Here is a 52,482-nt window from a genome sequence, read left to right on the forward strand (position 1 = left end):
CTTAATAATTTTATATAAAAACTAGACTTTTATTAATAAAATAATAAAACTCCATTTTTAAATATTATCTTTACTTTAACTCTAGTCAGTCTTAACACAATTGTATTTACACAATGAAAATATTTTAGAACATGACAATAAATTGAAAATTCAAAAAATACTAAAAAGTTAATATACAAAACAAAAGGAACATGCGAAAGAATAACTCCTTCCTATTTACATTGTCTGTTTTATCCAAACTCCATAATTCAATTTTTATTCTCTAAAACTAAAAATAACAAACTAAATTCATATGATTGCACCAATTCTTCTAAATTTAAAAGATACTTCTTTTATATTTATAAATTGGAATCACATAACCAATACAAAAGGATAATAAGAGAAAACAAACTAATTTAATTCATATAAACACAAAATAAAGAAACAAATGGTTGAGAAAAAGGAAAAAAAAAACTTGTAAAAACAAAGTAGGGAAAATGTTGTATTTGACTTCAATATTTATAATATATATATATATATATATATATATATATATATATATATATATATATATATATATATATATATATATAATTTTGTGTGTCATCTTGTCATTGTCGATAAAATAAAAAAAACTGAATTTAAATGAATAACGATTTAAAAAATAAAACGTTAAATAATTATTTTGATTTAAAAAATAATTAAATTTTAAAAACTTATTTAAAGTAAAAATAATTATATTAGTGTAAAATCAGAAAGAAAATATATATCGTCTTTTTTATCATAGATAAAATAAAAAAAAACTGAATTTAAATAACTTATGATTTAAAATTGTAACATTCTATAAAAATACAGTCTAAAATTATATAAGAGAATAATTACATAAATAATATTACATATCAGTCTTACATTAAAAGAGAAATATATGTTTATAGCCGAATGACCTTACCGAAATAACGAGAAAACTAAAATTGTACAATATAAGTAATTCGAACCGAACGGTTTACAAAATTCTCATCGGACGGTCATACAAAATCAAAGAAAAAGGTGATCGAACGATCACCTTACTATCAACCTAAACTACTGACCAAACGGTTTTACGATTCAGTCTTAACTTCTACTTCTACTAAGTTATCTTCTTCCAACGCTTCCTCCAGCAGCTTGTCTCCTTCTGCTCACATCCACATAGATGATCATTACAACAAAAAGAAAACCAAACGTACAAAACAGACAAGACAGGAAACAGAGGGTAAGTTTATGTAATTTAATTCATGTATAAACATAGATTTCACACAAAATCAAAACCGAACACTTGGACTGAGACCAAAAGGTTTCTCAGTTCCATAATAGATCAAAACCGAGAGAGAATTGCCATCGGGATTGGGAAGAAGACCGAATACAACCATATTTCTCAAGAAAGAATAGAAACGAATGTTATTTACAAAGTGAGCCAATTTAATTAACTGACTCTTGAGAGTTGAAACCAAACGCCGACAAGCCCAAGCCAAGTACTAAGACTCTAGACCGAAACCAATGGGGACAGACACTTTAAGACATTCAAAGACTAATACATCGAATAATGACATGAAGAAACCGAACGTTTATAAATACTTAGCTTATTTGAATTTAACATCAGGAAACAGAATGTCAGTCAAATACCGAACACGGTAGAGAGAGTATGATATTGAATTTAGACGAACGCTATTTTCATCAAGGTAGTTTATAGAAAAGAGAATGAGCGCTTGGTGTAAGACCCAACAACAAATAGTACGAACGCTTGGTGAAAGACCTAGCTCTAAATCGTACGAGCGCTTAGTGAAAGACCTAGCATTAAATAATACGAGCGCTTGGTGAAAGACCCAACATTTAAATAATACGAGCGCATGGTGAAAGACCTAACATTTAATGATACGAGCGCTTGGTGAATATAGAATATCATTTTACTAATGTTCAAGAACGAACGATCATACTATTACACAAATATACTTAAGTTTTATTTTAAAATACTAAGGAAAGGATATCCTTGGGGGAACGCCTGTACACAAGTTGTACTAGACGAAGACGCTCGTCCTCAACATAAATTATTTCCAAACGAAAGAATTCAATTCTAAACAAGTCCCCTATAAGAACCGAACGGTCAAAGACCATTTAGTAACGAACACATATTATCTTAGGGAAATCTCATACTTAGAAATCATTTATCTCAATTCATTTCTCAACATCTATTTTCATAAAATCAAACACACATACCATAGTAAAAAAATCATACTTCATATAGTCAAAACATATCAACAATCATATTTCATATTAATTCATCAAATCAACTAACGTACATGCAATTCAAACAACATGCAAATTAAATTAAATAAACTTCCCTTACCTCTAATATAACCGAACGCTCAGCTCGTGTAGAATAGTTACCCACCAGAAATATTAGAATCTTACGGTCCACTCTTTATGAAACTAAACCAAACAAAAAGACTAGAAATGACTTAGAACGAGATTTTGAACTCATGCAACCAGAACTTGGTTTGCATGTTCCAGAAAAACGCACGACTTAAAGAGTGGACCAACATTTGCTTCGCATTTTTATTATGTGATTCTTAGTTTTTGGATTATGGGAAAGTACATAATGGGAAACTTTCATTGTCGAATCACCTATTATCGATAGATAACCTTATTTGGAAGGAAAATGATATTTCAACAACTTGTTTTGACAACATTTAGACACTGGACGCGTGTCTAAATGTGACTGGTGCACGTGGAATTTTTTTTTTAAATGAAAGAATGACGTGGCAATGAGAGAATTGGGGACACATTTAAAATATAGGGTTATTTCAAAAATTTGAGATTGAAATGTTTTCAGAGAGAGAAGTTGGAGAACATTTCATGGAGCACCTTCGAACCAGCCACCACAACTCTCGCCGGATACCCACCGCCCCTAGACGTTGTCGTTTTCCCTCCATCCAGTGTCGCCGCAGTGCCGTCGGTGTCCGTTGTCTTCCACCCAGCCAGGCAGTTCGGATTGCGGGTCGCCACAGCTCCGGCGTTGGCAGACGAACCGAAGACGGCATCGTCTTCCCTCCGGCCCAGCCAACCAAGGGCGCGTTTTGAGTATCGATTCCTCCCACTCGTTTCCTTCCCCGTGCCAGACCCTTCCGGTGGCCGTCGGAGCATCGCCAGAGTGTTGTTGGAGTGTCCCCGGACCCTTTCAAGGTATGGTTTAGTGTGAGTTGAAGTTGTGTAGAAGATTTAGTGGTTGATGGCGTTTTTTGGTGGAAAGTATGAAATTTTTTTCTAATTTTTTTTACCATTTACTGGTTTAGATCTTTTGACACAATTATTATGCCATTTATATACAATTCCATGTCCAAGGAACCATTTTTTGTAAAACTCATGGTGCAGAAACTGCAGTGGTAGCAAAGACAAAATAAGTGAGGACTTCAAGCAAATGTTTTGCACAACCAGGTCAACTACGTTGCAGGTACAACACTTGCACACTACAAGCCAACCAAACTTTTAAGTTTTTAATGCTTATTTCTACAAATAAAAAATTTTATTGTTTCATTTATATGTTAAATAACATTATTTGTATTTTGGACTTTGTTTGATGTAAGTATGATTGTGGAGTTATTGTTTTGAGATTTATGGAGTTGTGGGATGTCACTGAGGAATACGAAAGCAACACAATGCCCACCTACAAAAATGTAAGGTATAAAAATATTCATTTTTGGGAGCTTTGAGAGAAGATGTTGCATTTTATTGATATATTGTGCATTTATCTCTTTGCAGGAGGAACTACAACAGGTTAAGGAGAAATATGTTTGTGATTGGATCTTGGATGTGGACAATGTGCGGAGGGATGAAGTGTTGCAAGATTTAGGCCTTATGTAGATGTTGTTGAATTGGGATTTTTGCAATGTGATTAATGTTTTTTTTTACAATCTTTTGAATATGTATTGATGAGGTCTGAATGTACATATGTTTTGCTACAAATGTTCAAAGAAATGTATTGGTTATATTTATTGATAATCAAATTTGAAGATGAGAATGATCATTGTGTACGATGTATGTACTGCAGTCCCCACAAAATTTGGATGTCATTATTTAGGAAATCTTGTATGTATACGGTTCTATGTAGAAGTAGAATAAATGATGAACTGTACATTAAGTATGAACAAAAGAATTGTGCAAAGGAAACAATATTTATAAAACTCATGGTGCAGAAACAGCTTTGGTAACAAAGGCAAAATAAGTGGGCACTTCAGGCAAAGGTTTTGCATAGCGAGATCAACTATGACAATGACATTCATTTTTAAGTTTCAATTTCTTCCTTAGCAATATTTAAACATAAAAGTGTTGTTAAGACCATTATTATGACATTTATATACAATTCCAAGTCCAAGAAAATAATATTTGTAAAACTCATGTGCAGAAACAGTTTTGGTAACAAAGACAAAATAATTGGGGACTTCAGGCAAAGGTTTTGCACAACGAGGTCAACTATGAAACTGATATTCATTTTCAAGTTTCAATTTCTTTCTTAACAATATTTGAACATAAAAGTGATGTTGAGACCTTTATTCTGACATTTATATACAATTTCATATCCAAGGAAACAATATTTGTAAAACTTATGATGTAGAAACAACTTTGGTAGCAAAGTAAAAATAAGGGTTTAATCCTTTTCGACATCCCTATTTGTGTAGGAATGTCTGAGATAGGTCCTCGTTTTCTAAAGTGTATCAAAATGGTCCTTAATTTTCAAAATTGATATCAATTGAGTCCTTTCCGTTAAGTTGGCTGGACGGTGTTAAAAAAATTGATGAGTGGGATGCTAAGATGACGAACGAACGCTCGTCCAACAGCGAACGAACGCTCGTCCAACAGGGAACGAACGCTCGTCCAACAGCGAACGAACGTTCGTCGACCTCTTACTCCTGGACGACCGTTCGTTCCACACTGGACGACCGTTCGTTCGGTGGTCGACGAGCGTTCGTTCGCTGGTCGACGATCGTTCGTTCGCTGGTGGACGAGCGTTCGTTCGCTGGTGGACGAGCGTTCGTTCGTCATCTCAGCATCCCACTCATCAATTTTTTTAACGCCGTCCAGCCAACTTAACGGGAAGGACTCAATTGATATCAATTTTCAAAATTAAGGACCATTTTGATACACTTTAGAAAACGAGGACCTATCTGAGACCTTCCTACACAAATAGGGATGTCGAAAAGGATTAAACCTAAAAATAAGTGGAGACTTCAGACAAAAGTTTTGCACAGACAGATCAACTATTAAAATGACATTCATTTTGAAGTTTCAATTTTTTCCTTAACAATATTTGAACATAAAAGTGATGTCCAGACAATTGTTATGACATTTATATACAATTTCATGTCCAAGGAAACAATACTTGTAAAACTCATGGTGCAGAAACTGCTTTGGTAGCAAAGGCAAAATAAGTGGGGATTTCAGACAAAGGTTTTGCACATCCAGGTTAACTATGAAATTGACATTCATTTTAAAGTGCACAACTGATAATGCTAATTTTTACCATTATTTAAGCATCAATTTAGTAGCAAAATCAACTTCTTTTTAACTTATAACTTGTTTAATCCTCTTCTTTTGTCTTGTTTTCTAAATAATTGTGTTTTTGGCTACTTTGATGTAATTTCATCTATAATCCCCTATTTTGTAGCTAAAAATGAGCTTGGAAGAGTCTCCAACAAATTATAGAGCTGAAACGCTCGTCGCACATGCAGAAACGCTCGGCGCCAGAGAGAACGGACGCGCGTCGCGCAGTGGACGCACCAGAGGACGCTCGCCCAGGATAAGTGGACGCTCGTCTAGAGTGGAAGCACGAGCGGACGCTCGTTCAGCGAAGGCAGAAGAGGACGCTCATCCAGCCAGGCAGAAGAGGACGTTCGTTCAGCGAGCTAAGAGGACGCTCGTCCAGAGGCGCTCAGTTGACGCTCGACATTGAAAAGTGGACGCTCGTCCAGAAATCTGTGGACGCTCGCCCATATCCATATGGTCCGCGCCCGGGCGCGACAGAGAGGCGCCGGGCGCGATTTTTCCAGAGAGTTTCACGCCCGGGCGTGACTGAGAGGGCGCTCGGGCGTGCTTGTCCAGAGAGGCTCGCGCCCGGGCGCGACTGAGAGGGCGCCGGGCGTGACTTTTGCTGATGTGTCTATTTAACCCTAAAACGCGAAGGGGTATTGGTCTTTGGTTCTTTTGGAGGTGCATCTCACTCAGAGGAGAGCTTGGAGGGCTGCTAGGGCTCGTGGGAACACTCCCTTCTTCCTCTTGGGTTCTTCATCTTCTTCCATGGCCATTTTGTAAGCTTAAAGGCTCTCCATGGAAATGGAGAGCCAAACCCATCTTGTTGGGGATAGATGTAGCCTTTGAATTCTTGTGTATTTGTTGAATGATTTGATTATATATATGCCTTTTCTATCAATTGCTAGTATTCTTGTTTCTGATCTTAAAGCTTGCATGTAATGGGGACGTTCATGACTTGATTTTGGGGTTTCATGGATTATGGGGACGTAAGATGAAATCTTGAACTGAAACAAGAGTCCTTGTGGTCATTGATTCTAGGGATGGAAGATGATTCACATGTTGTCTTAAGATCCTAGCTCTTTAATGCAGGTTTGCTTGTTAGATTGTCCAAGGGATTGGAGTTTAATAAGGAAAACCTAGGCTCTTTCACCTAAGGGATTAGGGCTAGAGTGTTTTAGTGGATTGACTTTGGTAAATTGATAGAGAGGAGATGAAATTGGTTATACACAAGAGTGCATTGGTGAAAACTAACTTTAACAATGTCATTTCATATCATTTCTAGTCTTTTCCATTTCCAAGTGCCTTCAATACCAAAGTCCAACCTTGTAATTACTTGTGAATTTATCTTTTTGCACATATTCTTAAATGATGAGTTGTTCTTGAGTCTAGATGAGATGTTAATCGCACAATTTTCTAGTATTACGAGTCTCTTGGGAAAATGATACCTGATCTTACCACGGTTTATTACTTGAACGATTCGATACGCTTGCCGAAATTGCCTAACAAGTTTTTGCACAACTCTTTTGTTCATACTTAGTGGACATACAATTCATGTTGACGCATTCAATGAGACTTAAGCCAAATATTTTGCACCTTTCATCTTTTAATCTACATAGAACCCTATACATACAAGATTTCCTAAATAATGACATCCAAATTTCATGGGGACTACAGTACATACATCGTACACAATGATCATTCTCATCTTCAAATTTGATTATCAATAAATGTAACCAATACATTTCTTTGAACATTTCTAGCAAAAAATATGTACATTCAGACGTCATCAATACATATTCAAAAGGTTGTAAACAAAACATCAATCACATTGCAAAAATCCCTATTCAACATCTACATAAGGCCTAAATCTTGCAACATTTCATCCCTCCGCACATTGTCCACATCCAACATCCAATCACAAACATATTTCTTCCTAACCTGTTGCAGTTCCTCCTGCAAAGAGATAAATGCACAATATATCAATAAAATGCAACATCTTCTCTCAAAGCTCCCAAAAATGAATATTTTATACCTTACATTTCTGTAGGTGGGCATTGTGTTGCTTTCGTATTCCTCAGCGACATCCCACAACTCCATAAATCTCAAAACAATAACTCCACAATCATACTAACATCAAACAAAGTCCAAAATACAAATAATGTTATTTAACATATAAATGAAACAATAAATTTTTTTATTTGCAGAAATAAGCATTAAAAACCTAAAAGTTTGGTTGGCTTGGAGTGTGCAAGTGTTGTACCTGCAACGTAGTTGACCTGGTTGTGCAAAATATTTGCCTGAAGTCCTCACTTATTTTGTCTTTGCTACCACTGCAGTTTCTGCACCATGATGTAAAAAAAATTAGAAAAAAACTTCATACTTTCCACCCAAAAACGCCATCAACCACTAAATCTTCTACACAACTTCAACCCACACTAAACCATACCTTGAAAGGGTCCGGCGACACTCCGGCGATGCTCCGGTGGCTACAGCAAGGGTCCAGCACAGGGAAGGAAGCGGGTGGGAGGAATCGATAATCAAAACGCGCCCTTGGTTGGCTGGGCCGGAGGGAAGACGATGTCGTCTTCAGTTCGTCTGCCAATGCCGGAGCTGCGGCGACCCGCAATCCGAACTGCCTGGCTGGGTGGAAGACGACGGACACCGGCGACACTGCGGCGGCACTGGATGGAGGGAAAACGGCAACGTCTAGGGGCGGCGGGTATCCGGCGAGAGTTGTGGTGGCTGGTTCGAAGGTTCGAAGGTGCTCCATGAAATGTTCTCCAACTTCTCTCTCTGAAAACATTTCAATCTCAAATTTTTGAAATAACCCTACATTTTGAATCTGCTCCCAATTCTCTCATTGCCACGTCATTCTTTCATTTAAAAAAAATTCCACGTGCACCAGTCACATTTAGACACGCGTCCAGTGTCTAAATGTTGTCAAAACAGGTTGTTCAAATATCGTTTTCCTTCCTAAAAATAATCTCACTCGGAGGAAAGCTTACACTTCAACTAAAATAAATTGAAAAAAAAAATTACCTCTTTCTTGTCGTTAACGACAAAAACGGCAACACCCACGCGATGTGAAGCATTTGCAGAAAAGGTATCAGGAGTTTCTGGAATCCATCGCACAAGCATCAAATACGCTGGCTCAGCATGGTGATACTTAAATCCAGCCTAAAAAGGAAAGTGGCTTCTTAATTAAGAATTAGGTTTTCAAAATAAAGAAAGAATACAAAACAATTTTTTTTTTTTTACCTTGACAGCAGTATGAACAATATTTGAATGCAGTATGGGCAATTTGAGCCAGACCCCTTTCTTTCTCTGCAAAAAACGCATTGGAAATAATTACTGAAGGTAACAAAAAATGTGTACTGCTTCTATTGGATTGAAAATGTTATGAATCAATTTACCTGTTGCTTCCAATTGTTCATTGAAGCTTCCAATATGGAAGAGAAGAGCTCAGAATCCACAGGCTCCTGATTCTCCAAGCTTACGACAACTCCTCCATAATGATCCTCAACAACACTAAGCAATTCAACCCTTTCAGCTTCCATCTCTTCTTATTGTAACCTAAAACTGGAACAGATTAGCAGCAAAACGTGGTTGCTGACAAAAAACGTTGAGCTTCAACGATTAGAGAAGCCATTTATAATCTGCGAAAAGGTAACTCCTTGTATGTGAATTGAAAATCATAGGTATCATAAAAAATGTTACCTTTGAATGAAAAGCATCCGCGTTACTTGATGAGAACGCTGAAATGATGAGCTTTCTTGACCCTTCAAATCTCTGAATCGTCATCCAGAACAAAACTCCGTCTAAAATTCTAGGTTGACTAGTTAAATGTAAGAATTTAATTATTCATGACTTCAGTATGAGAACGACAGAAGGACACAAACATAAAATTTCATTCTTCAACTACTTTTCAACGCGTTAGGTTAACTGCTTCACGGAATTTATGAATCTCGTGTTTGGAAAATTTTATCTATTTGCTGCTTTTTCTTTATATATGATTATTCTTAATCACCTTTGAAGATTTATAATTTACTTTTTAAAAGAAAATTATTTTATGAATATATTTGGGCAGTATTGAAATGAAACCTAGGTTAGGAACAGTCATTGTTTACCAAGTTCGCTAAGTAGTTAAAGATTTGTATTGTTAATGTTCTTTCTAGTAAATTTCCTTTGTTGCCTATTGCAAAGCATGAATGCGTCACCTTACTATTACAAACCCAATCCAACATTGCAAGCCATGTCAATCTTTAATGCTACCATGCAATTGTTGTGCAAGTTGAAAGTTTGTATGGCATTAAACAGTCATCTCAAAGCCATAGCTAGGCAGGCAAACCAATTTCCATCATACACTTAATAGATTTAATCCCGACTCAGTAGTTACCAAGTTACAACATGTTGTCCTAAATAATTAAATGATAGGGTACACCTAGTTATCACCATGCTCTTCTGTGTCATGACTCGTCTTCAGCTTCAGCAGAAGCAATTTCTGAATCCAATTTGTTCATTAATTGCTCGCTTACATGCTTGGCAACAGATATCATATCAAGAATGATGCTTGGATCCAGCCCTACACCTCCTCGTTTGGTTATGCCACAGATGTGCCCTTGCCTAACAGAGATGGAAACGGCAGAGTTCATTTGTGATTCCTCTTCTGACGTTGCATCCACAATATAGTGCCTCCCAATCTAGAAAGGAGAGATGGTAAGAAACTATCACAATTATGGTCAAAAAGAGAAGATAACACATGCTATACCTTAGTTAGTGTAACTATAACAGGGACTCCAGATGTGTCAAACTGCAGAAACTCCTCGTCGCTTACATCAACTTCTGGTTGCTCATCGTTGGATGCTCCAGCAGCAACTTGGACTCTTGGAATACCTGTATTGCACAAAGCAGCCTAAAAGAACAATAGTTATTAGCTGCATTGGGGTTTTTCCAGTTAATTTTGAAAATATATTTGCATATGGTATTAAGGAAATCCATGAGAAAAATCTCATGAAACTGACAGCAATTTGGTCTGTGATATTATAAAGATTACAGAAAACAGCTAGTAAAAGGATAGTTTTAACTTTAGCTATATGAAACAACTAGATAAGAGACTACAAGGTTTAGGTATCTAACTTTTAACCGTTTCCTTATATAAGTCTTTTCAAACAGCCCACACAGTATCAATGGCCAAACTATGGTAAATGAACAAGAAAACTTGAAAAGTAAACATTTAAAATTGACTACATCAGAAAAGGATGACCTCTGCAATGCTAATTATTATAACCACAAATCCACCACCATAATCTTTTCCAGCTTTTATGGTATATTATTCTATTTTTCATTTTAGGTTGTACCTTAATGGCAGCGCCTAGAGCATCCAACAAATTTCCATCTGAACTAACAACAAGCCCATCAATGTAAAGATCCCAACAAATTTTTCCTTCAACCACAATAAGTGATGAAAGGTCAACTCCAGCACCTGAGAAAAAAAACCACGAGCCCAACATATATATTAAAAAGAGGCAACAACAAGGAAGGAAAATGATATGGTAGTGATCATAAACTTCATCCAAGAAGGAAATAGACCTGCTCCACTTTTACCACCCAAGAGACAGTCTTGAAGAGCATTTGACAGCTCTGCTGCCAATTCATCACCCCCTCTACCCTATATACAAGCCAGAGAAAGAGTACCAAATAGAATAGTAATTTTGAAACATTAGAAGCCATATATTGAACAAAAATGGCAAATAACACAACGATAATAGAAAACATTAAAATGGATGAAAATGTAAAGGTTATTAATCCAATGCACCATTTAACTATAATTAAAGCTTTTAAGGATTAATTTATTTGGTATGCTATCAATTTCAATGATCATGGTACTTAAAGTTGAATGACATGAAAAAAGAAGCAAGAAATATAATAGAATACGCAACCTCAAAGGCTGGCTCTGCAGTCGAACTGCAATCAATATATATAGAGACTTTTCCTTTGTTAGGTTGCAACAAGCTTGGCTTTCCAAGTTCAGCCTGCATTGTGTAGCCAATATATCATGGTTAGTAAAATAACACGTTCAATTTACAAAAATTGTTCATAGTATTAATATTAAACAAAAGGATATTGCAATTTAAAACATAAGAGACAAACATTTTAACTTTTAACCAACCTTAATACTGGCAATGACATCTGTGGCACCCATTCTGACTCGAGCTGAACCATTTGCCTGCCAAGCAGTTAGTTTATCAAAGAAGAGATTAGAACTATTTAAAAAGAAAATTTTCAATGGTCTGCCAGCCGAATGTCAAATGCCAAATGATTAAAGTATTACCTGGGGAATCACTCCAGTTTCAACCAAGATTGGTCGATATGTCAATCTCTTTCTACCATCACATCGAAGATCATGAGCAATGCCACCTTGTATGAAATGTTTTTCTCCGAGAGATAAACCCACCATACCTGTAAAACAAGATTTCCTTTTTTGAAACTTCGTAACTACAAGTACAAATCGGAAACTCTTAAATACTGTGTTATAAACTATTTCTGTATCAAGCCTAATTGTCAAGCCAAGATAGCAGTGTACCACTGATGGGAACAAAATGATCTTATTAATAAAGTGTATCCCTTCTCAATTCAAATTCTTAGTATTTGAATACATCTCAGAAGCATGCTTCCCTCCATGCGGAACAATATAGTCTAAAATCATTTAGAATGATTTTCCCAACCTGCCGTTTGAGTTACCAAAAAGCAGAAAGTCATTAAATTGAAATAAGGAAACCAATCCTAACTCAGATATCTCAAATGGTTGTCATCATTGGCTATTTCTTCCACTGATTTGTCGAACAAAGTCTCTTTCGATACACAGGCAATTAAAAAAATTAACTCAACTGTTGAAAGTTCCAACAGATACATTTTAATAAAAAAATCAGGTTCACAAGACAAAAACACAAATAATAGGTCTCTGGCCTTATAATAAAAAACATAGCCAACCAAAGAGGCCCAAAATTTTGAATTATCAAATAAATCCAAGCGCAAAGGACCTGAGTTTCGAGGAGCACTACAAAGCCACATCTAGAGCTGTCAAGTGAGCTCTTTTAATAAGATTTGGCCCTAACTCATGTGGGCTGGGGCCAAAAAAAACCCTTCACTAAAAAACCCCACAGGGCTAAAAACCCCCAAAGCCCTATGGGTTAGGGCCAGCCCATGGACTTTTCTTTTTACAAAATTTTAACTCCTCTCCTAGAGTTAAGGATGTGAAACTGCTATTTGTTATCAATTCATATGTTTGATAATAAACAGGCCACTTATTTGCGAGAAAATGGGAAATGTAACAGTTAGTGGGCAATCATGGACGATGATGTAATACAGAAAAAGTGATTCCATCAATATAATTCTCAATTTACTAAAAGAGTAGATCAGTAACACGGTAGAAGTTGAAGGCAGTGAATATTAGGACAGCAACCCCCACTATAGTAGAACTGCTTCTCCAAGGGTCTCTGAAGTAAACCCACCTCAATGTCCCCATTGCCCATTTCCAATCATTGTTGTAGTGTTCATTAACATCTTCCATGATCTGGTGGTAGCATGTTGAATTTGTCACATGTTTGCAAAGATCATTAACCAGATTTGCTAGTTCTTGATCACTTCCCAGTTCATGGACAATAATTTCTTTCTCAACCAGCAACTCTGCATCATCTTTGGAGTGAATAAAAGAGTCAATCAAAGAAACATAGTTGAAGATGTAAGGTTCTTCAGGATAGTGACACTGCTCAAATGCTATTAGGTTCCTCAGAACACACTCTGTTGTGTGGTCTACTTTCAACTGGGGGATCTGAAACCGAGCTCTTGCAGCATGGCAAACAACCCAAGCAAAGAAACCAGCTGAAGAATTGTTTCTTCTCAAACTTGCTTAGACAGAGAGGTTTAGTCTAATACACTCATGAAAAGGGAAAAAATACCAAAGAGGAAAACTATACAAACAAGAATGCATAAAAATCAGAATCAAATGTAAAATGAAACTTGCTCATAAAATCCTTATAAATTAACAATACTATTAACTACTTGCTTCACAAAATTAACCACATGGTGTCATTAACCCCTTATAAAGCAAACTTAACCAGTGTGAAATATTTCAATAAGCTAATGATTATCCTAACCACATAAAAGTTATTCTTGCTTTGCTAGTGGATCCATGTTGATTTTTACAAGCAAATATTAAATAGGGTAAATTGTAATAAAGATACAGATAAAAACAAACCTAATTTAATGTAAACATATTTTATTGCCTCTGATAGATATCACAATTTACAAGCACCTAAAGCAGGATTTATCATATTCAATAAATTTCGGCTTTAAAAAAGGATGAATTTTTTAAAAACAAAGATAAATTAAGATACTTTCTTTTGCACATTTAAGCAAGCTGAAAAGATCCTCTTTCAAAATGAATCTGCTACCTTTTTTATAAAAGAAAAAGCATGCCACTAGTTTCATTACCCATGTTCTAAGATTAATAAAGAGCATATCTTCATCTGTATCTGATCTCCACATCTTTCATACTATCCTAATCTTTATTTGTCATCACAAATCAGTGTGGCCAATATATTGTTTCAACTTCCCACAACATTTATACAACAAAATAGCACACACCCAGACAACTACAATAGTAGTTGTTTGTCTTTCAAAGACATTTTCAAATACAGTTATATTTTCTCACTTATTTTTTTCACCTCGTTTTTCATTTTTTTTACTCACACACCTAAAAAATAAAACCCAAAAAAAATGGAGTGTATGCTTTATTCTGTTCAGAGTTAAACTTCTTTTGCTTAACGTTTTTCCTAGATAAAGATATGAAGAGTCAATGAAATTGAAGCCAAGGGTTAGAACTTTGCGTTTAAAAAATTATCAACTAAAGAATGGCTGAGAAAAACTAGTGACATGCAAAGTTTAATCCACCATTCATTCTAATAAACGGACTTGTAATTAGTGTTGAGACAAGTAAAGAAATTTAGCATATTTGACACGCATTAAACAGAAGACAAAAACATATATTCCACCCGTTTACCTACCTTTAAATTCAAATCAGAGCATAGACAGAAGACAGAAACATTATGGTATTAAATAACAATGTTTTCCACTCTACTCATCAACTAGCATAGACAGAGCAACTTTTACAAGTTATATATACAAAATCATTAAAAATTTGCACAAATGTATATACAAAATCAGAAAGTGGTATACAAAATTTCAGAGGAAAAATAAAACAAGGGTAAAGGACCAACCTGTTGCAACAATGAAGAACACAGTGAAAGAACGTTGAAGGAAGGAAGGGAGTTCGCAATAGCTGTGAATAGCGAATCAATTCTTGGGGGACTTTTCCTACACCACCACCCTCGTCTTCCTACACCACCACATTCCTAGAGTTAAAGATGGTTGGTAAAAATATTTTAAAATCATCTCTACACTCACAGTAGAATTTTGGAAATATATTCTCTGTTAATAAATTAACAATTTTTTCTGGAAATCTAGAATAGATAAGCACAACACTCTGTACACTCTGAAATCTGACAAACATACAACAAATATACACTCACAATTTAAAATACAACCCTCCTCTCTGTTTTGCTTTTCACGGTTCTCACAGAACACACATAAACTTTCTTTCTACCCCTTTTATAATTAAGGAGGACACAAGGTCCAAAATATCACTCATTACAAGCAAACAAGAAATCTTTCGGTGCAGCACTCTCTCTCAAACAAACCAACCTGGATGCCGAAACGAAGAACTCCGCTCTACTCCATGCTCTGCTCCTCGACGGTGCTCCACACCACAGAAATGCAAAGGAAGAAGAAATGAGAATGACAAATGGAAACGAAAATCAAAAGTGAAAGGGGAGGAAGAAGAAGGGAGAAAACGGAAATGGGGAAGAGATCCGTGAGAGAGAGAAGTGGGGGTGGGGGTGCAGTGACTGTGCAAATAAGAGAGGGTAGAATTAGGGTTTAAAAGAAAATCTAAATGGTAAAAGTAAAAAAAATTTAACTTAAAAGACTACTTTTGGAAATAAAAGAAATTGGGAAGGTGTAAGACGGAAATAAAAAAAAAGTGGGAAGGTGTAAGGAGAAGGGAGTAGTGGTGTAGGGAGAAACTCTCTCAATTCTTTAGTTGTTAATGTTCAAGAAAATGATGGAGGAAGTGAACCCCTTGGCCTTGCGGAAGGGACAGAACGAAGAAACCGAGTCGTGGATGAGTCGTGGAAGAGAAGAATCTACGAAAGATGTTGAGTGAAAAGAAGGAATTTCGGATTGAGGGCCAGTCCATCCTATCCCAAACCCAACCCTCCTCCTAGGGGCTTTGGGACTGGGGCTTCAGAAAAGCCCCCATTAAATGGGCCAAAGAAAATGGGCTTAGTTTTAAATGGGGCTAGGGCCAGCCTATGGGGTTGGGTTTCAGCTGACAGCTCTAGCCACATCTTCATATACAAGCACTAACAAGACTATAAACACATCAACCAAAAGTAAGATCAACGAGAAATCACATAGCTTACGGTACACGTGCAAGATAAAAATCTTAAATTGAAAAAATTGTTAAAAACCTGAATTCGGGAGAATTGGTGAAATTGGCGGAGAGGGGGGGCGAGTGAATGAAGTGGGCAGACTCTTGAGATCCCTTTACAGACGAATGCCGCCTTGAAGCGGAGGTCAGCGGTGGTTGATACACGATAGTTGGAGGAGGGAACTAAAAATTAGGTTTAGGTTTTCTTTCTAAAATGTCCATTAATAGCGTTAATCGAGTATGCTTCACTGATTTTGAACTAGAGAAGAAAATGCACTAAGCTTTGCAATCTTGAAACAGACAATTGGCTCCAGAACACAATCAGTTGTGAGATTTAACTGGGTTTTGTGAGTGAAATGTTACAAAATTATGTGATTAAAAATAATAAAAACAAAAATAGTCCATTTTTTTTGTTGAGGAATTAAAATCAAATTTTACATATTTTAAAAGTGCAGTATGTTTTACCCATTAAATAATTAGAATTGAATAAAAATCAATTTGTCCTTAGAATATTACTCATACTATTAAGAGTAATTAAATTATACTAATAATCTTAAAAATACTAAAAATCATGTTACATAATTCCTTAAACCATGAAAAAAATTCAAATTAATTTATTCTGAAAAAGAATCAATTAACTTTAGCAGAAATATTTATTTTTAGTTTTTTTTATTAACTGACAAAGAAAAAAAAATCATTCCACAAAACTGATTCTAAAATGTATTATATATTTTAGAAAGCTTATTTTGAAAATTTTTATTTGAGAAATACATTTTATAATGCATGTTTCAAAAAAAAATATTCTAAAAATTATATTTTAAATATTTTATTCCCTAAATCATGTTTTGGAAATCTTATTATGAAAATTACTTTACCAAAGGGTAGAATGGTGAGTTTAAAAAGTATGGGAGTGCAACTAGAAATTATGGGATGCAGTAAGAAAAACCCTTATTAATATTTTAATATTTTCTTCTCGTACCCTCCTTAACCAAAGAGTATAGCCCAAGCCAACTCCTCGTTCAGGTAAAACGGCATCTAATTCTTTTTGGTACTTTATTTTCTTTTCTCACCCCTACAATTTTAATGTTTTACTTAAATACCTCTATCTGTTATTTTTAACAAAAATCTCATTCCTTTCCTAATATCTAAAATATCTTATGAGTCGTGTTTGTGACATTTAGAATGTGTGACCGAACATCTGTCGGTGGTTTAATAGATTTAAAAATTTAGCAACTTTTATGTGCAGCAATTTTAATTTTTACGAGTTTAATTTATTTATTTTTCTTGACTATGTTTAAAATGGATCCTTTCTATATTGATGGACCATCTTTGAAAATGAAAATTGCAATGTTATGTTGAATTGAGTCGTTCTTGCTTGTCTTGTTAGTCTAACCAACCTTGTTTCATTAAGCCAATAATCAACAAACATCAAGAGAAAGCGAAAGAAGAGAAAGAGAGGAGATTGATAAAATTTTGTATCTTTTCTGAGTACGTGTTACTTAAGTGAGGAGAATTATTTTGTATTTATCAATATTTGTATAAACGAATTTAGTCATAATTTATATATATTATAAATATATTAAGTAGTGAGACATAAATCGAAGGTTAATGTTTTTAATTCCACGACATGAATATTTAATAGGTTCTATGTTTTATTTGATATCTGTGGCTAAGAGATGAACTAGGCAATTGATGATTAACGGGCAAACGGTGAAAAACTGCTCTGTTTTCCGTTGGTTTTGACGCTAACAACGTTAATAAGAGGAAGTAGAGTCTGACACGTACCAAACCTACTGTGTCTTCCGTTTTTGTCCTTAACGCTGAAACTGAAGCAGAAGTCAGTTACTTAAACTGTTCCATTTGAAACTTACAAGCAACTGCATTCTACGTTGTCTCTCTTTCATTCTAATTCTGCTTTTAGCCATATACATACCGATACGTTTTCTTTCTCCTTCAGAAAAACTATGCTATACGTTACCAACATCTAAGGTTTGTGGAACCTGTATTCACTGAAGTGGAGAGCTACGTTGCAGGTACAATGATTTTGATTTCAGTGGATTCAATTCGCTTAGCTATTTTTTTTTTCAATTCTACATGAATATTTGTTGTTACTGCAATATGTTTTGTTATTATGTGTTTAACATGACTACTGTTTGATGAGAAAATAACTGATATCAAATTCTGGGTTTCGTTGACAGTATATGTTTGATTTTGCTTTATCAAATTGGTCTTGGTGATGTTTCTGTTTGTGTTTTTGTGCTTTAGCTGAACTGAGAATTTTTTAACATTCATTAGAAAATCAGAAGGAGGAAAACTGCCTCATGGTTAAGAGAGTCTGTATTGCAGCTTGGTCCAACTTTCATTAAACTTGGTCAGTTGTCATCAACAAGGTCGGATCTGTTTCCACGTGAATTTGTGGATGAGCTCGTAAAATTGCAGGTATTTCTTCTGTCATTTTCAGGATCATCATCGTAGACGTTTCCTATTTTTTGTTAATAAACGAAAAGGGCTAGTTTTTTGAGTAAATAGAGTGAATTCATCAAGATTTATTTATATTTTGGACTAGTATACAAGAGTTTTACTTGATAACAATATAACATTGTACAGGACATGGTTCCTCCTAAGAAAGCAAGAAAATTTATTGAGAGTGAATTAGGAGCTTCCATTGACATGTTATTTAAAGAGTTTGAAGATCGACCAATTGCTGCTGCTAGTCTCGGTCAGGTGTTTGATTTATATTTTCGTTAAATTGAAAATTTGACTTACACTTTTAAATTACTGCTGTTATTAATATGGTAACATGAATTCCGGGGACACATATTTGTATGTTCATCGTGCTATTATGCATAATGGAGAAAAAGTAGTAGTCAAAGTTCAAAGGCCAGGTCTGAAGAAGCTTTTCGACATTGATTTGAGTAAGTTGTGCTCATTTTGTTTCGTGAATGATTTTGTTTGTTATTCTGACATGTTTGCTTGCTCTATCCAGAAAACTTAAAACTGATCGCAGAGTATTTCCAGAGAAATGAAGCTTTTAGGGGTCCACTCAGAGATTGGATTGGAATATATGAAGAATGTGCAACGTAAGTAATAAGCTTGGAAGTATATCATTATGGAGATTTCATGAAGTAAATCATATGTTAAATTAACGTCATTGCATATCAGTAATTTCACCTTCTATTATTCCAATGCTTTCTACAATTTACAGTGTTTCACATGCTACTTTGCAGTATTCTGTATCAAGAAATTGACTATATAAATGAAGGAAAGAATGCTGACAGGTTCCGACGAGATTTTAGAAACATAAAGTGGGTTCGAATACCTGTAAGTTTCTTGCTGCAGCACTAACATAACATCCAATTCCAACCTGTGAAAAATTTTAGTGTCTAACAATTGTACTTTACTTTTGTTGTAGTTGGTATATTGGGATTACACTGCCTTAAAGGTGTTGACCATGGAGTATGTTCCAAGTTTTCCTCCTCATTTATGTTATAATTTCGACATTATTATAATTTATGTAGATTTGTGCATTAATAGACGAAAAATTAGAGAATCTTATGTAATATCCTACTGTATGAAATAAAACATTAGAATTATTTTTTAAACCTTTTTTTTTAGTTGTCTATGAAATTTATTTACAACTGCTCCTAACTCTGATTTCTCGTGGCACAGGTATCAAAATAGACCAGGTGGATACGTTAACTTCTCGTGGTTATGATCGATTACGAATCTCATCACGTGCTACTGAGGCGTACCTGATTCAGGTGCACAAAACATCTGCTATGTTTAATATGGTTTTCGGTTTGGTTACAGATATTAAGGTACTAAATTATCATTTTGTTTTTGTCTTACAGATATTGAGAACAGGTTTCTTTCATGCGGATCCTTACCCTGGAAATCTTGCGATTGATGTGGACGAAGCTGTTGGGTATCAGTCATACGACACAAGCACACACAACAAAGAATAAAGATGAGAAAATTTAGACTAGGCAAATAACTGGAAATTTTATACTAAGAGGAGAAATTACAACACTCTTAAGAATTCCTCAATTGCTTAAAAGCAAGAGAACTAAAGAAGGAAGAGAAGAGAATGGGATGAGGAAAGGGGAACCTTAACCTCTCTTTTCTAACCAAAGGAGGAAGTCCCTTACAATGTTTTACTAGATGTGGGACTTCTCTCCTTCACAATCTCCCACTTGAAGATTTTTTATTAAACTAATCGAATCTTCACACCGCATTTGCCATCCATGTTGCTTATGTTTCCAATAGACCGTAACAGGATCGAGTCTTCCTAAACTTGTCAGTATTGACCGGCTTTGTCATGACATCTGCTAGGTTTTCATCTGTGTGAATCTTTTGCATATCAACACTTCCTTCTTCCACTACTTCCCTCACAAAGTGATATCTTATTCCTATGTGCTTTGTCCTAGAATGAAAGGTTGGATTCTTTGCAATGTGCAAAGCACTTTGACTATCACAATACACAACAATTTGTTGTTGCTTGTGCCCAAGTTCCTCCATTATCCTTTTAATCCAAATAGCTTCCTTACATGCTTGAGTGGCTGCCATGTATTCAGCTTCTGTAGTAGACAGAGCTACAACATCTTGTAACTTGGATAACCAACTTATAGCCCCTCCAGCAATTGTAAACACATAGCCAGTAGTGGATTTCCTTTTATCCAGATCACCTGCAAAATCTGAATCAACATAGCCTCTGACAATTGATTCTGATCCTTTATAACATAATGCAACATTTGAGGTTCCTTTGATGTATCTAAGGATCCTCTTAACAGTATTCCAGTGCTCTCCACCAAAATTTCCCATGAATCTACTAACCACTCCCACTGCTTGAGCAATGTCCGGTCTTGTACAAATCATGGCATACATGAGGCTTCCTACTGCTGATGCATACGGTACACGAGACATTTCCATCCTCTCTGCTTCACTGCTAGGTCTCATACTTGAGGATAACTTACAGTTGATAGGAAGTGGGGTAGAAATTGGCTTGCAATCTTGCATGTTGAAGCGTCGCAAGATCTTCAATAAATAGTTCTTTTGTGAAAGCCAAATCTTCCTATCTTTTCTGTCTCGGTGAATTTGCATCCCTAAAATCTTGTTTGCTGGTCCCAAGTCCTTCATATCAAATTCCCTAGCCAACTGTGCCTTCAGTTCTTGGATTAGAGCTTTGTTGGGGCCTACCACCAACATGTCATCCACATACAACAATAAAATGATAAAATCATTTTCTGTAAACCTATTGTAATAAGTACAATGGTCTGAACTTAGTCTGTTGTATCCGAGGCTAATGATGAAAGAATCAAATCTCTTATACCAACACCTTGGCGCCTGCTTTAGACCGTATAGAGATTTGTTCAACTTGCAAACCAAGTTTTCTTGTTTTTCAAAGCCTTCTGGTTGGAGCATATATATTTCCTCTTCAAGTTCTCCATAAGGAAAGCAGTCTTTACATCCAATTGCTCTAGATGTAAATCAAATGCAGCACACATTGCAAGGACAATTTTGATCGTTGTTAGTCTAACAACTGGGGAGAAAATCTCGTTAAAATCAATGCCTTTTTTCTGAGCATATCCTTTAACAACTAATCTAGCACGATATCTTTTCACTTGATCATTGCCATCTTTCTTGATCTTATAAACCCATTTGCAACCAATGGCTTTTCGACCCTTTGGAAGTTCCACAAGATTCCATGTCTTGTTTTTATGAAGAGCTTCAATTTCTTCTTGCATTGCAGCCATCCATAGAGAAGCATCTGAACTAGTCACGGCCTCTTGAAAAATTGAAGGTTCTCCTTCTTCACTTAGGAGACAATACGCATCATGACTTGTCATCACATATTGTGAATGCCAAGATGGTTTGACTTTTTCTCTTGTTGTACGTCGGAGTTCTCCATCACCAACTTCATTTAGCTCATGTTCTTCTTGCTCCTCTTCTGAATCAGAAGAACTTTCCGAAGGCTTCTTCTCTATCTGTACTATAACTTTGTCCTTCTTCTCGCTGTCATTTGTCTGCTTACTTTGTAGTTCATTTTCTGCAAAGACTACATCTCTGCTAACAATAACTTTGTGGGCAGTAGGATCCCACAAACGATACCCCTTTACATTGTCAGCATAACCCAAGAATATGCATTTCCTGGATTTTGGATCCAACTTTGTTCTTTCTTGGGAGTTGTACATCACGTACACAGGACAACCAAATATACGTAAGGATGAATAATTAGTTGCTTTGCCATTCCACATCTCCATTGGAGTTTTCAGCTCAATTGCAGTTGATGGTGACCTGTTTATCAAGTAACAAGCAGTTTTAACTGCTTCTGCCCAAAAGGATTTAGCTACACCCGCAGTTTGCAACATAGCTCGTGTTCTTTCTAGAAGAGTTCTGTTCATCCGCTCTGCTACACCATTTTGTTGCGGTGTGTGTGGTACTGAAAATTGTCTCACAATACCTTCTTTCTTGCAGAAATCTTGAAAATCTCCATCTACATATTCTCCTCCGTTATCTGTTCTCAAGCACTTAATTCTTTTTCCAGTTTCAAGTTCTACTTGTGCTTTGAACTCCTTGAACTGAGCAAACACATCGGACTTCTTCTTGATAGGATACACCCATAATCTCCTAGAGTAATCATCAATAAATGATACAAAGTATTTTGCTCCTCCGAGGGATAGTTCTGGTGATTCCCACACATCAGAATGGATCAAGTCCAGTATATGTTTACTTTTGGTAGTCGTTCTAGCAAACTTCAGCCTATGTTGCTTGCTTGTTACACAATGCTCGCAGAAAGGTGAATCAATCTTCTTGAGCCCGGGTATGAGATTACGTTCCGCAAGAATTTGCAGTCCTCGTTCTGACATATGCCCAAGTCTACGATGCCACATTAGTACTGCTTCTTCTTGGCTTGTCGATGCAACCGTTGCGTTGGCTTCTTGCAAAGTATCTCCCATAAGCACATATAAGTTTGCCATGATTTTCTCAGCTTTCATGACTACCAAATTTCCCCTTACTGCCTTCAAGATCCTTCCTTCAATATGGATCTTACATCCGAGGTCATCTAGTTGTCCTATAGACAATAGATTCTTCTTCAAGTCTTTCACATGTCTTACTCCTTGAATTGTGCAAACAGTACCATCATACATCTTTATTTTGATTGTACCAATTCCAGCAATCTCCAATGCATGGTCATTTCCCATGAAAACAGATCCTCCTGAGATAGGCTCATAAGTGTGAAACCAGTCTCGATGTGGAGTCATGTGCCACGTTGCTCCTGAATCCATTATCCATCTATCATGAAATTTCTTTTCACCATTAGAACTGATTGCTGCTTCGCTCACCAGGATTTCTCCATCTTCTTCGGCATTTGCAACACAACCTTGTGAGGTTGAAGCTTCATTTTTCCTCTTCCAGCACTCTTTCTATGTGTGCCCTTTCTTGCCACAATAGTAGCATTTGTATTTTTCTCCGCCACGCTAGATAATACTGAGTCTGCCATTGCCAGGTGCAAATTTGCGATAGCGTTGTTGTCAATTTCTTTCCACTTCTGATCCGTCATTTCTGCGGGTTTTTCTTCAATTGCATCTATGCAATTGTCTTTTCTCAGAATTGCCTTCATCTTTAATTTCCATAACGAGAAATTGTTCCCGTTAAACTTCTCTATCTCATATTTTGTCGTCATTTTTTTTTTCTCAGAACCGGCTTATGCACTTCTCACTATGAATAGTATTGTCTACTGGAACTACACAGGTAGACCGTAAAGTAAAGCCTAAGAAGTTCCCAGGAAAGAGAGGTGGGTCACAACGGACACTCTTAAGTACCAAGTCTTTCCTTAGCCAGAACTTTCCCAGACTGGAAATTTTATACTAAGAGGAGAAATTACAACACTCTTAAGAATTCCTCAATTGCTTAAAAGCAAGAGAACTAAAGAAGGAAGAGAAGAGAATGGGATGAGGAAAGGGGAACCTTAACCTCTCTTTTCTAACCAAAGGAGGAAGTCCCTTACAATGTTTTACTAGATGTGAGACTTCTCTCCTTCACAGAAGCAATTATTTATTATGACTTCGGCATGATGGGAGAGATCAAATCTTTCACCCGAGAGAGACTGCTTGAACTTTTCTATGCTATGTATGAAAAGGATGCCAAAAAGGTCTTGATTTTGTACTACCCTTGGATTATTTAAATTTACAACATTGTCTTTTACTTCTAACTAATAAGAAATCACAAGTTGCTATCAAGGAATTTGAGATTTCCAACACTTTTAGCTGATGAACTTTGCTATCCATCTTCAGAGTTCTTAAAACATAAATAATAGTATACGAGAAACAATGATGCAGGTTATGCAACGCCTTATAGAGCTGGGAGCACTCCAACCTACTGGGGATCTGTCTTCAGTAAGAATGCAAACTATTTGCAGTTCAAATATTCTCATTTTTGTCTTCACTCTTGGCTTCTTAGATGATAAATTTACCTTCCAGGTGAGGAGATCTGTACAGTTTTTCCTTGACCATTTGCAAAGCCAGGCACCAGATCAGCAGCAGACCCTTTCTGCAATCGGGGAGGTTGGTCAACACTGTTACATTGCATCAGTGAATTCAGAATATTTTTGCTGTTTGTTTCACTTGATTACTACAAATTATCTGCTGAATCTTCAGTCCACAATTTATTATTCAATACTTTCTGTGTCAGGATTTATTTGCAATAGCACAAGACCAGCCATTCCGTTTTCCATCTACCTTTGCCTTTGTTCTCAGGGCTTTTTCAACACTTGAAGGTGTGCATCTTCCCAATTGGAAAATTCTCCTACAAAAAATTTGAGCATGTCCCAGTGTTTATTATTAGTTTCACATTAATATATAAATTATAATATGGTAACATCATCCTTTCTGGTGAAAAAACTAACTTCTTTAAAATGAATTAAAAGGAAGTTTCAGTAATGATTCTTTCATTTTTCTGACAGGCATAGGCTACACACTCAATCCAAATTTCTCCTTTGCAAGGATTGCTGCACCCTATGCACAGGTTCAGAGTTCAGATAGTCCATGAACAATTATACTTCCCATACTGCATTAGTGCTCATACTTTCTTACCACGTTACAGGAACTTTTAGATATGAGGCAAAAGCAGATTACACCACCACAGCTTGTGGAGGAGATAAGAAAGCAAGCAGATGATGTACCACACACACCTCTTCCCTGAACTTTGTTTGTTTTTTTTTTTTCTATGATGTTTTTTTACATCTATTTGATGTGAAGCATGTACTTATGCCATTGTTCAATGTGATGATCCATTTGAATCTATAACTCTGGTGTAATGCTTTTAGGCTAGATCCTACACCATGTCAATGCCACATAGAGTTCAAAGAATAGAAGAGTTTACAAAGCAACTTGAAGCAGGGGATCTAAAACTTCGAGTCCGAGTTCTCGAGGTCAGATTAGAAAAATCATACCTTAAAAAACACAGATAAATTTGTTCTATTCATTTGATATTATACCTTCTTACTTTTTATCCTCTTTTTCTTAAAAAAATACAAAAAATTTACATTTTTATAACTATTTTACCTTTGTATTATGTATCAAATGAATATAAAAATGTTACGTTATCATTACTCCTCAGTTTATCCATATTTTTTTGGTTGCATTATTTTTATTCAGAACCCTTTTTTTAAAATTGAGATTAATAAGTTAATTTGGCAGTCTGAAAGAGCTGCTCGGAAAGCAACGACTTTACAAATGGCAACTATATATACCGTGTTAGGAGGAACTCTGCTAAATCTTGGTATCACTATGAGCAACCAAGGCAATGTAGCTATGGGAAATGGATCTTTCATTGCTGCAGGTTACTTTATCTTACAAAGCCTATTGTCCAATCATGTTCAAATTTCTTCATATAACTGATAGATGTAGCATTTGATTTGAATGTGCAGGTATTTTTATGACACTGTTTGTCAGATCCATGCAAAGGGTAAAGATGCTTGATAAGTTTGAAAAAATGATATAATAATTGCTTACCAAAATATTCGATTCTTTCAGGCTTCTGTAAACTTCTTTTTCTCCATTTTATAAGATTGAATTAAATTTTTTTTCTATGATAATGTTTATTTTTTATTTTTTCTTTCAAATATGACAATTTCATAATTTATTTTCTTTCTTTATTTGACAAATTTGACTTTGATTATAATTCTCACCTGCTTTTAGTTATTTCCTTTCTCATCGTTTACTTTTTAGTGTTTGTTTCAAAGACGAACTCGAAGATTTTAAAAATCTAAATCAAATTTAAGAATACAATTTTTTATTTATTAATAAAACAATTTATGTAAAAATATACCATTTTTGTGCTTGGCTTTAAGTCCCTAATGTCTCTTTTATAAAAAGAAACCAAGAAAGAGACATATACGGTTGGCAAATAACATTAAGTGACGGATCATTAATTATTTGTTGACTTAAGCAACACTCCTGTTCTTTTATACTTGTTTGTTCTTACTGTATTAGGAAGTGAGATGTAGTTGCAATAACATTAAACTGAGAGTGCATTAATTCTTCATTGACTTAATGCAGAACAATATAGTATTAAGAACCTCCATTATTATATATTTTTAATCAATGCATTTCAAGACACATTTTTATGTATTGTACTTTAGTTTAATATTTACAAGTACCATTGTCGGATTAAAAATAAACAATTTCTAAAATCACTAAAACAGAAATAATTTCGAAGTAAATTCTATTTCCTGAAGAAAATATTAGCAATTCCCTGTTTGTGTATAATTTTAAATATTTTATTAATTGTTGAGTTGAAATTTATGAAAAATTGTAAAATTTATTGAGTTTTTATTGTTTCTTTATTAATTATGTCATTGGTAGAGAATATTCATCTTTTATAAATCATTTTTGTATAGTCTCACATTTCAGAAGTCAAAAGTTTTAATTAAGTAATTTGACTCTTTAAATTATTTTTCACTTAATGAATTTTATAAAATTTATAGTATAAATATATTTCAGATTAATAAATACTAAATTTAATTAATCAAAGATTTTATAGAGGAATTTTTATCAACAAACCAATCAAGGTTCTACAAGAATAAAATACAATCTCTGATATCAATTTAATCAAATTTATTTTTTTTTAAATAAATCTTATGATACAAAACAAATTACATATTTATCACTATAAGTTCAATATCAAACCATTTCATCATAGTATATCAACTTACAATTCAACTTCAATCAAACAATATTTTACTTATCAAAGATATAACATAGCTCAACTGATCGATAGATCTACTCTTTTTGTTTCAAATTGTGTTTTTCTTTTCTATTCACAATTTATAATCAGATTCAACTTGTCAAACCACTAAAAACCAATGAAAACTCATTTATCATTCATTGATACCAACACATACAAATCACAATTTCACATATGCAATGACGCTATCAAATCAACCAAACATCACATACAATCTCTCAAATGAGCAAATTTCTCTCATTCATAAATTGCAACCACTTCAATTTCATGTACACATCAAATGCCTCAAGTTCAAATCAAATATTTCATAAAAACACATCTATAAATAAATCAAAACCATAACACATGTTCCATTTATTCAATCACAACAAAATTGTTGAATATATAGCTTTCCTTGCTTGGTTCATAAAATATTTCTTACAAACTCAACCTCACATAGGTTGTTCTACTTGCATTCAGAAAATTTTGATCAACGATCATAACATATATTATCAATTGTAATCAAACAAAGATTTAACTTCAGTTATTAAATGTTACTTGCAAGTCCGAAGACTCCACATATAACTAGGGAAGATGAATTGACTTTGTTCAAGATTTTGATGAACTAAGATTGTAAACCTCAACATTAAGAGTCTTATTTGATCTTTAAATTTATGAATAATGAAGTCAAATATTAAAAAATAAATAAATGATAAATTTTAAAAAAAGTTACAAAAATAATATTTTTTATAAAACGAACTTGGAAATTTATTTATACTTTCAACTTTTATTATTAAAATATTTTAGTGTTAACTACTTTTATATATTTTCTAGTTTCTTACGAATTTAATCATATATTTTATAATTACTTATTTTTTATATTAAAAAACATTACTTCTTAAAAATATAACATTTATAATTTACAAGGTAGATTATTATTTAGTGACAGTACAATTTTATGATATTTTCAATATATGAGTTTAATTGTTTATTTTTTGATATCTACTTTTTTTATTTTACAATTTTGATTTCTGAGTTAAGTAGTTAAAGTAAAATAAGAAAAATTGTATTAAAATAAAAAAGAAGTAAGTATCTTTTATTACAATATAGCCACAAAAAATTCTATTTTAAATTTTAAAAATTAGATAAAATTTATTGAGAAATAAACAAAATAAATATCACTTCTAAAGAAAAAAAAAGAAAAAAAATCACATAAATGACATTTAACATGCACTGCTAAAAAAGATAAGAGTCATTCTCCCTGCACCTCACCACTCTCGTCCTGCATCTCCAAAAAAAATTTTAATTCCAACTATGCCCTTGCCACAGTCAACGAGGAGAGAGAAGAATATTATGGATTTTTAAAAAGTTTAGTAAAACTTTAACTCCTCTTCTGCCGCATCTCACAGTGAAACCCTACACCTACACCCCCTCCTTCCTCCCTCTTTTTCTCTCCGTCCTCCGTATCTTGTCTCTGCCATCCCACGCTGCGTTGCTCGCGTTCCTCCGTTGTTTTCCTCACAGATCTGAGCTGCCGTCCAGGTTAGTAACTTGCATCTACTATATTTGTTTGTTGTAATCTGTGCTTGGTTCGGTTCGTGGTTCGTGTTCGAAGCTCGCTGGAGGTGCACGTCCGCAGTTAGAAGTGCGGAAAGGGATCAGAACCGCATTTCGATATGCGGCAAGGAGAAACGCAGTTCGATCTGCGATAAGCACAAACCGCAGTTCGATCTGCGGCACACATATACAACCGCGTTTCGATCTGCGGAAGCGGATAACCGAAGCTGGTGAGGCACAGAACCGCATTTCGATCTACGACAAGGAGAAACGTAGTTCGATCTGCGGATAACCGGATTTCAAATGACGTTTTGAAACTTAGTTTTTTTAATTAAATATCTCTCTATTAATAATATGTATGTGATCTCCAGTATAGAGCATAATCCATGAACAAAAAATTTAAAATAAAAAATCATAACACAAAACAAGAAATTTAAATAAAAAATAATAACATAATAAAAAAACATAAAAAAAAAGATAAAAAAACATGTAAAAAAAATCATTGCAGGAATATAACTAAAAAATCATTAAATAAAAAAAACATGCATGAAATAAAGAAAAAAAAAATAAAACAAAAAAAGCATGCATGAAATAAAAAAAATAAAGAAAAGAAAAATAAAACAAAAGCATGCATGAAATATCATAAACCGCACTTAAGTGCGGCTACAAAATAAAAAACGCACTTCGAAGTGCGGTCACTGCTTTCCGCACCTCGAAGTGCGGTTACGAGATTCGTGTACCTGTCTTCTTCCTCTCGTCGAACGTCAGAGTGTCTTCTTCCTCTCGCTGTCACAGTAGATGTCCAAATCTCCCAACAAACCCAACACTACCACCACCAGATAATCTTAACCACCAACTCAATCCAATTCAATACACAGCAAAGAACTGAAGAAAAATAACAATGCTTGCTACAGTGAATTGCTATAGTGAAAAACGAAGAACATGGCGCACCTGAGGGTTTATACCCAAAAAATATTTTTGTGGTTGGCAGTTAGGAAAATGGTTGGGGGTTAAAAAAAATAAATTCATTAATTACGTTTTGACTTCGAGTGATTCTTCCTACACCTCACTGCCTTCATCCTGCACCCCCAATTTTACTTCTTTACCCTTCATTAACAAAAAGTCAAAAATTAATACCGCACTTCGAAGTGCGTTTCCTAGTGGTCGCATTTCGAAGTGCGTTTTAATTAATTGTTTCCTAACCGCACTTCGAAGTGCGTTTCCTATTTTAATTAATTGTTTCCTAACCGCACTTTGAAGTGCGTTTTAATTAATTGTTGCACTTTAAATCCAAAATAATATTTAACATTACATATAATAATTATTATTTAATTCAATAAACAATTTAATAATTATTTCAATTTCATAAAAAATTAAAAAACTTAAATAAAATTAAATACATAATAAATAATATATTAAGAAAATAATAATATGTTGAAAAATAACAAATTCAACAAAATTTAACAAACAAATAAAATAATTCAAAATATATTAAAACAAAACATTTTATTTAACAACTAACATAAAAAATTAAATTTATTATACTAACCTAATAAAAATAAAACCTAATAAAATAAATATATACTAACCTAATAAAAAAATTAAAAAACTAAACCCCAAAAATCTAACGCACTTCGAAGTGCGGTTTGTCTCAGCCGCAGATCGAAATGCGGTGGGATCTCCGTGCTTTACGCATTTTGAACTGCGGTGGGTGGGTTTGTGCTTTCCATAGATCGAAGCGATTTGTTTTTGCAGTTTGAAATGCTGTGTGAAAGACGAAGGATATCATTGAAATTAAAATATGTTTTGGAGATACAGGACGAAGACGGTGAGGTGTAGAGAGAATCACTCTTTAACTTTTTATTAAATGAAGAACAAAGAAGTAAATTTAGAGTTACAGGATAAAGTGAATGAGGTGTAAGAAGAATCACTAAAAAATAATTGTAATATCTCCATCATCACTCTACTAGAAAAGAGGGACAAATACATGAAAAGGTAGTTAACAGTTAGGTGGGTGGCTGAAGTAACGTGCATTTCCTCAGGCATTGGGTGCTACGCCACCGTTTCATTGGTAGAGTTATTTCATTAAACTGCACTTTAAAATCATATTTTTTTTTATCAAGTCTGATATAAATATATATTTATTCTATATAAAATTTAATAATTTTATAAATGTATAAATTCAGACAAGACATTTGGCTTAATAATAACTTGTACAAAATTATTTAATAATAGCTCCTACAATCGCATTATTTATAACATTTCTTAATGGTGAGAAATATAAATTATAGTAAGGAAATAATACTTTTATGCTTTAAATAAGCATAGATGTGGATATCTTTTTAAGTTGTAGCATTTTTAGAAACAGTTTTCAATCAAATTATTATTAGAAATTATTCTTAAATGAATTATTTCTACTAAATATATTTCTTAATTTTAATTTCACTCTTAATCTAATTAAAAACTAGTTCAAAAATTTCCTTTGTTACTCGTTTTAAATTTAACTTCAATAGACAACTTCATATTGTAATTCTTACTTATTCATACTCAAACTCACTGTCTTAAATTAAATATTTTTTATTCTACATCTTATCTATTTTTAATTACCTTATGTGTTTTTTTTCACTTCATTATTTATATTTTCCTTTCTTCCTATACCAAATTGACTATTTTTAATAAGTAATAGTGCTCATCACCGTGATTTTTCATTTTTTAAGTATTTTTTTATTTGTGTTTATATTCACAATATGAAAATTTTTATCCGGAGAGTAGCGTTTGTGTTAAAAATTCAAAAAAGCCATTTAATGTTTTTTTTTAAAGTGAAGTATAGTAATAATAATGTAGTTGATAAAGAAAAAAACAATAATTCATTAATCAATACTTTAAAGATATTACGAGACCGGGGATTAATAGAAAATTAATTATTTTCAAAACCAGAAACTAAATTATAATTTGTTTGTCATCATTAAAAAATTGTTAATGGGTCATTAGTTATTCTATTTTAAAGGTACCTATAAAAGATTATCTAATGATAATTAGTGTATGATTGATGGATTAACAATTAATGTAATAATATATATTATGTGTATGTATGTATAAGTCAAATTTTATATTTTTATATATAATAGTTATGATGAACATTTTATCTTTATGTAGATCTATAACAATATAATTATATATTAATTAATATTAAGAGGTTGATTTGTTATTATTATTATTAACTTAATTATACTATAATTGTTGGTCATGATTATTATGTAATCAAACGATTATATTGTTCGATAAAGATGATTATCAAGGATTATATAAGAAATCAATCTATGATGAATGATTTAAATGAGTTGATGAAACAAGTTTTGCTTAAAGTGGTCAGTCTTAGATATAAGTTTATAAAAATTAATTTGGAAAAGCTTAACTTATTATCAATTAAAAAGAAATCATCTAAGCCAAGTCTATTACTATCCATAAAATATTGATTAAGATCAATGTAGATAATAAAAAATCAATCATTCAATTAAACCTCGTATAAACCCACAAGGAAGGAGGAAAAAATGAGTCATTCATTTAAAAAATATTTTATCCTATAGTCAAATTAAGTTTCCACCGTGGAAAGAAGACATGTGAAGCTTTCTATCTGTACCATGCCCTCCATCCACATCTATGTAACATGCATGCATCTTTTTTAAACTAAATCGTTTTTTATTTATATTATAAATAAATTTGATCAAATTTTACATATTTTCTATTAAGTCGAGATATATTAATTTGAATAAGATTATGTGTTTTAAAAATAAATTGTTTAATATTTTGGTATGTGGACTAAGGTTGCATGTGTGTCCTTTTACGGAAATTAAAAAAGTAATAAGTGTGCATTGCATGGGTCGCATTTTAAATTTTATATGCAATAACAGTCTTTAATTTATCAAACTCTCCACTTAAATCATTCTTGAACACCAAATTACCTTAAATTAATTATTTTTAATAAACCATTATTGTAATGTCTTTGTTTCATGTTACAAATTAATTACTTACAAAAATAAAGAGTATCAAAATCAATTTTTTCTATCTTGCATTTTCGCACACCCTAATCATCATAATATTAACAATATATTACCTCGGTTTGTAACATCGCAACATAATCAACCTTAACACACTCTTAATAACTTTTCATATTATTAATCTAATAATAATGGTTTTTAAATGTATCTCACTAATAATGAATTTGAGTTAATAATAATAATAACAATAACAATAATAATAATAATTATTATTATAATTATTGCTTACTACCTAACACACATTTGGATTAAAGTTGAACTTGTTGAATGAGAATGTTAAGAAGATAAGAGCGATTGGGTTGTGCTTGGCCTTGTCCAGTAACACGTTAAGCAATAGTATGCATTGAAAGGCGCGTGTAACTCGTGGCGTCTTCCACCACACCATATATAAGTTCACGCATCACCCATTTTCATTCGCTCTTCACTCCTCTTTCGTCTTCTCACTGCTCCTTCCACCAAACAACAAACACATAGCTAACAAAGGTATATTCCAAACTTTCTTTCCTCAATTTTCTTCAGATCCATTTGATGCATGCATCAGCTTTTATCTGTTTCTTCATCGTTTATTTTTTACTCCTGATTCTCTCCTAGATCTCCATTTCCCCCTTGCTTCTCTCATCGTCATCTTTCATTTCATATTATTTGCTTGCATACGTAAACAACGAACGAGGAGCAGTCGTACAATCTCGCTCTGCTTTTTCGTATTTTCCAATTTCCGAATGTTTAACTGTTAAGAGGTTGATTCGGGCTTTGATAATCAGTTTTGTTGATTCTTGTATCCTCCGTACTTGAAATCAGTTTACAAATATTATGTATCTTCATTTTCTAATTAAGCCTAAATCTCTTCGTATTTAATGTTTTGGATTTCAGACTCCGTTTTCATCTATCAATGGCGCCAGCAGCTGCAGCTTCTTCAGATTACATAAAACCCCAAGGTCGTTCATAAAATATTTTGGATTACCTACTTACACTTTTGAATTAGAGTATATTGCTGTATTGCGCTGTTTATATTCCCTTTATTTCACCTCGTAAAGTTTCCTCTGTAAAACAGTTCGTTTGATCTGTCAGGCACAATCATAAAGAAAGAAAAAAAAATAAAAATTAAAGCGTTAGTTGATCTTCTATGTTTGATTTCTGTAGATGTTTGCATTGTTGGTGTTGCACATACGCCGATGGGTGGATTTCCTGGTACTCTGTCATCTCTATCTGCCACTAAGCTAGGCTCTATAGCCATTGAAGGTAACTATGGAACCATATTTCAGTGCTCATTACATTGCATTTGATCTTGTCATGTTTACATGTTTTTTTCATTGATACGCAGCTGCTCTTAAAAGGGCTAATGTTGATCCATCCCTTGTGGAAGAAGTAATTTTCGGAAATGTTCTTAGTGCTAATTTGGGGCAAGCTCCTGCAAGACAAGCTGCTCTCGGAGTAGGAATACCCAATTCAGTAGTCTGCACTACTGTTAACAAAGTTTGTGCATCAGGAATGAAAGGTGGGTTTATTATTAAGAGACTTTCCACTATATAAATCTCTTATATGTGTGTTGGACCAAGGGGTAGTATAGGGATGAACAATGCTTGTAAATCTGCCTCGTTCTCCTGGTAGTATAGATAGCAAAGAATGTCGTCAGGAAGACAAGTTTTTTTTGCCTATATTATCTTTGAGCCACAAGTGATTCAGTTAGAGTTGTATTTAGACATATTTAATATTTTATATGTTTCTTTGTGTATTCATTTATCATTAATTTAAATTCTCAAATGATAATTAGCACCCATCATTAGTTTAATATTTTAATAAAAATGAAAATGCTCTTTCCAACAGTGATGGTGCTGCTGCATTAGTTTTGGTGAGTGGAGAGAAAGCACTGAAGCTTGGGCTTCAAGTTATTGCAAAAATCACTGGATTTGCTGACGCTGCTCAGGTACATGAAATATATTTTAAATATGAACTACATCTTCAGACCATAAGAAATAAGAAATAGAGAAAACAATTCCGGGATTCACACTATTTCTAGCATTTGTTTTATTATTAGTATAATTTCATACTCATAAGTTTGGGCTATGCAGGAACCAGAGTTATTTACGACGACTCCATCCCTTGCATTCCCAAAGCCATTTCCAATGCAGGGTTGGAGGCTTCACAAATTGACTTTTATGAAATTAATGAAGCTTTTGCGGTAGGAATTACTGTTGAATTGTAGTACTTTTTCAATTCATGATGCTATAGATTTTAACTGTTCATATTATTGTCCATAGGTTGTGGCTCTTGCAAACCAAAAACTTCTTGGACTAAATTCGGTAAGTTCTTCTCTGTGTCATCGAGTGAAAGTTGTAATCCTATGGTGTTTTCTGTTGACTGTCTTGAAGAGTGGATGCTGTTGTAGGTCCCGATTCCCTCTTTGCATAGTGCAGAGCATGCAACAATTTGTCTACAACCCATAATTTAACATTATTGTGGCCATTAATGGTCGTATCTCTAATTATCTTAAAGAATGTATGTTGTCGTAGGCTTCAAACCCATCTTTGCATAGTGCAGAACATGTTAGATGTTTTTCTATAATCCATAATTTAACTTAATCGCGATCATTAATGGCTGTACCCTGCCATTTATTCCTTTCACTCAAGTAAATATTATTTTGCAGGAAAAAGTAAATGTACGTGGTGGACCTGTTGCACTGGGTCATCCTCTCGGTTGCAGTGGTGCTCGCATTCTGGTGACGCTTTTGGGGGTATATGCTCTGTTCAAAACGTTGTTATTTTACAATATAGAGTAGCATGTTCAGTCTTTCCATAATATTGAATGTTGTTTTTGGATTCAGTTAATCGAAAAGTTATATACTGCAGGTATTGAAGCAGAAGAATGGGAAGTACGGAGTCGGTGGCATTTGCAACGGAGGAGGTGGTGCATCTGCCCTTGTTGTTGAGCTTTTGTAAGCCCTTTTTCAGAGCCAGCGTTTCGTGCAAAGCTCAAAGATCCTGTTTCGTACAACAATATATTACCTCGGTTTGTAACATCGCAACATAATCAACCTTAACACACTCTTAATAACTTTTCATATTATTAATCTAATAATAATGGTTTTTAAATGTATCTCACTAATAATGAATTTGAGTTAATAATAATAATAACAATAACAATAATAACAATTATTATTATTATAATTATTGCTTACTACCTAACACACATTTGGATTAAAGTTGAAGTTGATGAATGAGAATGTTAAGAAGATAAGAGCGATTGGGTTGTGCTTGGCCTTGTCCAGTAACACGTTAAGCAATAGTATGCATTGAAAGGCGCGTGTAACTCGTGGCGTCTTCCACCACACCATATATAAGCTCACGCATCACCCATTTTCATTCGCTCTTCACTCCTCTTTCGTCTTCTCATTGCTCCTTCCACCAAACAACAAACACATAGCTAACAAAGGTATATTCCAAACTTTCTTTCCTCAATTTTCTTCAGATCCATTTGATGCATGCATCAGCTTTTATCTGTTTCTTCATCGTTTATTTTTTACTCCTGATTCTCTCCTAGATCTCCATTTCCCCCTCGCTTCTCTCATCGTCATCTTTCATTGCATATTATTTGCTTGCATACGAAAACAACGAACGAGGAGCAGTCGTACAATCTCGCTCTGCTTTTTCGTATTTTCCAATTTCTGAATGTTTAACTGTTAAGAGGTTGATTCGGGCTTTGATAATCAGTTTTGTTGATTCTTGTATCCTCCGTACTTGAAATTAGTTTACAAATATTATGTATCTTCGTTTTCTAATTAAGCCTAAATCTCTAGCATTTGTTATATTATTAGTATAATTTCAGACTCATAAGTTTGGGCTGTGCAGGAACCAGAGTTATTTACGACGGCTCCATCCCTTTCATTCCCAAAGCCATTTCCAATGCAGGGTTGAAGGCTTCACAAATTGACTTTTATGAAATTAATGAAGCTTTTGCGGTAGGAATTACTGCTGAATTGTAGTACTTTTTCAATTCATGATGCTATAGATTTTAACTGTTCATATTATTGTCCATAGGTTGTGGCTCTTGCAAACCAAAAACTTCTTGGACTAAATTCGGTAAGTTCTTCTCTGTGTCATCGAGTGAAAGTTGTAATCCTATGGTGTTTTCTGTTGACTGTCTTGAAGAGTGGATGCTGTTGTAGGTCCCGAATCCCTCTTTGCATAGTGCAGAGCATGCTACAATTTGTCTACAACCCATAATTTAACATTATTGTGGCCATTAATGGTCGTATCTTTAATTATCTTAAAGAATGTATGCTATCGTAGGCTTCAAACCCATCTTTGCATAGTGCAAAACATGTTAGATGTTTTTCTATAATCCATAATTTAACTTAACCGCGATCATTAATGGCTGTACCCTGCCATTTATTCCTTTCACTCAAGTAACTATTATTTTGCAGGAAAAAGTAAATGTACGTGGTGGAGCTGTTGCACTGGGTCATCCTCTCGATTGCAGTGGTGGTCGCATTTTGGTGACGCTTTTTGGGGTATATGCTGTGTTCAAAACATTCTTATTTTACAATATAGAGTAGCGTGTTCGGTCTTTCCATAATATTGAATGTTGTTTTTGGATTCAGTTAATCGAAAAGTTATATACTGCAGGTATTGAAGCAGAAGAATGGGAAGTACGGAGTCGGTGGCATTTGCAACGGAGGAGGTGGTGCATCTGCCCTTGTTGTTGAGCTTTTGTAAGCCCTTTTTCAGAGCCAGCGTTTCGTGCAAAGCTCAAAGATCCTGCTTCCTTCATCACCATACATGCAAATTCCAAATGTATTACGCACCAGACGGGAAGGGTGGACCGAAATTTAGCTACATAATTGTTAGGTTTTAGTCTTAGATACTGTGAACGTGAAGATTTCTTAGTATCCAAGTAGATCATTCAGCAATAAAAAAAAGAAAATCTTTCTGTTATATGTTACTGGCGTAATTTGATTTATGGTTTAAACATTTTTCTGTCGTAATTTGATTTTTGGTTTAGAGTTGGAGTGAATCTTTTCAAGCCTCTTATTCCAAGTACAACATTACAAAAATTCTTGATCTCGATCTCGATCTTTTGTTTGCAAATTTATCGTTAATGTGTGGTTATCGTTAGATAGTTGAACTTGCATAAAGCTGATCCAAATCAGTATTTAGACTATGATTTTTGGAATATATATACCAATCAAGTATAGTATAAAATTATATTCTGATCCAAATTATATTCATTTTTAATTATTAACATATAATTTAATCATTTTAATCTCTATATAGTTAAAATTAGGTTTAATCCTTTTCGACATCCCTATTTATGTACGAATGTCTCAGATGGGTCCTCGTTTTCTAAAGTGTATCAAAATGGTCCTTAATTTTCAAAATTAATATCAATTGAGTCCTTTCCGTTAAGTTGGCTAGACGACGTTAAAAAAATTGATGAGTGGATGCTAAGATGACCAACGAACGCTCGTCCACAAGCGAACGAATGCTCGTCCACCAGCGAACGAACGCTCGTCGACCCCCGAACGAACTGTCGTCTAGTGTGGAACGAACGGTCGTCCAACAGTAAGAGGTCGACGAGCGTTCGTTCGCTGGTGGACGAGCGTTCGTTCGCTGGTGGACGAGCGTTCGTTCGTCATCTCAGCATCCACTCATCAATTTTTTTAACGCCGTCCAACCAACTTAACGGAAAGGACTCAATTGATATCAATTTTGAAAATTAAGGACCATTTTGATACACTTTAGAAAACGAGGACCCATCTGATACATTCGTACATAAATAGGGATGTCGAAAAGGATTAAAGCTTAAAATTATAATAACAATTAAATCACAAATGTCCTAGAATTTAATTTGATTTTTAAACGTAACTTAATGTGACAAATGACTCCAACCTCTTATGTTATATGTAAAAAATGCTAATAATGTATTTTCACCTAGTTCGTTGAAATATAATTTTTTTTATAAAGTGAGCACCTATTCGAGCAAGAAAGAAAAATTAATCTTCTATAACTGACATCAAGGAGAAATATAATAAAATATTATATTTATAATTTTATTTGGAAGAAAAATAGGAAAGGGCGGAATATTTTTCATGGGATTCACCGAAAAGAACTATTATTGTGGAGTGAAATATGATACAAATATCTGTTTTCACATAAAAATAGGTGCTCTTCTATTTATCACCACATAACCAAACACAAAGAAAGGAAAATTAAATATTTTTATCGAATAAATATGCATGCATATAAAATTATAATAAATAGTTACAGGAAATTATAATAAATATAGAAAAATGTATTTGCCGACCTTTACTTCTACGACTTTGAGCATAAAGAATGGATATTTAATTGAGAAATTGTAAATAGAAAATATAATTCGTAGAAGAATTTAAATTTTGAAAGATTAATTTGTTTTACAGTGTACAAGTATTATTTCTCAATTTACAATATTAGAGTATGATTGTTATTTGGGTAATTTAGTTCAAACTGTGATACGACGACCCGTCTCCTTTACAAAGATCGAACCCTAGCCGCGTTTCTTCCTTAACCAGTACGTTTCTCTCTCTCACGCACACTTTTCATGCTCTTTTATTTTATTTTTAGCCTCTTTTCCTTGTTTCTCAACTCAAATTGGTCGCGACTCTCTGCTAGGGTTTCGACCCTCTTCCACGATCACCACCACCACACACAGTTTCAGACTGATCAACAGGTTGCAAAGGCTCACAGGTATACTGAATAACTCTCAAAATTGTATATTAACCATTACAGAAATGATTTATAGTATTTATAAGCATGAGAATAAACTGTTTTTTTCTGTTTTGTTTTACACTCTAACACTCCTCCTAAACAACAATGGTTAGTGCCACGTTTCCTTCTCAGTATCCATTGGTTCCATTTCTAATCAGTTCTGCATTCGAGACATTTCTAGGTGCTTCACTTACTACTTTTCCAGGGAAGGGAACATTTTGCATATATATACATTTTTCCTCTGCATCACTCTCAGTCATTAATATGTCTTTTACTTAAAAGATTGATACAAAAACATAATTGAAAATGTACTAGTATTGCAGTTATTAATTATACAATCGCAGGGGATCTGTATGCTGTACAACTACCAACAGACACGGATTCTCTATAATCACAACAGTGACTACTTCAAATCTTAACCATAAAAAACAACCGTGCCTACTTCCTAGTTCAAACAAAAAGTGTCTGTTCTTTTTAGCATCTTTTTCTACCTGTGCACACTTACTTTCTTTCTACCTTAACACTCTGCATATCGATGTGTTGTGTCTATTGTTGCAGCAGATTCAATAGAAAGTCTCGCAGGCCCCACTTATTTCAACTTTTACCATGTGACAGTAAAAAAATGAGAGTTCAATTTATCTAAGCAATCGTTTTTTTTTTTCTTTTTTTCACTCTCTAGCACCTTCAAACAGAACATAAAAGTTACTGTCCAAGACTATGGTCTCAGATTTCAAAAATAATGCTGCATGAATATTTTCAACTTATAACATCCTAGCTTGTATTTATCTCGCTTTTGTCTCTATCTATCTATCTAGGTGTCTACTATCCATAAATGTTCTCCATATAGTTTACAAGTATATGTAGGGGAAACTTGCAAGGAAATGTCAAGCTTGGTCTTGTTTGGAAGCTAACAAAAGGCTGGCTTCCCTGTTGCTAAGATACAGATAGGTTTTTTTGCCAGATGAAGTACAAGTAGGCACGTTAGAAAAACCGGTGTAGTTGCCATCCAACTTTGAAGAACATATTTTTGCAACAAAGTCAAATTGTTCATGTTTTTGTACAAAAGGCTGTGCAGCATAATCTTCAACTGGCATCCACTGAATGAAAAAACGACCCACATTAGTTAAAAGAAAACAATTTTTTTTTTACCTTGACAGCAGTATGAACAAGATTTGAATGCAGTATGGGCAATTTGAGCCAGACCCCTTTCTTTCTCTGCAAAAAACGCATTGGAAATAATTACTGAAGGTAACAAAAAATGTGTACTGCTTCTATTGGATTGAAAATGTTATGAATCAATTTACCTGTTGCTTCCAATTGTTCATTGAAGCTTCCAATATGTTCATTGAAGAAGAGCTCAGAATCCACAGGCTCCTGATTCTCCAAGCTTACGACAACTCCTCCATAATGATCCTCAACAACACTAAGCAATTCAACCCTTTCAGCTTCCATCTCTTCTTATTGTAACCTAAAACTGGAACAGATTAGCAGCAAAACGTGGTTGCTAACAAAAAACGTTGAGCTTCAACGATTAGAGAAGCCATTTATAATCTGCGAAAAGGTAACTCCTTGTATGTGAATTGAAAATCATAGGTATCATAAAAAATGTTACCTTTGAATGAAAAGCATCCGCGTTAATGCTGAAATGATGAGCTTTCTTGACCCTTCAAATCTCTGAATCGTCATCCAGAACGAAACTCCGTCTAAAATTCTAGGTTGACTAGTTAAATGTAAGAAATTAATTATTCATGACTTCAGTATGAGAACGACAGAAGGACACAAACATAAAATTTCATTCTTCAACTACTTTTCAACGCGCGTTAGGTTAACTGCTTCACGGAATTTATGAATCTCGTGTTTGGAAAATTTTATCTATTTGCTGCTTTTTCTTTATATATGATTATTCTTAATCACCTTTGAAGATTTATAATTTACTTTTTAAAAGAAAATTATTTTATGAATATATTTGGGCAGTATTGAAATGAAACCTAGGTTAGGAACAGTCATTGTTTACCAAGTTCGCTAAGTAGTTAAAGATTTGTATTGTTAATGTTTTTTCTAGTAAATTTCCTTTGTTGCCTATTGCAAAGCATGAATGCGTCACCTTACTATTACAAACCCAATCCAACATTGCAAGCCATGTCAATCTTTAATGCTACCATGCAATTGTTGTGCAAGTTGAAAGTTTGTATGGCATTAAACAGTCATCTCAAAGCCATAGCTAGGCAGGCAAACCAATTTCCATCATACACTTAATAGATTTAATCCCGACTCAGTAGTTACCAAGTTACAACATGTTGTCCTAAATAATTGAATGATAGGGTACACCTAGTTATCACCATGCTCTTCTGTGTCATGACTCGTCTTCAGCTTCAGCAGAAGCAATTTCTGAATCCAATTTGTTCATTAATTGTTCGCTTACATGCTTGGCAACAGATATCATATCAAGAATGATGCTTGGATCCAGCCCTACACCTCCTCGTTTGGTTATGCCACAGATGTGCCCTTGCCTAACAGAGATGGAAACGGCAGAGTTCATTTGTGATTCCTCTTCTGACGTTGCATCCACAATATAGTGCCTCCCAATCTAGAAAGGAGAGATGGTAAGAAACTATCACAATTATGGTCAAAAAGAGAAGATAACACATGCTATACCTTAGTTAGTGTAACTATAACAGGGACTCAACTTCTGGTTGCTCATCGTTGGATGCTCCAGCAGCAACTTGGACTCTTGGAATACCTGTATTGCACAAAGCAGCCTAAAAGAACAATAGTTATTAGCTGCATTGGGGTTTTTCCAGTTAATTTTGAAAATATATTTGCATATGGTATTAAGGAAATCCATGAGAAAAATCTCATGAAACTGACAGCAATTTGGTCTGTGATATTATAAAGATTACAGAAAACAGCTAGTAAAAGGATAGTTTTAACTTTAGCTATATGAAACAACTAGATAAGAGACTACAAGGTTTAGGTATCTAACTTTTAACCGTTTCCTTATATAAGTCTTTTCAAACAGCCCACACAGTATCAATGGCCAAACTATGGTAAATGAACAAGAAAACTTGAAAAGTAAACATTTAAAATTGACTACATCAGAAAAGGATGACCTCTGCAATGCTAATTATTATAACCACAAATCCACCACCATAATCTTTTCCAGCTTTTATGGTATATTATTCTATTTTTCATTTTAGGTTGTACCTTAATGGCAGCGCCTAGAGCATCCAACAAATTTCCATCTGAACTAACAACAAGCCCATCAATGTAAAGATCCCAACAAATTTTTCCTTCAACCACAATAAGTGATGAAAGGTCAACTCCAGCACCTGAGAAAAAAAACCACGAGCCCAACATATATATTAAAAAGAGGCAACAACAAGGAAGGAAAATGATATGGTAGTGATCATAAACTTCATCCAAGAAGGAAATAGACCTGCTCCACTTTTACCACCCAAGAGACAGTCTTGAAGAGCATTTGACAGCTCTGCTGCCAATTCATCACCCCCTCTACCCTATATACAAGCCAGAGAAAGAGTACCAAATAGAATAGTAATTTTGAAACATTAGAAGCCATATATTGAACAAAAATGGCAAATAACACAACGATAATAGAAAACATTAAAATGGATGAAAATGTAAAGGTTATTAATCCAATGCACCATTTAACTATAATTAAAGCTTTTAAGGATTAATTTATTTGGTATGCTATCAATTTCAATGATCATGGTACTTAAAGTTGAATGACATGAAAAAAGAAGCAAGAAATATAATAGAATACGCAACCTCAAAGGCTGGCTCTGCAGTCGAACTGCAATCAATATATATAGAGACTTTTCCTTTGTTAGGTTGCAACAAGCTTGGCTTTCCAAGTTCAGCCTGCATTGTGTAGCCAATATATCATGGTTAGTAAAATAACACGTTCAATTTACAAAAATTGTTCATAGTATTAATATTAAACAAAAGGATATTGCAATTTAAAACATAAGAGACAAACATTTTAACTTTTAACCAACCTTAATACTGGCAATGACATCTGTGGCACCCATTCTGACTCGAGCTGAACCATTTGCCTGCCAAGCAGTTAGTTTATCAAAGAAGAGATTAGAACTATTTAAAAAGAAAATTTTCAATGGTCTGCCAGCCGAATGTCAAATGCCAAATGATTAAAGTATTACCTGGGGAATCACTCCAGTTTCAACCAAGATTGGTCGATATGTCAATCTCTTTCTACCATCACATCGAAGATCATGAGCAATGCCACCTTGTATGAAATGTTTTTCTCCGAGAGATAAACCCACCATACCTGTAAAACAAGATTTCCTTTTTTGAAACTTCGTAACTACAAGTACAAATCGGAAACTCTTAAATACTGTGTTATAAACTATTTCTGTATCAAGCCTAATTGTCAAGCCAAGATAGCAGTGTACCACTGATGGGAACAAAATGATCTTATTAATAAAGTGTATCCCTTCTCAATTCAAATTCTTAGTATTTGAATACATCTCAGAAGCATGCTTCCCTCCATGCGGAACAATATAGTCTAAAATCATTTAGAATGATTTTCCCAACCTGCCGTTTGAGTTACCAAAAAGCAGAAAGTCATTAAATTGAAATAAGGAAACCAATCCTAACTCAGATATCTCAAATGGTTGTCATCATTGGCTATTTCTTCCACTGATTTGTCGAACAAAGTCTCTTTCGATACACAGGCAATTAAAAAAATTAACTCAACTGTTGAAAGTTCCAACAGATACATTTTAATAAAAAAATCAGGTTCACAAGACAAAAACACAAATAATAGGTCTCTGGCCTTATAATAAAAAACATAGCCAACCAAAGAGGCCCAAAATTTTGAATTATCAAATAAATCCAAGCGCAAAGGACCTGAGTTTCGAGGAGCACTACAAAGCCACATCTAGAGCTGTCAAGTGAGCTCTTTTAATAAGATTTGGCCCTAACTCATGTGGGCTGGGGCCAAAAAAAACCCTTCACTAAAAAACCCCACAGGGCTAAAAACCCCCAAAGCCCTATGGGTTAGGGCCAGCCCATGGACTTTTCTTTTTACAAAATTTTAACTCCTCTCCTAGAGTTAAGGATGTGAAACTGCTATTTGTTATCAATTCATATGTTTGATAATAAACAGGCCACTTATTTGCGAGAAAATGGGAAATGTAACAGTTAGTGGGCAATCATGGACGATGATGTAATACAGAAAAAGTGATTCCATCAATATAATTCTCAATTTACTAAAAGAGTAGATCAGTAACACGGTAGAAGTTGAAGGCAGTGAATATTAGGACAGCAACCCCCACTATAGTAGAACTGCTTCTCCAAGGGTCTCTGAAGTAAACCCACCTCAATGTCCCCATTGCCCATTTCCAATCATTGTTGTAGTGTTCATTAACATCTTCCATGATCTGGTGGTAGCATGTTGAATTTGTCACATGTTTGCAAAGATCATTAACCAGATTTGCTAGTTCTTGATCACTTCCCAGTTCATGGACAATAATTTCTTTCTCAACCAGCAACTCTGCATCATCTTTGGAGTGAATAAAAGAGTCAATCAAAGAAACATAGTTGAAGATGTAAGGTTCTTCAGGATAGTGACACTGCTCAAATGCTATTAGGTTCCTCAGAACACACTCTGTTGTGTGGTCTACTTTCAACTGGGGGATCTGAAACCGAGCTCTTGCAGCATGGCAAACAACCCAAGCAAAGAAACCAGCTGAAGAATTGTTTCTTCTCAAACTTGCTTAGACAGAGAGGTTTAGTCTAATACACTCATGAAAAGGGAAAAAATACCAAAGAGGAAAACTATACAAACAAGAATGCATAAAAATCAGAATCAAATGTAAAATGAAACTTGCTCATAAAATCCTTATAAATTAACAATACTATTAACTACTTGCTTCACAAAATTAACCACATGGTGTCATTAACCCCTTATAAAGCAAACTTAACCAGTGTGAAATATTTCAATAAGCTAATGATTATCCTAACCACATAAAAGTTATTCTTGCTTTGCTAGTGGATCCATGTTGATTTTTACAAGCAAATATTAAATAGGGTAAATTGTAATAAAGATACAGATAAAAACAAACCTAATTTAATGTAAACATATTTTATTGCCTCTGATAGATATCACAATTTACAAGCACCTAAAGCAGGATTTATCATATTCAATAAATTTCGGCTTTAAAAAAGGATGAATTTTTTAAAAACAAAGATAAATTAAGATACTTTCTTTTGCACATTTAAGCAAGCTGAAAAGATCCTCTTTCAAAATGAATCTGCTACCTTTTTTATAAAAGAAAAAGCATGCCACTAGTTTCATTACCCATGTTCTAAGATTAATAAAGAGCATATCTTCATCTGTATCTGATCTCCACATCTTTCATACTATCCTAATCTTTATTTGTCATCACAAATCAGTGTGGCCAATATATTGTTTCAACTTCCCACAACATTTATACAACAAAATAGCACACACCCAGACAACTACAATAGTAGTTGTTTGTCTTTCAAAGACATTTTCAAATACAGTTATATTTTCTCACTTATTTTTTTCACCTCGTTTTTCATTTTTTTTACTCACACACCTAAAAAATAAAACCCAAAAAAAATGGAGTGTATGCTTTATTCTGTTCAGAGTTAAACTTCTTTTGCTTAACGTTTTTCCTAGATAAAGATATGAAGAGTCAATGAAATTGAAGCCAAGGTTTAGAACTTTGCGTTTAAAAAATTATCCATGTTCTAAGATTAATAAAGAGCATATCTTCATCTGTATCTGATCTCCACATCTTTCATACTATCCTAATCTTTATTTGTAGTGTGGCCAATATATTGTTTCAACTTCCCACAACATTTATACAACAAAATAGCACACACCCAGACAACTACAATAGTAGTTGTTTGTCTTTCAAAGACATTTTCAAATACAGTTATATTTTCAAATAAGTAGTGAGACATAAATCGAAGGTTAATGTTTTTAATTCCACGACATGAATATTTAATAGGTTCTATGTTTTATTTGATATCTGTGGCTAAGAGATGAACTAGGCAATTGATGATTAACGGGCAAACGGTGAAAAACTGCTCTGTTTTCCGTTGGTTTTGACGCTAACAACGTTAATAAGAGGAAGTAGAGTCTGACACGTACCAAACCTACTGTGTCTTCCGTTTTTGTCCTTAACGCTGAAACTGAAGCAGAAGTCAGTTACTTAAACTGTTCCATTTGAAACTTACAAGCAACTGCATCCTACGTTGTCTCTCTTTCATTCTAATTCTGCTTTTAGCCATATACATACCGATACGTTTTCTTTCTCCTTCAGAAAAACTATGCTATACGTTACCAACATCTAAGGTTTGTGGAACCTGTATTCACTGAAGTGGAGAGCTACGTTGCAGGTACAATGATTTTGATTTCAGTGGATTCAATTCGCTTAGCTATTTTTTTTTTCAATTCTACATGAATATTTGTTGTTACTGCAATATGTTTTGTTATTATGTGTTTAACATGACTACTGTTTGATGAGAAAATAACTGATATCAAATTCTGGGTTTCGTTGACAGTATATGTTTGATTTTGCTTTATCAAATTGGTCTTGGTGATGTTTCTGTTTGTGTTTTTGTGCTTTAGCTGAACTGAGAATTTTTTAACATTCATTAGAAAATCAGAAGGAGGAAAACTGCCTCATGGTTAAGAGAGTCTGTATTGCAGCTTGGTCCAACTTTCATTAAACTGGGTCAGTTGTCATCAACAAGGTCGGATCTGTTTCCACGTGAATTTGTGGATGAGCTCGTAAAATTGCAGGTATTTCTTCTGTCATTTTCAGGATCATCATCGTAGACGTTTCCTATTTTTTGTTAATAAACGAAAAGGGCTAGTTTTTTGAGTAAATAGAGTGAATTCATCAAGATTTATTTATATTTTGGACTAGTATACAAGAGTTTTACTTGATAACAATATAACATTGTACAGGACATGGTTCCTCCTAAGAAAGCAAGAAAATTTATTGAGAGTGAATTAGGAGCTTCCATTGACATGTTATTTAAAGAGTTTGAAGATCGACCAATTGCTGCTGCTAGTCTCGGTCAGGTGTTTGATTTATATTTTCGTTAAATTGAAAATTTGACTTACACTTTTAAATTACTGCTGTTATTAATATGGTAACATGAATTCCGGGGACACATATTTGTATGTTCATCGTGCTATTATGCATAATGGAGAAAAAGTAGTAGTCAAAGTTCAAAGGCCAGGTCTGAAGAAGCTTTTCGACATTGATTTGAGTAAGTTGTGCTCATTTTGTTTCGTGAATGATTTTGTTTGTTATTCTGACATGTTTGCTTGCTCTATCCAGAAAACTTAAAACTGATCGCAGAGTATTTCCAGAGAAATGAAGCTTTTAGGGGTCCACTCAGAGATTGGATTGGAATATATGAAGAATGTGCAACGTAAGTAATAAGCTTGGAAGTATATCATTATGGAGATTTCATGAAGTAAATCATATGTTAAATTAACGTCATTGCATATCAGTAATTTCACCTTCTATTATTCCAATGCTTTCTACAATTTACAGTGTTTCACATGCTACTTTGCAGTATTCTGTATCAAGAAATTGACTATATAAATGAAGGAAAGAATGCTGACAGGTTCCGACGAGATTTTAGAAACATAAAGTGGGTTCGAATACCTGTAAGTTTCTTGCTGCAGCACTAACATAACATCCAATTCCAACCTGTGAAAAATTTTAGTGTCTAACAATTGTACTTTACTTTTGTTGTAGTTGGTATATTGGGATTACACTGCCTTAAAGGTGTTGACCATGGAGTATGTTCCAAGTTTTCCTCCTCATTTATGTTATAATTTCGACATTATTATAATTTATGTAGATTTGTGCATTAATAGACGAAAAATTAGAGAATCTTATGTAATATCCTACTGTATGAAATAAAACATTAGAATTATTTTTTAAACCTTTTTTTTTAGTTGTCTATGAAATTTATTTACAACTGCTCCTAACTCTGATTTCTCGTGGCACAGGTATCAAAATAGACCAGGTGGATACGTTAACTTCTCGTGGTTATGATCGATTACGAATCTCATCACGTGCTACTGAGGCGTACCTGATTCAGGTGCACAAAACATCTGCTATGTTTAATATGGTTTTCGGTTTGGTTACAGATATTAAGGTACTAAATTATCATTTTGTTTTTGTCTTACAGATATTGAGAACAGGTTTCTTTCATGCGGATCCTTACCCTGGAAATCTTGCGATTGATGTGGACGAAGCTGTTGGGTATCAGTCATACGACACAAGCACACACAACAAAGAATAAAGATGAGAAAATTTAGACTAGGCAAATAACTGGAAATTTTATACTAAGAGGAGAAATTACAACACTCTTAAGAATTCCTCAATTGCTTAAAAGCAAGAGAACTAAAGAAGGAAGAGAAGAGAATGGGATGAGGAAAGGGGAACCTTAACCTCTCTTTTCTAACCAAAGGAGGAAGTCCCTTACAATGTTTTACTAGATGTGGGACTTCTCTCCTTCACAATCTCCCACTTGAAGATTTTTTATTAAACTAATCGAATCTTCACACCGCATTTGCCATCCATGTTGCTTATGTTTCCAATAGACCGTAACAGGATCGAGTCTTCCTAAACTTGTCAGTATTGACCGGCTTTGTCATGACATCTGCTAGGTTTTCATCTGTGTGAATCTTTTGCATATCAACACTTCCTTCTTCCACTACTTCCCTCACAAAGTGATATCTTATTCCTATGTGCTTTGTCCTAGAATGAAAGGTTGGATTCTTTGCAATGTGCAAAGCACTTTGACTATCACAATACACAACAATTTGTTGTTGCTTGTGCCCAAGTTCCTCCATTATCCTTTTAATCCAAATAGCTTCCTTACATGCTTGAGTGGCTGCCATGTATTCAGCTTCTGTAGTAGACAGAGCTACAACATCTTGTAACTTGGATAACCAACTTATAGCCCCTCCAGCAATTGTAAACACATAGCCAGTAGTGGATTTCCTTTTATCCAGATCACCTGCAAAATCTGAATCAACATAGCCTCTGACAATTGATTCTGATCCTTTATAACATAATGCAACATTTGAGGTTCCTTTGATGTATCTAAGGATCCTCTTAACAGTATTCCAGTGCTCTCCACCAAAATTTCCCATGAATCTACTAACCACTCCCACTGCTTGAGCAATGTCCGGTCTTGTACAAATCATGGCATACATGAGGCTTCCTACTGCTGATGCATACGGTACACGAGACATTTCCATCCTCTCTGCTTCACTGCTAGGTCTCATACTTGAGGATAACTTACAGTTGATAGGAAGTGGGGTAGAAATTGGCTTGCAATCTTGCATGTTGAAGCGTCGCAAGATCTTCAATAAATAGTTCTTTTGTGAAAGCCAAATCTTCCTATCTTTTCTGTCTCGGTGAATTTGCATCCCTAAAATCTTGTTTGCTGGTCCCAAGTCCTTCATATCAAATTCCCTAGCCAACTGTGCCTTCAGTTCTTGGATTAGAGCTTTGTTGGGGCCTACCACCAACATGTCATCCACATACAACAATAAAATGATAAAATCATTTTCTGTAAACCTATTGTAATAAGTACAATGGTCTGAACTTAGTCTGTTGTATCCGAGGCTAATGATGAAAGAATCAAATCTCTTATACCAACACCTTGGCGCCTGCTTTAGACCGTATAGAGATTTGTTCAACTTGCAAACCAAGTTTTCTTGTTTTTCAAAGCCTTCTGGTTGGAGCATATATATTTCCTCTTCAAGTTCTCCATAAGGAAAGCAGTCTTTACATCCAATTGCTCTAGATGTAAATCAAATGCAGCACACATTGCAAGGACAATTCTGATCGTTGTTAGTCTAACAACTGGGGAGAAAATCTCGTTAAAATCAATGCCTTTTTTCTGAGCATATCCTTTAACAACTAATCTAGCACGATATCTTTTCACTTGATCATTGCCATCTTTCTTGATCTTATAAACCCATTTGCAACCAATGGCTTTTCGACCCTTTGGAAGTTCCACAAGATTCCATGTCTTGTTTTTATGAAGAGCTTCAATTTCTTCTTGCATTGCAGCCATCCATAGAGAAGCACCTGAACTAGTCACAGCCTCTTGAAAAATTGAAGGTTCTCCTTCTTCACTTAGGAGACAATACGCATCATGACTTGTCATCACATATTGTGAATGCCAAGATGGTTTGACTTTTTCTCTTGTTGTACGTCGGAGTTCTCCATCACCAACTTCATTTAGCTCATGTTCTTCTTGCTCCTCTTCTGAATCAGAAGAACTTTCCGAAGGCTTCTTCTCTATCTGTACTATAACTTTGTCCTTCTTCTCGCTGTCATTTGTCTGCTTACTTTGTAGTTCATTTTCTGCAAAGACTACATCTCTGCTAACAATAACTTTGTGGGCAGTAGGATCCCACAAACGATACCTCTTTACATTGTCAGCATAACCCAAGAATATGCATTTCCTGGATTTTGGATCCAACTTTGTTCTTTCTTGGGAGTTGTACATCACGTACACAGGACAACCAAATATACGTAAGGATGAATAATTAGCTGCTTTGCCATTCCACATCTCCATTGGAGTTTTCAGCTCAATTGCAGTTGATGGTGACCTGTTTATCAAGTAACAAGCAGTTTTAACTGCTTCTGCCCAAAAGGATTTAGCTACACCCGCAGTTTGCAACATAGCTCGTGTTCTTTCTAGAAGAGTTCTGTTCATCCGCTCTGCTACACCATTTTGTTGCGGTGTGTGTGGTACTGAAAATTGTCTGACAATACCTTCTTTCTTGCAGAAATCTTGAAAATCTCCATCTACATATTCTCCTCCGTTATCTGTTCTCAAGCACTTAATTCTTTTTCTAGTTTCAAGTTCTACTTGTGCTTTGAACTCCTTGAACTGAGCAAACACATCGGACTTCTTCTTGATAGGATACACCCATAATCTCCTAGAGTAATCATCAATAAATGATACAAAGTATTTTGCTCCTCCGAGGGATAGTTCTGGTGATTCCCACACATCAGAATGGATCAAGTCCAGTATATGTTTACTTTTGGTAGTCGTTCTAGCAAACTTCAGCCTATGTTGCTTGCTTGTTACACAATGCTCGCAGAAAGGTGAATCAATCTTCTTGAGCCCGGGTATGAGATTACGTTCCGCAAGAATTTACAGTCCTCGTTCTGACATATGCCCAAGTCTACGATGCCACATTAGTACCGCTTCTTCTTGGCTTGTCGATGCAACCGTTGCGTTGGCTTCTTGCAAAGTATCTCCCATAAGCACATATAAGTTTGCCATGATTTTCTCAGCTTTCATGACTACCAAATTTCCCCTTACTGCCTTCAAGATCCTTCCTTCAATATGGATCTTACATCCGAGGTCATCTAGTTGTCCTATAGACAATAGATTCTTCTTCAAGTCTTTCACATGTCTTACTCCTTGAATTGTGCAAACAGTACCATCATACATCTTTATTTTGATTGTACCAATTCCAGCAATCTCCAATGCATGGTCATTTCCCATGAAAACAGATCCTCCTGAGATAGGCTCATAAGTGTGAAACCAGTCTCGATGTGGAGTCATGTGCCACGTTGCTCCTGAATCCATTATCCATCTATCATGAAATTTCTTTTCACCATTAGAACTGATTGCTGCTTCGCTCACCAGGATTTCTCCATCTTCTTCGGCATTTGCAACACAACCTTGTGAGGTTGAAGCTTCATTTTTCCTCTTCCAGCACTCTTTCTATGTGTGCCCT

The 52,482-nt window shown here is 34.5% G+C and overlaps 3 protein-coding genes, 2 long non-coding RNA genes and 3 pseudogenes across 12 annotated transcripts; 4 read left to right on the forward strand and 4 right to left on the reverse strand.

Moving 5' to 3' along the window:
- Window positions 1-9,793: 9,793 nt before the first annotated feature.
- LOC128195420 (uncharacterized) lies at window positions 9,794-16,158 on the reverse strand. 4 transcript variants are annotated; one of them, XM_052872868.1, is made up of 11 exons: window positions 15,301-15,439; window positions 14,817-14,913; window positions 13,050-13,233; window positions 12,122-12,263; window positions 11,870-11,997; window positions 11,708-11,764; window positions 11,478-11,570; window positions 11,128-11,206; window positions 10,896-11,020; window positions 10,307-10,450; window positions 9,794-10,238 (listed from the first exon to the last, which is right to left on the reverse strand). In XM_052872868.1, exons 5-11 carry the CDS (start codon window positions 11,993-11,995, stop codon window positions 10,005-10,007), a joined length of 858 nt encoding a protein of 285 aa, XP_052728828.1. In that variant the 5' UTR covers window positions 11,996-11,997; window positions 12,122-12,263; window positions 13,050-13,233; window positions 14,817-14,913; window positions 15,301-15,439; the 3' UTR covers window positions 9,794-10,004. The 4 variants fall into 4 exon arrangements, with proteins under 4 accessions (XP_052728828.1, XP_052728826.1, XP_052728825.1 ...); XM_052872866.1 differs by lacking the exons at window positions 12,122-12,263; window positions 13,050-13,233 and having other exon boundaries at window positions 14,817-14,951; window positions 15,301-15,431; XM_052872865.1 differs by lacking the exons at window positions 12,122-12,263; window positions 15,301-15,439.
- LOC128195348 (putative UPF0481 protein At3g02645) lies at window positions 12,941-14,035 on the reverse strand. The gene is made up of 2 exons (XM_052872617.1): window positions 14,032-14,035; window positions 12,941-13,419 (listed from the first exon to the last, which is right to left on the reverse strand). Exons 1-2 carry the CDS (start codon window positions 14,033-14,035, stop codon window positions 12,941-12,943), a joined length of 483 nt encoding a protein of 160 aa, XP_052728577.1.
- A 1,833-nt stretch (window positions 16,159-17,991) lies between the features above and the next one.
- On the forward strand, window positions 17,992-26,197 carry LOC108323595 (protein ACTIVITY OF BC1 COMPLEX KINASE 7, chloroplastic-like). The gene is made up of 18 exons (XM_052872873.1): window positions 17,992-18,120; window positions 18,383-18,526; window positions 18,695-19,002; window positions 19,074-19,167; window positions 19,315-19,408; window positions 19,500-19,554; window positions 19,757-19,848; window positions 19,939-20,004; window position 23,322; window positions 24,136-24,239; window positions 24,427-24,483; window positions 24,568-24,651; window positions 24,779-24,863; window positions 25,050-25,111; window positions 25,190-25,264; window positions 25,413-25,517; window positions 25,786-25,927; window positions 26,016-26,197. The coding sequence occupies exons 3-18, from the start codon at window positions 18,888-18,890 to the stop codon at window positions 26,087-26,089; spliced, it is 1,305 nt and encodes a 434-aa protein (XP_052728833.1). The 5' UTR covers window positions 17,992-18,120; window positions 18,383-18,526; window positions 18,695-18,887; the 3' UTR covers window positions 26,090-26,197.
- A 7,137-nt stretch (window positions 26,198-33,334) lies between these two features.
- LOC128195349 (acetyl-CoA acetyltransferase, cytosolic 1-like) lies at window positions 33,335-35,909 on the forward strand (annotated as a pseudogene).
- Window positions 35,910-36,775: 866 nt separating this feature from the next.
- On the forward strand, window positions 36,776-37,427 carry LOC108322519 (uncharacterized). Of its 2 annotated transcripts, XR_001831613.2 has the most exons (3): window positions 36,776-36,883; window positions 36,963-37,004; window positions 37,349-37,427. It is a non-coding gene; the product is annotated as an uncharacterized LOC108322519 (long non-coding RNA). The 2 variants fall into 2 exon arrangements; XR_008246895.1 differs by lacking the exon at window positions 37,349-37,427 and having other exon boundaries at window positions 36,963-37,008.
- Window positions 37,428-39,362: 1,935 nt separating this feature from the next.
- Window positions 39,363-42,603, forward strand: LOC128195425 (uncharacterized). Of its 4 annotated transcripts, none has more exons than XR_008246892.1 (5): window positions 39,363-39,471; window positions 39,573-39,647; window positions 40,484-40,916; window positions 40,999-41,229; window positions 42,105-42,603. It is a non-coding gene; the product is annotated as an uncharacterized LOC128195425 (long non-coding RNA). The 4 variants fall into 4 exon arrangements; XR_008246891.1 differs by having other exon boundaries at window positions 40,826-40,916; XR_008246894.1 differs by having other exon boundaries at window positions 40,826-40,916; window positions 41,023-41,229.
- LOC128195423 (uncharacterized) lies at window positions 41,799-45,164 on the reverse strand (annotated as a pseudogene).
- On the reverse strand, window positions 44,764-46,062 carry LOC128195351 (putative UPF0481 protein At3g02645; annotated as a pseudogene).
- Between the last annotated feature and the right edge of the window lie 6,420 nt (window positions 46,063-52,482).

Source organism: Vigna angularis, chromosome 2 (assembly GCF_016808095.1).
Source record: "Vigna angularis cultivar LongXiaoDou No.4 chromosome 2, ASM1680809v1, whole genome shotgun sequence".
Classification (NCBI taxonomy): domain Eukaryota; kingdom Viridiplantae; phylum Streptophyta; class Magnoliopsida; order Fabales; family Fabaceae; genus Vigna; species Vigna angularis.

Excerpts from the sequence above, each read along its gene's own strand:
- LOC128195420 (XM_052872867.1), bottom strand. The coding sequence starts at position 11,995 with ATGGTGGGTTTATCTCTCGGAGAAAAACATTTCATACAAGGTGGCATT. Across the intron at positions 11,207-11,477 it reads CTGCAGAGCCAGCCTTTGAG|GGTAGAGGGGGTGATGAATT; the intron begins GTTGCGTATTCT and ends GCTTGTATATAG. Across the intron at positions 10,451-10,895 it reads CTCTAGGCGCTGCCATTAAG|GCTGCTTTGTGCAATACAGG; the intron begins GTACAACCTAAA and ends TTGTTCTTTTAG.
- LOC108323595 (XM_052872873.1), top strand. The coding sequence starts at position 18,888 with ATGAATTCCGGGGACACATATTTGTATGTTCATCGTGCTATTATGCAT. Across the intron at positions 19,849-19,938 it reads CTGAGGCGTACCTGATTCAG|ATATTGAGAACAGGTTTCTT; the intron begins GTGCACAAAACA and ends TTTGTCTTACAG. Across the intron at positions 24,864-25,049 it reads GGCTTTTTCAACACTTGAAG|GCATAGGCTACACACTCAAT; the intron begins GTGTGCATCTTC and ends TTTTTCTGACAG.